Source organism: Canis aureus, chromosome 22 (genome assembly GCF_053574225.1).
Source record: "Canis aureus isolate CA01 chromosome 22, VMU_Caureus_v.1.0, whole genome shotgun sequence".
NCBI lineage: Eukaryota > Metazoa > Chordata > Mammalia > Carnivora > Canidae > Canis > Canis aureus.
Genome location: NC_135632.1, coordinates 1,136,563 through 1,208,651, shown reverse-complemented (window position 1 = coordinate 1,208,651; position 72,089 = coordinate 1,136,563). Strand labels below are relative to the sequence as shown.

Here is a 72,089-nt window from a genome sequence, read left to right as displayed (position 1 = left end):
GTCAGGGCAGCCCGCGGGGGGCGGGGTCAGGGCAGCCCGTGGGGGGGCAGGGTCAGGTCGGGGTCAGGGCAGCCAGCAGGGACGGGCGGGGTCGGGCCGGGGAGTCTGCTAGAGACTCTCTCTCCCGTCCCTCTCCTCACTCTCTCTCTCTCTCTAAAATAAATTTATTTTTTTTTGAGATTTTATTTATTTATTCATGAGAGAGAGGCAGAGACCCAGGCAGAGGGAGGAGCAGGCTCCCTGCAGGGAGCCCGACGTGGGACTGATCCGGGACCCCGGGGTCAGGCCCTGGGCCCAAGGCAGGCGCTCCACCGCTGAGCCCCCCCGGCTGCCCTAAAATTAATGTAAAATCTTTGTAAAGAGTAGACTTGAAAGAAACCTGTGGGAAGGTACTTACTTTAGCAGAGAACCTCCAAGCTGGCGGCACATAAGGCGGACGGCCGTCCCGTGTGGTGGGTGCACACAGCACCCGTCCCCAGTCCCCAGCAGGCCCGCGTGGCCCGGGCCGCCCCCAGCGCCGCCTCTGCAGGGTGGCTGTAGGAGCATCCCCCGACTCTCCCCTCGGTTCCACTCCACGAGAAACCAGCCCCCCTACTGCTCCCAATGGCATCTTAATCAAATGTAAATATGATCCTGTCTTCCCTCTGCTTAAAACCCTAAGTGGGCCCAAAGCTTCCAGGGAAAGTCAAAATTCCTTACACTAACACCAAAGCTGTTTGCAACCCCACCTGCTGTTCATCACTCATCTCCCTGTACTCACCCCTGCATCCCCCGCCCCGGGCGTACCTCCCTGTGGTATGAAGTGTGGAAAGCAGCCCTGTGTTCTTAGGCCTCCGTCCTCCACCCGTACTGCCTTCTGGAAAGAATATTGATTCCTGCGTGTTTTTTTTCCTGCGTGTTTTTGAAACTCATTTCCAAGAAACTGTCTCACACACAACCTGGTTTGCGTCCCTCTCCTTAGCAAGTCCCCACAATACTTCCTGAATGCCTGTTCAGCGCACCAAAGTGTCCCATCAGTGTGACCTATTCTCCTCCTCTTTCATCCAGTTATAAGCTGCTTGAAGGCAGGAATTGTTTCGCTTGACTTGGAAATGTGGCATCTGGCCCAGGCCAGGATCTGGCCTATACTCAATACTTGCGGTTCCCTGGTTTAATCGGTGTTTTACAGAGCGCTAGAAGGAACTTGATGTCCGATTTTAAATATATGATTTGGTGTACATTCGCTACCACTTCCTCAAGATGAGGTCCCATTTTTATCAATCACTCTTCACTGAAAAGGTGGGAAGCATTTATTCCATGTTAAAAGGTGAAAATCTGGTTGTAACACTCACCTGTATCTTACTCTGTGTTGATGCAAATGAACGAAGCCTGGGAAAGCGGGCCCACATTTCCTTGTAAACTTGAAGACCTCTAAAGTGATAGTTTATGTCACGTGAGCTCAGAAAAGGTACTTTTGTGATCTCCTGGGGCTCACAATTAGGAAAAGGGCCAGATCATAAAACATAACACACAACCCTTTGAAACTTTCTGCTTACAGATTAGTCTCCTCGCCTTAGACCCAAGGTTTCTTGCTCCAAGAAAGCCAGATAGAGTAAAGCACTTTGAGCTCTTAGGATGAAAAGGACTTTAGAACTGCAAAGCGCTGTTTGGATTCTCCTGCAGACTTGTTATGCCTCTGCTGCCATATGATTCCACTTTGGACTGGGATCTGTCCCATCGTTTATGGATCCAGCATTGTTCCACTTCTAGCCTCCAGTCCTCTCCAGACTTTGGGGTCTCCCGGGTGGGCCTCTTTCTGAAGTCACCTGATGTGCCGATCCAAGATGGTTCCAGTCTCAGCCTTGACATGCAGCCCTAAATCTTTCAGACATCTGTAAACAGCACTCTGAGCTTTCCACCATCCTTTTATTTTGTCTACAGTAAAGGGTGAGCACAGTGAATGTTGTTGTTGGTGTTTTTGATTTGAAGTCTCTCTATGGTAGCAAGTAGTGTTCATGGTTTTATCCCTTCATGATTCTCCAAAACCTAAGCCATTAAATCTCCTTTGGAAAACAACTGCTCTTAATATCTGCCGGATTTCCTTTAGTGAGAGTTAAGGTCAAAATCTGAATTCTAAAGACAGAAAATCATCAAGTCGGTGCCTTCTCAATGATACGTTGCATTTTTAGTCTCTCTGTTTCATCTGGTTCCATTCATGCGACTTATTCACGTATTCATACACTCAACAAATATCTATTGGGCAACACTATTCAGAAATTATTGTCACGGGTTGCACATACCTAAAGGGGATGACGCCCTCCCTGACCTTATTCAGTGTATGGCTTATAGCAGAAATAGGCAAAAAATTACAACAGAACATCCTGCGTGACCACAGAGGGGGCGCCAGGTACCACGGGAGCAGAAACAGAGGCCTGAACTTTTGGGGAGGCAGTTGTGGGGGGAAGAAAGGAGTCAGTTCAGCACTTCAAGAAAAAGAATGACGCCTGGAGGACCAACAGCTGCTGGGCATGAGAAGGGTAGGAAGAGCGAAACAGAGGAGAGAAAAAAGAGAACATGCACAAAGACTCAACAGTGGGGGGCTCCACGTGGTTCTGCCTTCCTTGAACAGAATGACAGCAATGCTGCTGGGCATGTGATTCTGGGTCTGGTCCAAAAGTGTTTGATAGCCCACGTAAGAAGTTTCCATTCTCTCAGGCGGGAGATAGGAGCCACTGCAGGATTTTGAGCTGGAAAGTGACCCAACGGGAACTCGGTGATAGAAATAGCACTCTGAGGGTGAATGGAGGGCAATTTGGAAGTAGGTGAGATTAAAGACATAAAGTCAAGGGGGTGGTGGTGATAATCTGTGAAAGAGAAGACGAGAGCTGGAACAAAGGCAGCAGCAATGGGAGTGAGAAAGGAGCAAGAAGGGAGAGAGACCTCGCACATAAGGGCAGCATCTTGCAGTGGAGTGAACGTGGGGATTCCAGAGAGGAGCCGTGAGAAGATTGCCAAGTAGAGCCGCCGTATGAGGGTGTTGGTTAGGATCAGGCCTGGCCATCTTTGGGAGAGGAATTTAGGGGGAAGAAGTGAGTCTCAACTCTTCTCTACTTCACGAGAGATAATTGCTTGAAATCTTTCCCAGGTTCACACGTAGACTTAGACTTACCAAAACCCAGCACTTAGACTTACCAAAACCCAGATCAACACATTTACCTATTTATTTATTATTTGTGCCAACAAGTGATACAGGATTTTGTGTGTGTGTGTGTGTGTGTGTGTGTGAATATTTCCGTGCTCTGCAAATCAACTCAGTGGGATTGGAGTTCTTCTACCCCCAGCGCTCTTCTGCTTACAGGATACTGCTAAGAGGTGGGTCCCCGATGAAATGCCTCGGTTGTCTATGGATGGCCATCTTGTCGGGCTTTGAAAAATACACATTATTCTTTGTCCTCATTCATCAGCATGATTTAGCTTCCTTTTACACCAACCCATATAAACAGATCTCAGAAAGTGATAAAGCTCCTCTAAAGTATGCTCTTAAATCCGTGAGATACTTCAGAAAATTTACCTTATTCCAGTGCAACGACTTTCAAATTGTGGTAACACCGTTAGGAAGCGGTTCCTTGCCACTTGCACGCTTGCGTGACCCTCTTCCGTACAAAGAAATCAAAACAATTCGATCCCAGAATATCTGTTTTCTTGATTTCCCTGAAAGGAAGAATTGTCCTTAAAAAGTTTTTTTCCCCTTTTTAGTATAATTTAATGTTTTTTTATTCAGAAATGATGGTAAACCACAGGCACCAGATAAAGCAAGTGGCACCCTAAGTTTAAACCCCTTGAGAGGAGAAACAAGGTACAAATCTTGGGAGTAATGTGCTCATGGACATGTCTAGAATCATGGCAGAGCTATGAGTCAGATTCATAAACCCAAGCTCAAAGCGTTGTACCAATTTAACTAGCACCCACCAAAAATTTTTTTTGATTCCCTAGCACAATGTTGATTGCAAGGGAGATGCATAGATTTAGAAAGAGATGCCTAATTGCAATCCAGATCAGAGATTTTTTTTTTTATTGAAATAGGGCCTAAAAGAACATTTTAAAGCTTGTCTTTGCTTTAAGCCAACTAAAACACATGCTAACTTTAATTTGCATTTTTATACAAATAGTATTGGGTACAGAAACAGCATAATTTTGCATTGGCAAATTTTCTCTGTATTCTTCTTTGATAAATTATTCTCTTGAAGGTATTTTTCAACTCTTACAATTTAAAATTTTTTAGATGAGTAATTCTACCTTCCATACAAAAGACAGGCTTTCCATTTATAAGCCTGTTACCTAGAGGCACAATTAAAATGGAAACATTAAATAGAAATAAAACATAATTCCTCGGCTCTTTTCATCCACCAGCTGGCTCATTTCATAGACTCCCTGTTCGGTGAGTTCCAAATACATTAGTAGTTAGTCCATCACCTATTTGCATATCCTTCAAATTATACAATTTAATTGTCCAAGCTCCAATTCAGGTAATCCTAAATGTTTTCATTTTATAAACAAAGCTTTTCTCATGACAGTAAACTGGGACTTCGGATCAAGTTTCTTAATCAATGTTTTCTCCAATTAGATCTTCCCGTGCCCCAGCCCCTAACAATTCCTTCCTGGTGCCCTCCTGTGCTTTCTCTGGCAGTGAGCCTATCCCCAAAATTCACCAATCACTGGAAATTTCTCTATAGCATCTCAGAAAAGCTTTTGCTTTTGCACTGTTAAGAATAAACTTAAAATTAAAACGTCCCCCTTTTTCCCAGTGTAAACAAAAGTACTACTGCTGGCTTTTATTTACTTTTATTATTAGGCACCTCGAGGTGCCTCTGATGAGGCTGTGCTGCACTGATTTGAATATGTGGTGTTGTGATAGCTGGTTATGATTTTCTGATGTTTTTCTGCAACTCTAACCATATGTAATTTTGAATTAAATGAAAGTTAAGTACTAAAACATTTTGCCCAAAGGGAATTCGGATTCTCAATGTGCTTTTAATAACTGTTTGTGAAACATTTAGGAAAATCTATGGCAACACATTTAGGGAAAAAAATCAAATTACTATTGCCTTAAGATGTTATTCTAGTGTCTAAACTTTATGAAACATCCTGTGTGGCCCAATTGTTGAGCTAATCTAGTCAGTAATACTTTAGAACATACTGTATATATAGGACCAAAATCGAATTTGTATAATATTTTTTAATAATACTTATTTAGAATATTTCTTTAATACTCACTGAAAATATCGTGGATAGTGCAAAAGATGTTTCATCAAATATTTCTGGGATATTGCAAATAGAGTCTAATTAGAAGGCATTAAAAATAATTAGTGGAATCAGATTAAGAACCACGAAACAACCACTACTTTAAAAAAAAAAAAAAAAAGGAGTGTTCGAGGTCTCAAGACTTCTGTCAAATCTAAAATAAAATGTCCTGGTGTCATGGTGTACCCAGGGCCTAAGGTAAAGAAATGAGATCGTCACTGGAAAGTGGGACAACAGGAGAGGGCTTTCTGGAAGGCTAACTCCGCCAGTTGGTTGTGTAGACACTGCTTCTGAAGGTGCAATTTGAAAAATGAACTCCAGTTGAAATGTGACCTGAATTTCCATTTTCTCTCACAGACAGAAATGGCTATATACCTAATTTGGGAAAAATTCAAACCATAACCTTCAATGCACAGCTCAGAATCTGTACTAAATGTGAATACCAGAATCACCTTTCATCCAGAAAGATGGTGTCCTTGAACCTAACCAGGAGATAATGAGCTTTCTTTTTCTCACATTTGTAATCCCTCACCCAAAGCTTCATTAGAATACAACCATCCCATAACACAGTTGTAGCCATTTATTTTGCTATTTCTTTATGCATGTTTTCTATTTCCTTCTGTGGCCATGAAAACAATTACAGAAACTTGTAAATTTTGTAATCCGTATCTATGAAGAAACAAGTGAATTATGATGATCTAAAACAGAGTGGCGGCGGCCAAAGGGCTTTAGTCTGAAAAGATCAGATTTTCTAAGTAACTGATATGTCAGAACCGTCCCCAGTGAGGATATGACCAGAATTTTTATCCATCACTCATTAAATTATGACACCGTGTGACTTTGTAAGCCCTGACTGATACAGCATCCTTATTAAAGGGTTTATTAGCAAATGATTGGAAATACGGGTATTCTGTTTGTACTTTACACACTTCGGTTTTATTTGGGTGTTTTTTAACAACAAGAATATATCAACTCTGTTTGATTGGAATTCCTCTAGCTCTCAGTTACAAGACACTTTCAAGTGTTTGTCATATCCAAGCATTGTTATTTGTTGAATGTGGGTGATGGGTACATGTGGATTCATCATAGTATTTTCTCTGACTCTATGGCTTATAGATTATTTGGCAATATCCATGATAAAAAGGTTTCTTAAACTGTATCATTTTGGTAATTTCAAATATGCAGTTCTAGGGAAATAGGTTTTCTGCGATCTAAGTCTATCATCACAATTCCTTACCTTATTTTGGAAGATGAAACTTGCATGAAATGCTTCCTTTCACATGCTGTATGGAAGGAGGAATCAATAATGCAATAATGACAAAGTCCATATAAAGTTTTGGTTTTGCTTTTTATAACAAACATTGACATTTCATTTGACTTGATGCACAGTCTAAAAAAGTACCCTGAGGCTGACTGATTGCATTGCCACCCTGGGCTTGAAAATCTCTTAAAATGGGCCACTTAGGGTGCAATTGTCCTTTCAGCCTTTACCATAAAATGCCTAATCTCTAGGGATTTTTTTTTAAGCACTTACTCTGTTCAGTAATGATAAGAAAAACCAACACTTCCTCAGTCCCTGGTATCTAAGGGATGTGCCAAGTGCTTCGCAATCATTGCCTCTTCTAACTCTCATGAAACCATGGGTAGGTAGGTTCTCTTGTGTTCGTTTTACAGAGGACAAAACTGAGGTTAAAGGAGGTGAAATGGAAGGTCCCATAGTGAATCAGTGACTGGGTTGGGATTTGCCCTTAGGCCATCTGGCTCTAGAACCCATGCTCTTGGCCCAATCAAAAGAGGAAACACAAGATAAAAACAACCCCAAATTGTGTGCAGTAAAGTAGGACCAGACAAGTTCAAAAAAATCTGATGAAAATAATTAGCAGATGTGGAGTGCTCTAAAAACATGTTATTTTAAAGTACTTCTAGGTAGACCATCCCTTTGGCTCTAGCACAACCACGAGGCAAACATGAGTCCCCCGTGTTACAGGCAGGAAGGGCCCAACTAAGAGCAGACTAACCTATGACTAGTCATCAAAGACAGGGCCAGAATGATCACCCTGCTCATCGGAGTCCAAATCCAGATCTTTCTCTGTTTTTTAAAGATTTCATTCATTTATTCATGAGCGACACAGGGAGAGGCAGAGACACAGGCGGAGGGAGAAGCAGGCTCCATGCAGGGAGCCCGATGCGGGACTCGATCCCAGGACCCCGAGGTCACGACCTGGGCCGAAAGGAGAGGCTCAACCCCTGACCCCCCCAGGAGCCCCCCAGATCCAGATCTAATTCCACACCTGTGAGCTACCTCTAAAGCATGGCTTTCAGGGGATGCCTGTTTATTTCTTAGTCTGATTATTTTGCCTATTTCTTCCCATATCTTCAAAACTTCAAGTACTGAATTTTGAAATATCTATTTTAGGAACAGGAAAGAAGGCCCTTGGCCATCTCGCATTTCCCAAGTCATTTGAGGCTCTGGTTTAAATGATCTGGCGCAGGACTGGGACGAGAGTTAGGGCTTTGAAGCTCAGTAAGCGACCCTAAATGGCATCCAGGGTGGAGAAGCCTGGCTCCCGGTGGATTGCTGACACATAAACTGCCAGGCTAAATCGAGTTAGGCTCAGGCACTACCCGGAGAAACTCCGAGAAACTCGGCTTCACAGTTTCACCCCTCGGGCCAAGGACAAAGCACTCAGGGTAGAAAAACAAAAGAGCAGAACACCAGCAAAAGTAAATCTGCCCTCGCGACTGAAGGCATCACGGACATCTTCCCGCTGGAGGGTCGTGGAGGCGCCGCAGCATTCCTCCATGCTTGGGGGGACCTGCTTACAGGTGCGCCTGTAGCGTCCTCGGATCCACATTATTAAACTAATTCCAAACAGATATGCTTCATGGCCCTAAAAGCTGCTTGTTCTACTCTGCTACATGTGAAACTAGAGCATTTGGAAGGAACACAGGAACATCTATGAAGAGAATAGAATGGGTTGCCAAAGGGAATTAGTCTTTGAATCCACACCAGCATCATTTCTTGACTATTTGTCTGCTAAGAATTGGTCAGCAATGAGATTTGATATAAGTGAATACAGATGGCCCCGACTTACAATGGTTCAACTTATGATTTTTCAATTTTACAAGGGTGTAGAGGCGATACACAGTTAGTAGAAGCTGTTGTTGGACTATTGAATTTTCATCTTTCCGTAGCCAGTGAAATGTGGTGGAACACGTGGCATGATACCCTCCTGCTGCTGGCCAGCGCCCCGCACCCCGAGTCCACCCCATGACCACGGGGGCAAACCACTGATACACTGGCAACCATCCTGTGCCCGTAGACCCACTATTTTTTTTTTCATTTTCAGTACAGTATTCAATACATTAGATCCTCGATGCTATAAAATAGGCTTTGTGTTAGAGGATTTTGTCCAACTGTAGGCTAATGAGTGTTCTGAACATGGTTAAGGTAGACCAGGCCAAGCTAAGCTGTTTGATAGGTGAGCTGTATTAAATGCATTTCGACTTATGATATTTTCCTTTATTTGCAATATTATTGGGATGGAACCACATGGCAAGTCATGAAAGAGAGATCTGTGCAACTGCAGCACTTGCCCAAACAACTGACGGCACAAGTTGGGAAGAAAAGAACGAGAGGGTAGAAGGAAGGAAGTCGGCATTGGACGCGGAGGAAGACTACTTCACACCGACTACGAGGGTCATAATCAAAAAGGTGGACTTGCCAAGCGTGGGTGAGGATGTCGGGAAATTAAAACCCTCATAAACTGCTGGTGGGAACGCAAACTTTAGAAAACAGCTTGGCAGTTTCTAAAAAAGTTAAAAGGCACTTACAGTGTGACCCCACAATTCTTAGGTGTAAACCCAAAAGAAATGAAACGTATCCGCAGAAAGCCTTAGAAGCAAATACTCATAGTAGAACATGAGAGCCAGAAAGTGGAAGTAATTCACATGCCTGGCGTCTGGTAAAGGACAAGCGGAATGTATACTATGGACTAAAGATTTGTATTCCCCTAGATTCCTGTCCTGAACCCTAGTCCCCAGTGTGGTGGTGTTTGGAAGTGGGCGCCTTTGGAAGGTGATTAGGTCATGAGGGTGAGGCCCTCATGAATGGGATTCAGGCCTTCTTTTTTTAATTATTTATTAATTCATGCTAGACACAGAGAGAGAGAGGCAGAGACACAGGCAGAGGGAGAAGCAGGCTCCATGCAGGGAGCCCGACCTGGGACCCACCCTGAGCTGAAGGCAGCTGCTCAACCGCTGAGCCACCCGGGCGTCCCTATTCAGGCCTTTATAGAAAAAGATCCCACAAAACAGGTTTGAAGGGGCACATGCACCCTGATGTGTGTGGAAGCATTATCCACAACAGCCCAAGCATGGAAAGAGGCTAACTGTTCATCGACTGATGGACGCATAAAGAAGGTGCAACACGCACACGCACACACACACGCACATGCACACACACTAAAATATTACTTACTCAGCCATCAAGAATGAAACCTTGCCGTTCGCAATGACGTGGTTAGAAGTAGGGTGTATTATGCTAAGCAAAACACGTTAAAGACCAATACATATGATTTCACTCACGTGAGGACTTTAAGAAACAAAACAGGTGAACAGAGGGGAAGAGGGAAGAAAAAAGAGACCCCACAGAGATCCCTCACCCCTTCTGACATGTTAGGACACACCCCAAAAACCCCAAACTGACAAACAAAAAAACAAACCAGCCATCTAAGAACCAGAAAGCAGGCGCTCAGCAGACACTGGACCCGTGAACACCGTCACCTTGGACTCCCCAGCTCCACAACTCGGAGAAATACATTTCTGTTGTCTGTAACCCAGGCCGTCTGCGGTGTTTCGCTACGGCGGCCCTAACAGACTAAGACAACGTGCCGCATCCATCTAATGGGAAACTACCAAGCGGTGTGAAGGGATGGACGATTGAAACACGGGCCAACAGGAGTCTCAGAAGCGTTATGTCCAGCGGAAGGCTACCTATTGTCCCATTCCCCGGAAGTTTCTAGAAAAGGCAAAACTATAGAGGCAGAAAGCAGATCAGTGATTGCCTAAGGCTGGGAGTTGGAGCAGGAAGCGACCACAGACAAACACCTTTCTGAGGGACAGAAGGGTTTTACACTTGGATCGTGACGGCCGCACAATTACATAAATTACTAAAAACCGTTGAATTCCACATTTACAATAGGTGAGTTATATAGTATATAAATGATACCTCAATAAAGCTATTAAGAGGAATGCATATACGTATCTCTATCAATATCAATATCTATAAGGGTAAGAGGAGGGAAGAATAAGAATCCTGGGTGGGTAGGAACGTTCTCCCTGCATTCTGTGTTTTATTCTTTGTGTTTCTATTTTTTGAGTCAAACTGCACAGCCAAGCGTTTACAGAATTTTAGAAATATTGGGTAAGAACGGCGTCACTGCAAACGTCCTAAGGGTGGAGAAGAACAGGTGAGGCGGAACCTGGCACACACATCGGTGCCCGCTTCTTTGTGTGTCGCGGCTGCCGAGCCCCCGGCTGCCAGGGGAGCGTGCGGGTGGCCCCAGCTCGGCACCAAGGGGGGACACCGACGCCCGGGGTGCGGCAGCTGCAGCACCGGGGGCAGCTCCCGGCTCTTGGCTTGGCCGAGTCCCCTTTCTCGGGACACGAACACCTCCGTCCCGGCTCCGAGAACCACACCGCGTGGAAAGAAAACCTGTCCTGCTCCGCTTCGTGCATACAAGGAGCGCGGTGCCAGCGGAGGGGGTGGGCAGGGGAGCCAGAGCCCGTGGGCCACGCTCCCGCCCGCCCGCAGGGCCCTGGCTTCACGTTGCTTGTGATACACGCGCATTGCTGTTGGAGGTGACGCACAGCAAAGGGCACAGGATGGTTTAGATTCTTCACTCAAGACCTCACATGGTTCTTTCTCCACTTAAAAAAAAAAAATACGAGATTTTGAGCGAGATTGAAGACTATTCGGCAGCTGATGCTGGGGACCAGTCACACTGGAAAATGTGCCAGTTGCCAACAGTGCAACGCTGCGCTCCACGCCTCTGCCCTAAGGACCGCCGCGGAGACATGAATTGGAAATGTAAATCTTGTAAGAGGAGCATAGAGGCGGAAACAGTCACTGCAAAAGCCTCCTCGGGGACAAGCCTCAGAGGCCTTGGAGCGCCGGCCCGGCCCCACGCACACCCGTCCTGCCCTCCGCAGCAATCCCCGCAGCTGAGAAGTGGACCGTCCATCACACGTGTGTCTGCTCCTTCAGTGAGAGCTTGTGATGACTTAGGACAGGGTTTCTGAACCTCAGTACTGACCTTTGGGGTCAGATTTTTTTTTTTTTTAAGATTTCATTTTTAAGTAGTCTCCACACCCAAGGTAGGACTCAAACTCACAACCCCGAGGTCAAGAGTCACGTGCTCGACCGACTGAGCCGACCAGCATCCCCGGGGCCAGATTATTCTTCATCGTGTATAATGTTTGGCAGCACCTCCCCACCCCCGCTCACTACCCAGCAGACGCCAGTAGTCCCTCCCTCTCCCCACACCCCAACTTGTGAATTGTGGCAACTGAAACTGTGCCCACATATTGCCAACTACTCCCTGTTGGAGAAAGTCACCTCCAGCTGCAAAACTATGAAAGACCATCCCCAGTCTGAACCTGCAGACCCCAAAACACTGGAATCATGGCTAAACTGTGGACACAGAGGACCCAGTCGATGCGTTCCAGGCTTTCTCCAGAAAGGTATGAACTCTCCAGCAGCCAAAGTATAAACACCCATGGCAGTGACATAAAAAAGGAAACAAGTGTCACGTTTTAATAATTGACAAATTTTCCAACCTACCCTAAAAATCTGATACCAGGACTGTATTGTTCAGCCTGGCTGAGATTTTTTTTTATTTTTTTAGAGAAATCCAATCACTAAGTACAAATGGGTAAAACAAACTAACTAACTAACTAAAGGGTTTGACAAAAGAAACACGTGAAGCTGAGCAGCCTAAGAAACAAATGCAAGCCTCTCCCTGTCACCGGAGAAAATGCCTTTTGTTTCTCTGGCCCACGCTTAACATACAGACATTTCAGAAAATCTGTCCCCAAATGGCAATTTCTTTCCTTGTGACAAAAGACCCTAAATATTTTTTGTTTGCAAGTAAAAAAAAAAAAAAACTCTCCTAACAAAAACCAGTTGTAGACGTTTTGTAATTCTTTTTAGAAAAAAATAACCGAAGACACATAGTCTAATTCACTGCAGCTGAAATTTCATTTACTAACTAACCACACTAATGAGCTGCTGCCCGGGGACTTCTAATTAGATTCGCTGTATTTCTGTCACTGACATTAATTTCCTTACTTCAACTTCCAGAAAAAGTTTGATGTTTTCCGGATTTTTTTTTTTTAAGCAGGGAAAAAAATGTAAGGATTTCAACAGTTTTTTAGCTAATCCTAAATGTCGCCTAAGTGCCGCAGTTGTGTAGCATCACATATTTCTGACCTGGAAAACCCAAGGTGGACTTCCTGTCATTTCATCAAGACGGTTGGTCAGCTTGTGTCTGAAACTGTTGTTCATTAGACCGTTTGTGCTCTTTCCATGTCCTCTGGGGCTGGGTCAGAAGAGTAAGCCCGCGTAGCCATCGAGCCTTGGTCTCCAAATCAGCGTTGCATTCAAAGGACTTTGAGAAGGTCGGCTTCCAACTGGTTCTCTACTTGCTAATTCCACAACCTAAAACAAAACGTTGTTCTGCTACCATTTTATGATAATTGCATTACCCTGAACTTCCTGCATTAGGCTCAGCATGAAATTGAAAGGCGTGCTTTTCAAATAAATTGTGTGTGCATCTTGTGTTACATCACTGAATAAATACAAACAGCGCGGGCCTCGGCGGGGTTAGAGACACCAGATTTGCAGAGACTCCACGGGGGTGAATGGCCACGGCTGCCCCCCCCCCCCCCCGCGCCACGCCACGGGCCCCCGACCTGGGGGTCACATGGGAGGGCTCAGGACCCGGACGAAGGATGCAGAAGGCCCACCCGCGGGCGGCCGCCTCCACAGCATCTCGTGCCCGGGGGTCCCGTACCCCTGTATCACAGTGCCTGCTAGTCTCCGAATTACAGAGCTCTTTGAGTTAACAAGCTTCTTTAAAATGCAAATGACTCCCGGAGAGGTAATTATACTCCTTAATTAATGAAGGCAGATTGTGCTGCCTTGACCCCTGCCTACGTCAGCGGGGGTGCAGGTGCAGGATCAGCCGGGCAGCCGCAAACAGCAGGCGCCCACTGTGTGCCGGGCCCTGTGCCAAGGCCCCCTGCATGGGGCGCCTCGCCGAGCGCTCTCGGAAGTGCTGGCAAAGAGCTGCAGGGAGGCCTGGTCTGGGCGCGCAAACCAGGGTCCCGGGCAGGCGTGGCGCCGGGGCCTTGTTCCCGCTGCACCTCCTGGGGCGGCAGAACCGGACCGGCACTGAAATCCAGGCGCTGCAACCCAGCATTGCAACCCGGCACTGCAACCCTGTGCTACAACCCTGCACTGTAACCCGGCGCCCCGCGGGCTGGGCCACACTGAGCCACCCAGGGCTCGTGACCCTGCCGAGGTCACCCACAGGCTCCGGGCCTGCAGAGGCCGCCTGGACGCAGAGCCCACTCACAAGCAATATGGACGGAAGCAGAGAGGGCGGGCTGCACCCCCAGAGGTGCCCCGGCGTCCCTGGCAGCACCTGCAGGGTGCTCCACGCGGTGCCCTGGTTCCCAGGCACGGCCCTCCTGGCAAGGGGAGGCCCTTCCTGGGTCTGGCCAGGCACGGAGAGACCACATTCTCTCCGGAAAAGGGTCAAGTTCTAAAAATTGCGGGGGGGACAGGGAGGTGGTGTTGGAGGGAATATTGTCTACTCCCCGGTTTCCAAAGTAAACACCATCAGGTGCACTCCGCAGATTCCCGTTGTTCCCGCGGTTCAGGGCGGACATCGGGGCATCACAGCATGACGGCGCACGATTAAAACCCGGAGCTGTCCTGTGCGGGGACCGTCCAATCTTGCCTGCTGAAGTATTGAGAAGTTCCTTAATACTCATTACACTTGCCGAATAAAAATTAAAACAATGGTCACAAGTTTAAAAAAATAAAGAAGGTTTGAAGCCCAGGAGGAAAACTAAGTCAGCCCTTGCGGGTTTGCTCGTCTGAGTTCTCGGCCAGGCCAGGAGGGATCCCTGCAAGCTCACTCCTCCCCCCGGGGTCCCTATCTCAGGGGCGCAGACCTAACCAGACAGGTTGACTCAGCACAGGCAGGAAATCGCCAAGTCCAGGCTAGAGGAGGAGAAGGTCCCAGACCCAGGCTGTAAACCACCTTCCACTTCCGAGTGGGAAGGGCCATGCACCCGGGGCCCAGTGGGAAGGGCCTTGCACCCAGGGCTCAGTGGGAAGGGCCAGGCCCCAGGGCCCAGTGGGAAGGGCCATGCACCCGGAGCCCAGTGGGAAGGGCCATGCACCCAGGGCCCAGCGGGAAGGGCCTCGCACCAAGGGCTCAATGGGAAGGGCCAGGCCCCAGGGCCCAGTGGGAAGGGCAATGCACCCAGGGCCCAGTGGGAAGGGCCATGCACCCGGGGCCCAGTGGGAAGGGCCAGGCCCCAGGGCCCAGAGGGAAGGGCCAGGCCCCCGGGGCCCAGTGGGAAGGGCCAGGCACCCGGGGCCCAGTGGGAAGGGCCAGGCACCAGGGCCCAGTGGGAAGGGCCATGCACCCAGGGCCCAGAGGGAAGGGCCAGGCACCCGGGGCCCAGTGGGAAGGGCCATGCACCCAGGGCCCAGAGGGAAGGGCCAGGCACCCGGGGCCCAGTGGAAAGGGCCAGGCACCAGGACCCGGTGGGAAGGGCGCCCTGCACCACGGCCATGGGCACCCACCCAGCACCCGCCCACCTGGTGGCCAGTCCCGGGCCCTGGCAGCGGAGGTGGCTCCCTTGTCCCGGGGACCCTGGCCCCAAGCCTGGCGTTCATCCGGGGGCCAGCGGTACAGGAGTGCGTGTTAGGGCAAAGCCCAGGGCTTGGCAGGGGTGGCTGCAGCCCAGCGTCAGCGCTTAAGATAAATAAGAAAAATACGCTCTGCGTCACCACCAAACCAAAGAAAACCAAAGTTTTGGAAACCACCCGATCTTAAGCGAGGTCTGCATAACGAATCCCTTACCTTCCTTCTCTCTGCTGCAGCCCCTGCGCCGTCACCCAGGCTGACCCGCCGCAGGGCCTCCCCCGCCTGGGCCCCAGGGCACCGAGCTCCAGGCTGCCCGGCGCCTCCCGGCCCCCCTCGCCCTCCGCCCTTCGGACCCAGGGCAGCCAGCGGGGCCTCGGCCGGAGCAGAGGTGCGAGGAGGCGGAGCAGTGCTCCCTCTGTCCCTCCCGGCCGCGGGCCAGGAGCCGGTTCCTTGTGGCCACAGTCCCTGGGAAGCAATCCTGCACCCAGCACCCAGCACCCAGCACCCAGCACCCAGCACTGTGGCTCCTGGGACCGGTGACAGCTCCCTCCTCTCGTTCCTTCTGCCTAAGGCAACGCCCAGGCTCCCCGGCCTCAGCCCTGGGTACTCCGCCTTGTATCAGGATTCCCTAGTCTCTCCGCACTGCGGTGAGCAGAGGCCCCGGAGGGCCCATCTGTTTCCTGCTGACCTCCTGAGTGACGCAGCCACACCGTGGGGTTAGAAGCACGACGCGTCCTGCCAGATATCTACTAGCTTTATTATTATTGTATTTTAATAACGAAGCTTCTTTCAATGCACCAGTTAGCGTCATGCTGCCAATTTCAAAAGTCGTATCACTCTGTGAAGCCCGCGTGCGTGAGTCCTCTAAAACACCCCGCGTGTAAGTGCTCAATAAGTGGCAGCATTGTGATTGGTGCATTGATGTTTATTACTAGAATGAAAGGCAATGGGCATAATTCAGAGGAAGGCAGATTTTGAATTAATGATGAGCTTTTTAATAATTACAGGCCCAACAATGAAGTGGCCAGCCTTTTACACAGAATTTGTGAAGTACTTTCATGTCTGTGGTCTCATATCATTGTCACAACAACCCTGTGAGGCAGGTGCACTATTAGCCTCTTGCTCAGATGTGCAAACTAAGACTTGGACGACAGCTTCCCCAACAGCAGAGCTGGCGCGTGTGGGACCCACATGGATACAAGGCCCGGGGGCCAGGTTCTGCCCACAGCACCCACCCCGAAGTCACAAGGGGTGGCTGATGAAGCAGTGTGGGGAAAGAACCAGGCCGTCCGGTCCACGATGCTTGGATGGCAGCCCTCCCCCCCCACCCCGTGCCCGCTGCTCTAAGGTGCCCGCCTGAGTCACAGTTGGATGCGTTCTGGTTGGCCATATTGTAAAATCTCGCTCTGCAAGAAAAGGGAAACTAAAATGGAAATAGGTTAATGCTTTAATAGATTATCAAGTGTGTGATGACTCAGGCTAGGAGGGGGGAAGGCACTGAAGGGGAAGTATGTCATAGAGTCCTGATGAAATATATACATCTTAAATATTTGACCACTGCTGAGAGCCACCCGGGAGAGGATGAGTAATCCATGGCAAACAACCCAGCAGACTGCAGAGTGGGGGAGTATATAAAACAGCAATAAGTCATGGCCTTTTTTCATCTTAAATCTTTCTAAACAACAGTGGACAAGGGCTTCATGGGTAATGATGCAAAATTGATTGAGTGGGTTGTCCTTCAAGTTAGCTGATCCCCTGTATCTGCATTTCCAATTGTCATCGAGGGTCTCAGAAATTGTGGTGCGTATCATGAAATTTATGTTTGACAAATAATTTTCAAGAAGGGCAAGAGCCTTGGTAAACACCAAGTATTGGGGGGGGGGGGGACTTGGTGCTCAGCCTATCATTTGATTTTGTTAATGTAAATAATATATTAACAAGTGAACAACTTGGATTCAATCCAAACCACTCTACTGTAAGTGCTTTGCTAAAACTTACCAGTGGTATTTACTTCTATAAATAACAGGCATAATTGGAATAGTTTTCTAGATACATCAGTTTATATCTCATGACAAATATCCTTTTAAAGATCTTTATCACTGCTAGCATTTTAGAGGAACCTTTGAATTAGAGGGTTGGGGTGTGGTGTCTGACCACCCCTGGTGTGGGACAGAAGAGGGAGGTGAGGGTACTGACCTGAGCGAGGTCTTGAAGGCTGTGCAGAACTGAGGTGGGAAGAGTGAAGATGGAGAAGGTCTTGCAGGCTCCATGTGGGGAAATGCTGGTGATGGAGTCTGAAGCAGTCTGGATTCTAGACCCTCGTCCACTTGCACTGTCATCCAACCATCCCAGCATGAGAAGGCTGGATGGAGACCTAAATGGCGGCAAGGTGGGTAATATAAAAAGCACAGTGTCCAGAGTAAGACACAACTGGCTTCAATTTCTGACACCTCCGCCCGGCAGTTACATGGCCTTGAGCAAGGTTCCTAACAGTTGTGGGTCTGTTTCCTCATCACCAAGGTGGCAGTAATATCTTCATCATGAAGCCCTCGAGGACTAAGTGGGGGAATAGATATGATAAGCCCAGATAATGCTGGGCCAAAAATATGTCCTCAGTATATCGTGGGGCATACTTATTATTATTTTCTACATGTCTCTAGAGCAATGAATAAAAAAAACGCAGGGTTCTTGGGAGATGTATCTCTCACACGCATTGCCCACGGGATGTCTACTACGACGTTGAGCTATATGTTAAGTTAAAGGCATGTGGTCTATTAAAGTCAGGCACCCCTGGATTGAAATCGTAGCTCGATACTTTCTATGTGTGCCCTTGGGAAAGTCAGATGACCTCTCCCTATTTGTTTCCTCTTCTGTAAAATGGAAATACTAAGTCCACTGAAGGACCAGGGTAATATTTGGGGAGAACATATAGAAAGTGAGTGGCATATACTAGATGCTTAATAATAAGTAACAGCTGTTGCTATTGTTCTTCTCTCTGCAGAGCTTCTGGTCCATTAGTCATTCTGTTCTGCGCATCTCAAGTCTAAAATACTCCTTGGGTCATTTTCTCAGCACTAAAGGAAACTCTCCCAAGAAATACAATGCCCCTTTCCATCCGCCGGGAATAAATACTAATATTCACACAGCGTTTTTACCTTCACAAAACATACCCAGATACGTTATTAGGCTTAATCCTTGCAACAACCTCACGAGGCAGAAGTAGCCCCACTCCATGGATGTGGATGTCCATTTGGAGCAAGACTGACTGGATTGCCCGTTGTCACTCAGCCAGGAAGGGGAAGGAAGCTGGCACTCAAACTAGGTCTTTCAGCAAAGTTCGCACCCCTCCAGCTCTCCCAGGCGTCTCTCCTTTGTAACTCACTGTCTCCACCAATCAGAGGAAAATGTTCTTTGGCACGTGAGTGATCATGAAAGACGACTTCACCACAGGAAGAAGAAAAGGCTATAGTTTCTCACAGTATAAGCCAATTAATCAATGAGAACTCGAGCTTTCCATCACAGTTTGTATATCAAGTAAGAACGCTCCATCAGACATGAGTTCCTCAAAATGCAGACTTCCGTGGGCTCGTTAGCATCTACTCTTACGTGACCCATCTTGCTGACAGTGTTGGTTACGTTTGTGAGCATCTATCGGCAAAGGTACGTGCCGCTGTCATTTCAACTGGAAACTCTTCGAAGGCAAAGACCATTTCCGTTTGAGGTTCCACATCCATATAATGCTCCATGGGGCCCAAAACTACAGCAATTCAGAAGAAACTTGCATTTTGTCACTCACCAAATTTGGGGGTGATCTGCACTTAGAACATAACAACAACAATAATCATACCGAGAGTACATTGAGGACATACTTTGCGCCCAGCACAGTACTAGGCTCTTCACACCCATTCCCTCATTTCATCCTTTAGAGCCTCATAAAACAGATACTATTATTTCCACTTTGCTGTATGAGGAAACAGACCTAGAGAGGTTAAGGAACTTTCTCAAGAGCATTTAACTCCTAGGCAGAGGTGCCAAGATTTGAAGCCAGATGTTTCTTGCTCTGAATGCTGTGCTTTTTCTGCTACCTTACTTACACCGCCTCCCGTGGAGCCCATACCCAGCCTTTCGTTTGGGTGGATGCTTCTAAGTTAGAGGTTAACCAAGACGCCCAGCAGCCTCTTCCAGAATCCATACTGCGCCAGCCTCCAGCACCAGCATTTCTCCTCCCGCAATCATCAGCATTCCTCTTCTGGAAGGTCTTCTCTCTCTCCGTTCTACCTACCCAAATCCTGTAGCTCAGATCTCACTGCTCTGGGAGCCTGCTTACCCACCATCAGCCAAACCAATGTCTTATCCTTCACCTATGAAGTCATTCTTAGCTGGACCTACATACATTATCACTTAGTCACATACCGTCACATCGTCTTTTTCACCTGTTACATGAGGAAGTTGAATAACATGGTGGAGTTCTAGCCCAATCGACCATAGACCGGCGCTGTGACCTTCAGCAGTCACTTAACGTCTCTGAGCCTCAGTTTTCTCATCTTTAAGTAAGTATTCTCCAAAGTTCTCTCTAGTTTTAAAAATACTATTTCCATGGCCATAAGTCTTGACTCCTTAAGAAAAATGCAAGTTTCTCAAAGGCTTACATTTTTGGTTTTCCCTATAATATCAGATAGAGGGGAGGCATTGAATAAACACTTGTCAGTTGTTTGGCTGATGGATTAACATATAGATTTCAAATGATAAACAAATAATATAAATAATAATATCTAATAGCATGAAGAAAGGGATTGTGAGACATCTAATAATAACATTATAGCTCTAGGTGGGCCATCAGCAAAATAGGATAAAATTATTTTATTTGCAATAAAAAATAAACCGACGATGACTCACTCATTATAAAGTCACCCTAATCAACGATTTTCGATAAATAAGACAAAAATGAACCACTGGCATAGACTTTATAACAAAAGCATAAACATATATTGGGCTCATACAGATGAGAACCAATCTTTGTTATTTGTAGAGGAAGAAACCAAATTGTTCAAAACATACCAGAGATTTACCACTTTTTAACGTTCAGCCAAAACTGAAGCAATACATTAACACAGAATTCCCTTCTGCGCTGGCATCTGTGTCCATGTCCTCACAGTAAAAAGTGGTTGAAATTGTGTGAGAAAAAAAAAAAAAAAAAAGAATGAATGTTGTCACCTTAAACTTACACGATGTTATATGTCACATATCTCAATTTTTAAAGTTGGGTGGGGGGCACCTGGGTGGCTCAGTCAGTTAAGCATCTTATTCTTGCTTTTGGCTCAGGCTCAGGTCATGGTCTTGGGGTCATGAGGTCGAGCCCCGTGTCAGGCGCCATGCTTAGCACGGAGTCTGCTTGTCCCTCTCCCTCCTTCACTTGCATGCTCTCTCTCTCCCAAGTGAATAAATGAAATCTTTAAAACAAAAATTTTTAAGTGAAAAGAATGTACAGGTGATGAGTGTCCAAGTCTTGTTTTGTACTCTGTACTCCCCCATTTCTGCAGCTGGTTCTCAAAAAGAAGCTAAAACTTGATTCACCTACTCTAAGCTACTTCTCAAACTATCCATGGGTACTGACCTCCCGTTTTGTTCTTTCAGGTCAGGGATTACTTTCATCTTAAATCTCATATGAGAAGTACCATCAAATAGTAAGGGATGATGGATATACCTCTATTAATAAGGAAGTTTCTGAGTGTTTAGGTGAATACTGGTACATCTGAAAAGTATCTTTTGTTTGTATCCGTTATATAGCATGTGTGCCCCCAAAAAAGAAAAATGAAAGATAATTAAAGCAGTAAAACTTAGAGATCGTCTACCTTTGTTTATAGTCATCAAAAAATGTTTTCAAACTAAATGTTGTAAAATATGGTATTGAAAAGAAGAAAATATTTTCTAAAGTATTTTTTTGCAGAGATTACCATCTTAATTTATAACATTAGTAGATTAGATTTAAGATTAATTTCAATAATACTTGGTTTTTTAAAAGTCTCTAAAGAACTTATACAACTCAACACCAAAAAGAAAATCTCAGTAAAAATTGGGCAGAGGACCTAAATAGACATTTTTCAAAGAAGACATGCAGATGGCCCACAGACACATGAAAAGATGCTCAAATCACTCCTCATCGGGGGCATGCAAATCCAAACCACACTGAGATACCACCTGACACCTGCCAGAGTGGCTGAAAGCAAGAAGACAAGAAACAGTGTCGGTGAGGATGTGGAGGAAAGGGCATCCTCGTGTACTGCTGGTGGGAAAGCAAACTGGTGTGGCCTCTGTGGAGAACAGTGTGGAGGGTCCTCAAAAAATTACAAACAGGGACTCTTGGGTGGCTCAGTGGTTGAGCATCTGCCTTTGGCTCGGGTCGTGATCCCGGAATCCCCAGGTCGAGTCCTGCATCGGGCTCCCTGCATGGGGCCTGCTTCTCCCTCTGCCTGTGTCTCTGCCTCTCTCTCTCTCTCTGTCTCTCTCTCTGTCTCTCATGAATAAATAAATAAAATCTTTTTAAATTTTTTTTTAGAATTACAAACAGAATTACCATATAATCCAATAATTCCACCATTGGGTATCTACCCAGGGAAAATAAAAACACTACCTTAAAAAAAATATGTGCCCTTATGCATATGGCAGCAGTATTCACAACAGCCAAGACATGGAAGCAACCTAGGCGTCCACTGACAGATGAAAGGATAAAGAAAATGTCACACATGCACACGCACATGCACTGGATTATGACACAGCAATAAAAATAGGTGAGATGGTACCATTGGAGACAACATGGAGGGACCTAGAAGATACTGTGCTCAGTTAGACTGGCAAGAAGAAATGCCACATGACTCTAACCCTAAGTGGAATCCTAAGCAATGAATAAAACAAGCAGAATCAGAACTATAAACACAAAGAACAAACTGACGGTGGCCGGAGGGACGGGGTGGATGGTGGGCATATGGGTGAGGGGGAGAGGGAGATGCAGGCCTCCAGGTAGGGCATGAGGGACCCAGGAGGAGGGGCGAGGAGAGGAATACGGTGGGTCCCGGGCCCCAGCCACGCAACCCAGCGGCCGGGCTCACAGGCCCCGCGCTGTACCCCCGAAACTCCTGGAACGTTGGCGGCCTCTGTACTCAACAAAAAACCTATAAAAAAAAGAAAGATTATTTAAATCTATCTAAGTATATACTTAATCACTGCCCTTTATAAGGAATATCTTTGTAAAGATACTAGGAAGCATTTCACACGTCTTCTCCCTTTTATTGAAAGATGACTCGCGTGCCATAACCCGCGTTGCCGGCGGTGACACAGGCCGGTGGTGGGAGTGCGGCCCGAGGGGGGCGGCAGCAGGCTCGACAGGCTCAACGGCGACCCCTGCCCAGGCCGGGCCCCTGACCCTGTGACCCAGGTCTCAGCGCTGGAGCGCAGGAGTCAGGGGAGCCCACTGTAGCCCGGGCAGGCACCCCCGTGCACCTGCATGGCAGGTGTCCTGCAGGGAGCGCGGGAGGAGCAGCGCTGGGAGGGTGCTGTGCGGATGCAAGCAGGACAAGCACCCCCAGCAGGGAGGTCAAGGCCCTCCTCGGAGCCCCCCCAGAGCGAGCCCTGCAGCTGGCGCTTCGGGGATAGTGGGCTCCTGGGGTGGCCAGACGCCCAGCTTGTGCCCACTTGCTCCTGGCCCTGGACCGAGGCATGAAGCTCCCTCCACCTCGCTCCAGGGTGTCCCCCCACCCCCAGCACTAAGCTCCCGCCACCTCGCTCTCCCCCCTCCCAACACCCATAACAGCCCCACCATCTCCTCCCTCTGAGGATCAGCCTGTGGCAGGTCTTCAGCATAAATGGGACCGAACGACACACAGTCTCTGGGTCGGGCTTCTTTCACTTCAGGTCACATTCTCAAGGTTCGCCCGGCGGGGGCCTGTACTGTGACTTTATCCTTTTTTGACCAAACGACCAGCCAGGTAGATGCTAGATGCCCGTACTCTGCTTACCTGGTTGCCAACTGATGAGCGCTCCTGTCGCTCCCCCCTGCGGCCACCCGAGCCGTGCTGCCCCTGGCTCTCCCTCCAGCCCCTCCACACGGGTCCCCGGGTCCCTGCAGTGCGCTCGGTGCCCAGGCCCCTGCCACCTGCCCCCACTTCATCCTGCTTGTGGCAGCGCTGCCGTGTAATTACTCCCACTATTCACACGACTGTCTCACAGCCCTCTCGTTCTCGTAAGGTTGGTGATGACGTCCTCTCATTCTTCACTTTAGTCATTTCAATCTCTTCTCTTTTTTTCTGTATCAGTCTAGCCTAATATTTGTCAGTTTTGTTGATCTTTTCAAAGAACCAACTTCAGGTTTTGTTGGTTTTCTCTATTTCCTATTTTTTATCTCATTATTTCCACTCTAGCCTATATGATTTCCTTTCCTATGCTATGCTTCTTCAGGGTTTAGCTTGCTCTTGCTTATTTATTTTCTTTTTTTTAATATATATTTATTTATTTATGATAGACCTAGAGAGAGAGAGAGAGAGAGAGAGGCAGAGACACAGGAGGAGGGAGAAGCAGGCTCCATGCCAGGAGCCCGATGTGGGAATCGATCCCAGGACTCCAGGATCGCGCCCCGGGCCCAAGGCAGACGCTAAACCGCTGAGCCACCCAGGGATCCCCAGCTTATCTAGTTTCTTAAGGTAAAAAATTGGGTTACTGATTTGAGATCATTCTTCTTTGTTAATATAGGTATTTACAGCTGCGAATTTCTTTCTAAGCACTGCTTTAGCTACACTCATACATTTTGTTTTCTTGTATTTTGGTTTTTTCCATTACAAAATATTTTCTAGTTTTCCTTACAATTTCTTCTTTTTGCCCATTAATTATTTAGGAGTGTGTTGTGGGACTTCCATGTGTTTGTGAATTTCCCAAAGTTCCTTCTGTTAATTCTTCCTAATTTCATTCCATTATAATCGGAGAAGATACCTTATATAATTTCAGTCCTTTTAAATTTGTTGATGTGTGTTTTATGGGCTGACATATGGTGCATCCTAAAGAATATTCCGTAAGCACTTGAGAAGAATGTGCACTCGAGTGTTGCCCCAGAGTGTTCTTTGGTGTGAGCTCTACATGACTTATATTGATGTTCAAGTCTTATATTTCCTTGTTGATCTGCTTTCTAGTTTACTTCCCACGAGTATTGCTGAATTGTCCATTTCTTCCTTGAGTTCTATCACATTTTCTTTACTTCAGGGCTCTGTTGGTAAGTGTATATATGTCTATAATGGTCATTTGTTTCCTTAATGGATTGACTGTTTCATCATTATTAAGTGTTTTACTTTGTATCTATAACAATTTTTGTCTTAAAGTCTATTTTGTCTGCTTTTAGGGTAACCACTCCAGCTCTCTTTGGGCTACCGTGGCACACATATTTTTTTCTATCTTTTTACCTTCAATTTATTTGTGTCCTTGAATCTGAAGCGTGTCTCTTGCAGACAACATGTAGTTGGATCATGTCTTTTATCCATTTTGCCGACCTCTGCCTTTTAATCCTTTCCATTTGATGTAATTACCAGTAAAGTAGGGTTTGTGTCTGCCATTTTACTATTTGTCACCTGTATGTTTTGCGTCTTGTTTGCTCCTCTCTCCATCCACTTCTGCCTTTTTTTGTGTTAAATATTTTGTTTGGTTTTCAAGGCTACTGCAGAGCTAGTGAGAGAGAAATGAAAATAGGGCAAGTTAAAACACCAAAAGCTCAATGTTCTTATCAAGATTCAACTGTTTTTCTTGAATATTCTTTCAATGGTTGCAAGCCTTTGGTTAATTCCAAGAATTTTGAAAAAATTGATTTTGACAGTTTTTCTCAGTCTCCTCACTGCTTTTTTTTTTTTATTTTTTTTTTTTTTTTGGAGGAGTAGATTTCAGATGCCTTTATCTGCCATTTTTGCTGATGTCACCTGTATCTTTTATAATCAACCTCATCTAGAGACTAATAGGCTGTAATTACTACTATTACAAGTCTTATTCATTTATAGATGAAGAAAGTGGATGCACAGGTCTTCCATTCCTGCCATCACGAATTACCAGAAGTTTGGCAGGTTAAAGCAACACCAGTCTATTACCTATCAGTTCTGGAGGTCGGAAGTCTGACACGGATCTCACCAGGCTAATACCAAGGTGATGGCAGGACGGCACTTCTTTCCGGAGCCTCTAAGAAAGAATTCAATTCCCTGCTCATGCAGGTTGTTAGCAGAATTCGGGTCTTACAGTCCTAGGACTGAGCTCCCCCTTTCCTGGCTGGCTGTCCGCTGAGGCCCATTCCCAGCTTCTAGAGGCCGCCCGCCGTCTGTAGTTTGTGGCTAGCTTCTTCCACCTTTAAAGCCAGCGATGGTGGCTCAAGTCCCCCTCCTACATCAAATCTCTTCTGCTTTCCCCTTCCATCGTCAAATGTTGCTACCCTACCATCTGCCTTCCTCCTCCACCTTTAAAAACCCTATAATCCAGGACAATCTCCCTGTTTAAGGTTTGTAGACTTAATTCCAACTGCAAATTTCCTTTTCTATGTGATTTAACATATCGCCTGTTCCAGGGGTTAGAACCTGGATATCTGAGTGGGAACAAGGGGAGGGACATTGCCCTGCCTACCATTAGAGCTCATGGAAACTTCTGGCACAAAGCTAGCAAGTGGCAGAACTGGAACTAAAATAGTCCTTCCGACTCCTTGTTCAGTGCTCTTTTTAACCACATCTCCAATGTACAGCGATAAGAGTGTAACCAGACAAGCTGCCTGTATGATTCCTGAGGGGCTCATACTGGGTCTGGAATCATAGAATGTTATAGCTTGAGGGCACCTCTGAGACCAGCCCCATCATTTTACAGCTGAGGAAAGGAAGACCTGGGGAAATTAAGCTACTATCCTCGATTTTGAGACAACCTAAAATCACAATTCAGCTACTTGGAACTTCCAGCTCATTCGATTTTGTCATTATAAAATTCTTTCAGTTAAAAAACAAAAAACAAAAAAACAACAACAACAACAAATCTTTCAGTTAGAGGCATGAGGGTGCCTCAGTCAATTAAGTGTCCAACTCTTGATTTCAGCTCAGGCCATGATGCAAGGTCATGAGATCAAGCCCCGCACTGGACTCTGCACTCTGTAGGGAGCCTGCTTGAGATTCTCTCTCTCCTTCCCCCTCTGCCCCTCCCCACTCACATACTCTTCTCTCTCTCTCTGAAAAATAAAAATAACAAAATTCTTTCAGTTAAACATATATCCTCACAAGATACCTCGTCTACTCAAATTAACCTTATAATCCTCAACTATTAACAGCCATGCAACACTTGATCCATAAAACTTCTATTATCCCTGTCCTGTCAACTACTTCCAGCCATCCATGCCTTTGTAACTTCTTCCCATTTAAATTTTATGACTCAAACTTTCTTACAACAGTTCTAAGCCTCCATATAAACACAGATTTTTATATAGATTCTTCTCCACAGAAGGATTAAAGAGGAAAGACGGTATATATTTCATTTCTTTTCTGTGTGCTGATTGATTTCTGTTAAATCCCACTCAGAGCAGGTTTCCCCTTTATGGTTTCTCTCAGTGACATCTCAGGTTACGTAAAGCGAGCCCGGGAGATGCGGCCCACACCCCTGCTTGGCGCTCTGCCCTGGGTGAGTCCCACAGACCCTGTAGGCTCCGACATGGAGAGTGTGGGACTGGCCACCTGACTGAGGCTACTGCGCTTAGGCCTGTCCTAACTAGATCCCGTCAGACCTACGGTGCAGCCCATCCCCAGGCACCTGCACTCGTGGAACAGAGGCTCATGGACTCGAAATACCATTGCATGATTTTTCAGCCCATATTAACCGAACGCAGTCTTCCCTAGGCTACTAACACCATCAGTACGTGCAAAGCAGACAGCATGGTGGCAGCTGAGGGTCCCCCACCCCCGGCCCCCGCAACCTGCATGGCCCCACCCCACCCATAACCCCACACTATGTCCCTCTGACATCAGCTAGGACTCCTTTATGACTAGTCATCCTCCTCATCACCTGTGGATCCCTGGCCTCTACCCCACAAAAACAGGTCAGGCCTTTTCCATCATCCCCAGCTCCCCTCAGATTTCCACAAAATCAGGATCAACAGATTTGAGACCCAATGCCTTTCCCGCAGGCCACTTCACAATGTCTCTTATCTTTGCTTGGTCTTGGTTTTTTTCTCTTCTCTCTCAAAAGAACAGATATCTGTCTTCCTGTTCAAAGCTAATCCTTCCACTTGTAAAGTCTCTTTCCTTTCTTCCATTTCCTCCTTCCATGAATTATACTTGTTCTGCTCCTCTCTACTTGCCTCTGCCCCTCCTCCTCTGCCTTCTAGCATGCTCAGTTCTCAGTTGACCAGTCGGCCATTCCCTCTGCTTTCTCCTTCCTAGTGCTTGCTAACAAATTTCTTGAGAAATAGAGTGAATTCCCTTCTGTGTCCTCGCTCTCACCTCCAATTTCCTATAATGTGGTTTCTATCTTCAGCTGCTTTATTGACACAGCACATTTAGACATCAAAAATGACTTCCTGGGCAGCCTGGGGAGCTCAGCAGTTTAGCACCTGCCTTCTGCCCAGGGCGTGATCCTGGAGACCCAGGATCGAGTCCGGCGTCGGGCTCCCTGCATGGAGCCTGTGTCTCCCTCTGCCTGTGTCTCTGCCTCTCTTTCTGTATGACTCTCATGAATAAATAAATAAAATCTTTTTAAAAAAATGACTTCCTAATCACCAAATCCAATGTGCTTTATCCATTCTTTCTCCTTCTTCTTCTCCCCACCTCCATGTCTAATCAGTTGCCAACTTACACATTCTGTCTCCTGCAAGTCTCTAGTGGTTGGTTCCTCCTTCTTGCTCCTACCACATCTCTCCTGCAACCAGTCCGATATACACCATCCTTTCTGACCTGGAGTTTGCTTTCCTATTTCTAACTATTGAAATGCTATCCATGATTTAAAACCTGTCAAGAATGCCCATGGACTGAAGGTCAGGGCTGCCTTCCTCATCTGTGAATTCGGGGTATACACCTATTACTACTACCATCTCAAGGTCAGTAGACTGACGCCTAGTGTGTTAACCAGTATAAGGGGAGGCCCCCTCAGAAATACCACTTTAGCAAGCAAAAGCATCGTCTTAGGAAGAGAAATCTGCTGTGGGACATCCACACACTGAGATAACTCACTGTGGATTAAGAATCATGTGGATTGTGGATTCCCACGTCTGCGTAGTTTATTACCCTCATGCCCAAAACATTCTTTCATCCCAACATGTAGCTGAGTTTGAAGAATATCTCAGAGTTTCAAACACTCCAAAAGATTTCCAAATAATGAAAGTTTTTTGCTAACATTACTGCTTAAAAATTGAAGACAGGGGCACCTGGCTGGCTCAGTATAGAGCACACAACTCTTGATCTCAGGGTCATGAGTTCAAGCTATGTTGGCCATGGAAACTACTTTAAAGAAATTACTTAGAAGTTGAAGACAAAGTCTAACTGGCTTAGCATGGCACCATAGACAGCTGGAATGAATATAATTAAGCATTGATTACCACATGGAAAAAGACTCCTTAAGAGTCAGATTGTTTCTGTATACTATTTCTGTTTTGGCCACTGATTTGCCTCATGACTATTCTGTAAAGTAAGTGGAACCAAAGTGGCAAAAGCATTGGAATTGGCACTATGGCAATTCTTCAGTATAAACAAGTTTATACAATCTAGCTTTGCAAGCCTGAGGATAGTCTGATAAAAAAAAAAAAATGAGGTGGTCCTTAACTAAAACCATGTTTTTATTATTGAGGAATTTTTATGCTTTGGCAATGAATTATTCAATGCCCAAAATAGCATAATGAAGAAAAGGTGAACATTTTTTAAAGATACCTACATTCGGCATATCCTATAACGGTGACCCTTTAGCTATCAAGTAACTCTGTAAAGCACAAAGTTATTAGAGGATATCATTATGATATTCACCTTGTAATCATTATTTCTATCCTGAAAATGATTTAAAATTCTTAGTAATAATCTGTAGACATTTAAACAGATAAAAATTACCCCCCAAAGCCACAATTAGAATTACTCATTTTGTAACATTAAAACTCTTAAGCATAAGAAAAAAAATCAGAGGATACTTGGAAAAACTTAAATTAGCTGATCAAACTAAAGGGAGGCAAACCGGAAGAGACTCTTAAATATAGAGAACAAATAAAAGGTTGCTGGGAAGTGGGGGAGATGGGGTAACTGGATGAGGGGCATTAAGGAGGGCACTTGATGGAATGAGTCCTGGGTATTACACGCAACCAATGAATCACTAATTCTACCCCTGAAACTAACACTACTCTATATGTGAACTAACCTGAATTTAAATAAAACCTTGAAAGAAAAATAAAGAATGAGATATGCTGCTCCTCTCCATCTTCCTTTTATTAGATCATACTTGGCAATCAGCCTACAAAATTAATCGTATCTAAGTTTCTGCAGAACAAAAAAAAATAGAAAGGAAAGCTTTTTATGGAAAGGGGAAGAAGAATTTAAAATGGCATGAGCTTTGACAAATTCTGAAAATGGAGTCTATACAGAGAAATGTGAGTATTTCGAGACGGCAAAAATGTGTGTGTCAAGGCCGTGTCAGATCCCAAGTCATAAATGTCACCCACCGGGAAGAGCACTCATGAGCCACAATACCCCGGCACCCCCCCAACCCCACACACAGCGTTGGAGAGCCACTGGGATGTGAGAGGAACATAGGCTTTAGGGTCAGCCGGTCCGGGTTAAACCTCGGCTCTGTAACTGACTGGCTGCGTGGCCTCGCGTGGGAGCTCAGGCTTCTCACTCGCAAGGAGGAGTTAATATCAACCTCAGAAGTTGGGTGCTAGAATTAAATGAGATAATGTATGAGGCACCCGACAAAATATCCTTTCCTTCTTGGAAAAGTGATGGAGCTGCAGCCTGACCGATGACAGGTCCAGCATTAGAGGGTTAATAAGGAGCAGTTATTCTAAGCTGCTGGTTCAGGGATAGGCATCCTGTCCCAGACAGCCCATCAGCCCCACTAATGGGATTTAAAACAGTTGCTGCCTCCTCCTCAGTCCTGTAATGATTTCTGGACAGCCAGAGAGGCCCATTATCTGCAGTCCCCACTTCTACTCTGTCTGGCGATAATGACTCCCTAGCACAGTGGCAGGGCCGCGGTCTTCCACTTCCTGCTGCACCACCGTGCAAAGGACCCTTGCTGAAGTCGAAGACAAACTGTCATCCCACCACGGAAGCTGGTAGTCTGAAATGCTGCCCACCAAATGCCACAAGAGCTCCTGGAGAGGTGTCCTCTAAGGGAAGGGTACCCTCTCCGGGGTTTCCTGGGACAATGTGAATATGATAGATGATAGCATTCCCGTTAGAAAGTGAGACCCCAGCATCCCCAGAGGACTCTGAGGTTGATGCCGAAGTACCACAACCTCCCCAGCCAGTGTCTGACTTGCTCTCTCATCCCGCTCAGTTCTTACAAGATGCCTGCAGAGCCCAAGGCCAAAAATAAATAAATAAATAAATAAATATAAATTTTAAAAAATTAAAAAACTAATGTGCAAAAATGCCACAAAACTCTGATTTAAAAATCAATATCCAGATACAATAATTAACTTAGGTTCCCATTAACATTTTTTCTCTATTCTTTGTATCCCTTATCTTACTGTTTTTATCTTGTTATGTAAAAGTCACCTCAAATCTGGCTTAGTAGTAGGCAAGATAGAAATCCTGAATAAATAAAACAAATAGCATAATAAATCAAAGGCTTCTACCAGGCTTAAGCAGATCCCCCAAATACTCTTGACATTAATCATGAAAGAAAACTCTCACCCAAATTAAGGAAGATATAACATGCTCATTCTATGATTTGATTTGTCAAATTCATGCAAATGTAGGATTCCAAATGAAAACAAAAGGTTGTACTTGGTTTTGGTTATAAAATGGATGCAAGTGAATTTTTAAAAACTGATCTGAAAGCAGAAGAAAAATTCTCCCCTATTTTTTTTTTAGCTACCTAAAATAAATTCCTCAACTGACAGTTTAATTCAGGTAGATATCAAGTTTATTAAATATTATCGTTCACTTTAATGAAGAAACCTGTGAAGTTTAAAAACATTCATCAGATAAAACTGAAAACTCCATCAAATGCTGATTGAGTTTAAGTGTACATTGTTATAACCATTTTGGAAAGTAATCTGGCATTACATTTTAAGTGCCTGAAAAGGTTCATTCCTATTATTACATTTCTGGGAATCTATCCTAAAGAAATAATCCCAAATTCAGGAGGAAATTCTGCAGAAAGATATAATAGGGGAAAAAATGGAAGCGAACTATAAAAATGTCCTATTGTAGAGAAATAGTTACATAAATTATGGCATGCCTCCATGATGAAAGAGCATTAATCATTAAAATATTTTTAGTGACACAAGAAATGATAACTGAAAATAAGCAGAATTTAAAGTGTACATACAGTGTAAGATCAACCATGTAAAATGGAGAGAAGTATTAAAAAATGCTACTAATTTTTTGAGAGCTATATTTTTTATTTTAATTTTGAGAGCTATATTTTTTCAAAATTTTCAAGTTGCCCATATTAGTATGTCTTATATTTATAATCTGGAAAAATAATATATCTTATCTGTGAAAAATAAATAAATGGGGTTAATTTGCAAAAGAAAGAAAAATACTTTTCACTGAGTGACATAACCTATGCAACCTTGGTTACCAGGATCCAGAAGAGGAGTGGCGGAGCAGAGAAGAGGGAAGTAAGCCAGGAGCATAAAGGGACTGGTTGGAAAGACCACCCAGCTGGAGGGCTGGCCTCAAAGTGGATTGTCAGTTCCAAATCACTGGGTCCCACAGGGCAGGGTGAACTGAAGTGCAAGCCAGAGGGTCTGATTTGGTTAGTAGAGCTGCAGCATTGCTCAGAACCAAGCCATGACCAGAAAATAAATCAAACAATTAAAACTGACTAGAAATGACACAAATTATAGAATTAGTAGACAAAAACATTAAAAGTTATTGTAAGTATGTTCTTCTGTGTGTTCCAGAACCTAAAAGAAAGATTAAACATGTTAAATAGACATGTGGAAAATATAAAAAGGCTCAAGTCAAACTAGAGATCAAAACTATAATGTCTAAAAAGAATAATAGTGGGATGGGGTTAAGAGTACATTAGACATTTGGGGGGAGGGGGAAAGATTGGTGAACTTGAAGACATAGCAATAGAAACTGTCCAACATGAAACTCAGAGAGAAAATTTAAAAAAAAAAAAAGTGAACACACCCTTAGTAGGCTGTGGAACAATGTTAAGTGGCCTAATACACATGTAATTGACATCCCCCAAAACAAGGAAAGAGAATAGAAGACAGAAAAAAAAATTACCTGAATAAATCTAAATAAATAATGACCAAATTCTTTCAAATTTGATAAAAAATATAAACATTCATATCCAAGTAGTTTAAAAGCAGTTCAGCAAACCCTAGCACTAGAAAATTGAAGAAAACTATACCAAGACATATCATATTTAAATTGTTTAAAACCACTAATAAAGAGGAAAAAATTTTAAGAATCCAGCAGAAAAAAAGATATGTTACATACATGGGAACAAAGATAAGGGAGATAGCAGATTTCTTGTTGGAAGTAAACCAAAAGACAATGGAGCAATATCTTCTTTATATTTTTAAGTCAACCTAGAATCCTATACATGGCAAACATATCTTTAAAAATAGAGAACAAATAAAGACTTTTTCAGACACGTAAAAGCTGAAAGCATTTATCACCAGCAGTCCTTCAGGCAGAAGGATAATGATACCACATGGATCTACACAAAGGAAAGAGGAGCACCAGTTTCATAAGGGTTAGCATAAAAGATCTTTTTTTCTTATTTCTAAATCTATTTATAAGATAATTGGCTATTTAAAGCAAAAATGGTAGCAATGTATTGTTAGGTTATTACATATGTAAAAATAAAATGTATGATATAAACAGCACAAAGTCCAGGATGGGAGAAATGTAAGTACATTGTTGAGAAGTTTTTATACACTAAATAAAGTCCAGCATCCAATATGGGCAGTGTGACACCTCTAGCTTATCACTATAAACCCTAAGGCAACTAAAATAATTCAAAGTTATTAAGTTAATGAGCCCACGAGAAAGTTAAAATGGATTCATTAAAAATATTCAACCCAAATGGAGGCAAATAAAGACAATAGAGGAGAATGAAGAACAGATGAGAAAATAGAAACCAAAAACAAGATGGTAAATTTAAACCCAACTGTAGCAATAATCATATTAAACATAAATGGTCTAAATAACCCAATTAAAAAATAGCTATTGTTAGACTGGATTAAAAAAACACAACTGTCAAATATAAAGACACAACTAGGTTAAAAGTTAAAGGATCGGTGAAAATATACTACCCTAGCATGGATTTTAAAAAGTTAGAGTGGCTGCATTAATAACAGACATAGTAAATATTCTTTCTTTTTTGAGCAGAGAGGATCACCAGTTGCAAAGAGAGTCATTTCACCACATTTGTCTCAGATGGCTCCAGCAACCCCCTCGTGGTCTGGTTTGAACACCCTGTGCAGGTAGAGCAGGACACCTTCTACACAGCCAGGGCCGTTCTGGATGGCAGTGAGCTCAGCTACATTGGGCAGGAAGACATGACAGTGCAGCATGGGACGGCGACCTTCCAGTTCAGTGCTTCTCAGTCGGCACCAATGGGACTAGGGTCCAGGTTAGGCAGATTCCCTGAGCTCATCTTCTACCCCTGAGGTGCCATGGAGTAGCATGGACGAGGCACCAGGACGAAGCCTTTCTCTGCAGCCAGTCACCTGGAAGGGAAGTGTAAGAGACAGCTACCTTTTATCCCCTTTCTGGCATCTTTAAAGGCTTCACTTACTTGGGGGCAAAAAAAAAAAAAGGATCATTTCATACTGATAAAAGGGTCATGTCATCAACAGGATATAACAAGCCTAACTGCTTATATACCTAATGACAAGCTTCAAAATGTATGAAGCAAAAACTGATCAAATTGCAAGAACTAAACAAATCAACAATTGTAGACAAAGATCTCAACATTCTCTGTCAATACTTGATAGAATAAGTAGGAAATCAGTAAGGATACAGAAGACTCAAAACAGGATATCAACCAACTTGACATAACTGAAAATTGTAGACTGTACCCAACACCAACAGGATTATTTTCAAGTGCACATGGAACATTTACCAAGAGAGACCATAATCTGAGCCATAAATCAAGTCTCGATTAATTTAAAAAGATCCAAATCATACGAAGTATGTCCCCTGAACAAAATAGAATTAGAAATAGAATTAAATTAAAATTAAGACAGAAAATCCCAAATATTTTGGAAACTAAATAGCACACTTTCAATAAACAATGGATCAAAGAAGAAATAAAAGAAGTTAGAAAGTATTTTGAAGTAAGTGAAAATGAAATCACAACATATCAAAATCTGTGAAATACAAGCTAACACGATAACTGGAGGGAAGTTTCAAGCACTAAATACTTGTATTAGAAGAAAATAAAGCCTCTAATTAATGATCTTATCTTCTACCATAAGAAACTAGAAAGAGAACAGCAAATTAAACCCGAAGTGATCAGAAGAAAGCAAATCAAGATCAGAACACAAATCAATGAAATAGAATAGAGAAAAATTAACAAAATGAAAACCAGTTCTTTCAGGAAATTAATAAAATCAATAAACCTCTATCTATACTGATTGGGGTGGGGGAGGAAGACCTAAACAAACTACCAATATCAGAAATGAGTGAGATGATATCATTACAGATTTCGCAGATATTAAAAAGATAGTTTAAAAACGTTATAAATGGCTTTATATTAATACATTTGACAACTTAGATGAAATAATCAAATTCCTTGAAAGATACAAACTACCAGAGCTCACTCAAGAAGAAAGAATCTATTTTTTTAATAGATAGTCCTATATCTAGAAATTGAATTTGCAGTGAAAAATCTTCCCACAGAAAAACTTCAGGCTTAAATAGCTTTACTGATGAATTTTACCAAACATTTATGAAAGAAATAATACCAATTTTATATAAGCTTGTCAAGAAATTTAGAAATCAGGAGAAAGTTCCCAACTCAATTTATCAGGCCAGAATTACTATGATACAAAAACCATACAAACACAATTCAAAGAAAGCAAAGTACAAACTCATATCACTCATAAACATAAAATTCATGACAAGATTTTACTAAATTCTTGATAAAATTTAACAAATCAAACCCAACAACATATAAAAATATAATACACCATAACTGAGTTTTATCCTAAGATTGTTTGATTTCATATTCAAACAATCAATTAATATAATTGGCCATATTAACAGACTAAAAAACTAAAACCCACATGATCTCAAAAGATGCAGAAAAAATATTTAACCAAATCTAGCATCCACTCATTATAAAATCTCTCAGAAAACTTGGGTTAGAAAGGAACAATCTAATGAAGAGCATTTATAGTGAACATCTAGTTAATGATGAATATCTGAATGTTTTCCCTCTAAAATCAGAACATGGCAAGGAAGAAGTAAAACTATTTTTATTAGCAGATTACATAATAATTCATGTAGAAAATCCTGCAGAACCTATGAACAAGGTCAATATAAGAAAAACAGGTATAGGGGCACCTCGGTGGCTCAGCGGTTGAGCATCTGCCTTTGGCTCAGGCCGTGACCCCGGGGTCCCGGGATCTAGTCCCACGTCCGGCTCCCCACAGGGAGCCTGCTTCTCCCTCTGCCTCTGTCTCTCTCATGAATAAATAAATAAAATCTTTTAAAAATTTGTATTTCTATCACAACAAACAAATGGAAATTAACATTTTTTAAAACAGTATCGTTTACAATAATACAGAAAATATGAAATACTTGAAGAAAAGAGATATATGAGATTTATACACTGAAAATCACAAGACATGGCTTAGAGAAATTAAAGAAGTCTTAAGTCTATGGACAGATACCACATGTTTATGTATGAGCAAGGCTCAATATCCTCAAGCTGTCATTTTTTTCCCAAACCGATCTACAGATTCAATGTAATTCCACTCAAAATCCCAGTAGGCTTTTGTGTAGAAATTGCCAAGCTTATTCTAAAATTTATATAGAAGTGGAAAGAGCCTAAAATAGGCAAAAACAAAAACAAAAACAAAAATAAACAAAAAACAAACTTTGAAAAGGAGGCACGAAGGTGAAGAACTTATGCAACCTGACTTCCAGAGTCCAGAATTAGACCTACATATATACCCAATTCGTTTTTAAAATATTTTTATTTGAATACAGTATAACACTGTACATTGAGTGTTACAAATAACACTCAATGTTACATTAGCTTCCGGTGATTGAGCATCTCTCTACACTGCACTTTATGCCCATAACAAGTGTAGCTCCCATCGGTCACCTCACAATGCTATTACAACCCGTCTTTTTTTTTCTTTTTTTTGGTTTGTTTAGTTTCACATATCTTTATTTCCTACAAAACAAAACAAAACTTAGACCCATCTCATAGAATACACTTATTCAAGGTTTTGACAGCGTACAAAATTAAAATCTGGGCGTTTAATCCAACATTTCACATAAGTGTTATCTTGTCAGGCAATTTCTTTCCTTTAGTAAGTAAAATTTTAAAGTGTATATTATTCTGGAAGCAAATCATCTCCTAATTCTTCATCAGCAAGATCATCCTCGTCGATTGTCGATTCTTTTTTTGGCTGCAGTTTTTGGTCTTTCTATTTGAGGGCCAAGTGGATCCACATAGGAGGAGGCGTCTATTTCTTTGTTACTGCTACTTTCATAAGGTTCGTTTGTTCCAGGTAAAGCTCGGAGTTTGGCACTTAGCCGTTCACCTTACTACTGGCACCACAGCTCTGGCCACGATCACTGGCGGCGCTGCCCTCTCCTCTGCTGCGGGGCCCTCACTGCCATCTCTGCCAGACATTCCCTATGCTGTGCCTTTATTCCCATGACTTCATTCCATAACTGAAGGCCTGTATCCCCTACTCCTCTTCATGTATTCTCTCCATTCCCTTACTTCTTGCAACCATCAGTTTGTTATCTGTATTTATAGGTCTGATTCTATTTTTTTATAATTAATTAATTTTTTGACAGAGATATAAAAGCAATTCAGCCAGCGGAGGATAGGGCAATAAACAATTGGATACTTATATGCAAAAAAAGATACTTAGATTCATACCTCATACAAGTACAAAAACCAACGCAGAGTGGATTGTAAACGTAAATGTAAAATCTAAAACTATAAAAATTCTAGAACAATCTATAGGGGAGAACTTTTGTGACCTTGGTTTAGGCAAAGATTTCTTAGCTACGATAGCAGATACGTGATTCACAAAAGAACAAATTAATAAGCTAAATTTTATTAAAATTAAGAACTTTCGCCCTAAGAAAGACACTGTTAAAGAATGAAAAGACAAGCCATGAGCTAGAAGAAAGCATTTGCAAATCACAGATCTGCTAAAGAACTGACACCAAGAGAATATAAAGAATTCTCAAAGTTCAATACTAAGAAAACAACTATTTAATAGGCAAATGATTTAAACAGACGCTTCAACAAAAAGATGCATAAATGGCACATGAAAAGATAGTTAACATTGTTAGTCATTAGAGAAATAAGCATTAAAACCACAAAAAAGATGACACTATATATCTATTAGAATATATAAAATTAAAACTGTCAGAATGCCTAATGTTAACAACCCAAGAAACAACAGGTGTTGGTGAGGAGGCGGAGAAAGGGGAGCCCTCTTGCACTGTTGGTGGGGATGCCAACTGGTGCAGCCACTCTGGAAAATAGTATAGACGTTCTTCGAAAAGTTGAAAATAGAGCTACCCTACCAGCTAGCAATTGCACTACTAGGTATTTATCCAAAGGATACAAAAATACAGATTAAAGGGACACATGCCCCCCCGTGTTGATAGTAGAATTACCAACAACAGCCAAACTATGGAAAGAACGCAAATGTCCACTGACAGATGAGTGGATAAAGAAGATGTGGTGTGTCTATACAACGGACTATTACTCAGCCATCAAAAGGAATGAAATCTTGCCATTTGTAATGACATGGATGGAGCTAGAGTGTATCACGTTAGGTGAAATAAGTCAATTATGATTTCACTCACATGTGGAATTTAAGAAACAAAGCAGACGAATATAAGAGGGGAGGAGGGAGAGCGAAATAAACCATAAGGGATTTTTTATGAGAACCAACTGAAGGAAGGGCAGCCTGGGAGGCTCAGTGGTTGAGCATCTGCCCGGCGTGACCCCGGGGTCATGGGATCGAGTCCCACGTCGGGCTCCCTGCATGGAGCCTGCTTCTCCCTCTGCCTCTGTCTCTGCCTCTCTCTGTGTCTCTCATGAATGAATAAATAACATCTTTAAAAAAAAAAGAAAGAGAGAGAAGAAACCGAGGGTTAACTGAGGGAGGCAGGTGAGGAACAGGCTTGAATGGGTGATGGGTATTACGGAGGGCACCTGTGTTGAACACTGGGTGTCACATGTAAGTGATGAATCACTAAAGTCTACTCCTGGAAACAATATTACATTATATGTTAATAACTCACTAGAATTTAAATGAAAATTTGAAAAGAAAAAAAGTGGGAAAAAATGGACAATATCAAGAGTTGGGAAAGGTTTGGAGCAACTGGAATTCTCATACATTGATGGTGGGAATGTAACATGGTACAATAATTTTGGAAAGGGGTTTGCCAGTTTCTTAAAAAGCTAAAGGTGAATCTGGCATGTGACCCAGCCATTTGAATATTGTAGGCAAATGCTCAAGAAATATGAAAACATGTCCAGAGACTCGCATGTGACGTTCATAGCAAACTTTATTTGTATTAACCAATAATTGGGAACAAACCGGATCCCCATTATCAGGCGACTAGATAAACAAATTGTGGTTATGTCTGTACAGTGGAATAGTAGTAGCAATAAACAGAATGAACTGCTACTATGCAAAGCAGCGTGGATGAATCTCAAATGAATGGAAAAAGCCAAAAAATAAATACATACTACCTGATTCAATTCATTCAAGATATTAGAAAATAAAAAATAAATCTATGGTTACAGGAAACAGAGGCGGTCTTGGGATGGAGCGGGGCGCAGGGAGAGGTGGGAAGGAAAATCACAAAGAAGCAGAAGGAAGGCTTGGTTGGTGGTAGATGCGTGCATTGTCCCGGTCGTAGTGCCACCGGGGGACACGTATGTCAAAGATCATCGAATTATACTGTCACCGAGGGCAGCTTGTTGTACAGCAATTACGCTTCGGCGAAGGTTCTTATTTAAAGTCAAAACTTGGAATATACCCAAAAAAGACAAATCAGGCGAGGTGCTTGCTATAGGCGTGGGAGGAGAGAGTTTTGAGGAAACCCAAAAATGTCATAAAGGGAATGAGGACGTCAGAGGACACGCCCCAGAAGCCGGGCCCCCACCAGCCGGCTTTACCTACTGAGCGCCTGGCCTGAGAGCCGCGTGTGCCGTCGATGGATGAATCCAAACAATCAAGTTCAATTAAACATCGTACTTAGCAACAGTGATATTTTTTTAGGCCCAGTTGAATTCCTTCAGCATTGAAAGCCACGGGGATTTGCACGACTGTTAAATCCCATAGAAAACCTAGAATGATGACACTAACCAAAGGGAAGGATTTGCGACCACACCCGGATGAAAAAGTGATTACACGCCGGCCTGCTCAGCTCCAAAAAGGCAAGGGGTGGCTTGGCTGGCTTTTCCACCAGCTTTTCAAAAGCACAGAATTGTTGACACTCGTGTAAATACGGAAGAAAGAAAGGACGAGGCGAGAGCGCACAATGAAAACGATTGGGAGGTCGACTTTATTTCACAGCAGGAGGACTGGAAATCACAGGCCGTCTGAAAGGTAACCGCAAGAGCGTAACGTAAAATTTAAACTTTCAGCTACGTCTGAAACCCATGAAGCTGCAATCAGATCTACTATTGGCAAGCCACAAGTACTTTGTGTGACACGGGGACAGAGGCAAAACAATCCTTCAAAATTGGAATACGAGGCCTGGCTGCTGATGTAATGGTGAACAATGATTACACTATCAATCAAACAGATTTTTTAAATATGTTGCGTGTCATAGCTAGAGATCTCAAATCCAGGACAAAATCTGGTGTGAGTTACAACAGAGATGAATTGGGTGGTCTTCTAGTACACAGAGGATCACAAAATCAGCATAATGTGGAAATCAGTTCAAGGACTCTCTTCTTCATCTCAGTTCGTGAAGATTCCAAATTAATAAAAGCAATGTTACAGATTTATGAGCCATGGCCCTGCAAAGTGTTTTATGCTCTTTTCCAAGTTATTTACCATGTTTCAAAGCAAAATCATTTAATATGAACTCCATCCTCTAACTGTACCTAAATATCTTTACTTCTTAAACAATTGAATTTGTGGTTATTTTTTCCAGATGCACAGCACTTCCAAAAAAAAAAAAAAAAAAAAACACCGAAATTACAAAACAAAAAACCCTGGGTAAATTTCATCCCTGAACCATCTGGAAAGCTGGAAGAAACGGGGTTGGTCTCAGTGCCAGCTCTCTCCGGAGCCTATTTTATGCTCCCCCGTATCCAGTTGAATATCCCTCCCTATACGGGAACATTTAATTGAAATATTACGAGCTCCCATGTGATCACTGCCTCCTCAAGTTTGTTTCTGGGGAAAAAACTCTTTCTCTGCACTTGAAGGTTGTGGGCAGCTTATCAGAAAATGAAAGCACAGTGTGATCCTCTCTCCGTGACCACCGCCGGAAACCAAATCTGAATTTCTTGCCCGAACATCAGATCCGCCTGGCCTCAGTGCCTGCGAGGAAGGGGGCTTTCTCCTTCTGAAATCTGACCCCCGTTTCTTACCAGGCGCCCTGTTTCAGCGCGCAGGACACCGAAAGGCCTTTTACAAGCAGACAAGATGTGTAGCAGGAATCAACGTAGTGGAGAGCAAGTATTAATACCACTGTGTGGTTAGAACCTCCAGAAACTTCCATCCGCCTCCCGAGCATTTTGCACTCAGTGTCAGGTGTCGGCATTCAGTGCTCACAGAGGGAAAGGAACAAAACTTGGTCCTCACCTCAAGGGACTTGGAGCCTAGTGGGTGAAACAGGAAAAGCGAAGTTTCTGTGGATGGTTGCGGAGTTCCACGAGAAGGAAAGAGGTTTAGGGGTTCGCGTACCCCATCTCCTCTGAAGCCTCTGTAATCCTCGGGGAGGATTCTGTCCTGGCCTCCAGTTGTGTCTCCAACTTTAATCCCCGCTTTTCCGGGCGCCTGGTGGGCTCAGTGGTGGAGCACCCGCCTCCAGCCCAGGCCATGACCCCAGGGTCCCAGGATCGAGTCTCGCATCAGGTCCTCGCAGGGACCCTGCTTCTCCCTCTGCCTGTGACTCGGCCTCTCTCTATGTGTCTCATGGATAAATAAATAAAATATTTTTTAGAAACTACTCCCTTTTAGTCGACATCTACTCACCTCTCCTCACCTGAAGACAATGATTACAGCTTCGAATGTTCCAGTGTGGTTCTCAGACCCACAGCAGAGCGCGCGCCCTGCTCCGGGTGCGGGAGGCCGCCTGGGCGCCCCGGCGCAGCTGGGTCCCAGCCCCAAAGCACTGCGGCCTCCCCCGGCCTCCGCTCCTCGCAGGGCCCAAGGGACCTCCCAGGCCGCAGCACCCAGCCCCCCCCTCCACCAGGCTCCAGAGGCCGGTACTCTCCGGGCTCCCGGCTCCTGCTGCGCCTGCAGGGGTGCAGCCCTGCGCTCTCCTCTCCCAGTTCCTTGTACATCAGTCCTAACCCTTCTTTCAGAAACCAGGTGCTCTAATAAGACTCAGAGCACAGTAAATGCTGAAAAAATATAGGTTAATCCTATTTTATGTGGAAATTGAGGTCAAGTGAAGACTATAATTTTTCCAAGGTCACAGGGCTTAACAATCAATGCACATTCATAACGACCATTTATCAAGTACCAGTACGCCGAGTCCTATGTTACTCAACATTAAGGTAAAAATAGATTCTGGGTTCGCTAGCTTTCGAGCAAGCATCTACGTCGTATGCTGTACTCAAATCTACCATATTATTAAGAGAATACATTTTTTTTGTTGAGTATATATTTTGTGCCAAGAGTTGTATATCAGCCATTTCACTTAATCTCCATAAAACCATCTGTAGTAAATATTATTACCATTCCTCGAAAAGGTCAAAGAATTTGTTCATATGCTCATTGCATGAAATTGAGGCAAGATTCTTTTTTTTTTTTGTAAGATTTTATTTATTTATTCATGAGAGATGCAGGGAGAGGCAGAGACACGGGCAGAGGGAGAGGCAGGCTTCCTGCGGGGAGCCCCATGTGGCACTCGATCCGGGACCCCGGGGTCATGCCCTGAGCGAAAGGCAGATGCTCCACCGCTGAGCCACCAGGCGCCCCTGAGCCGAGATTCTAACCTAGATCTGTCTGGCTTCAAATCTTTCGCTCTTCACTACTCTGCACCATCTCTGAATTACAAAAACAACAACAAAAAAAAACAAGTCCAATCTTACATGGATTCATTCATTAAGAAGACGCGTGGGAGATTAGGTCAGGCAATCCGCATTGCCCTGAGCTCGTTCCCAGGTCCCCGTCATGTAGCACAAACCCCAGAGTGGAGTTTTCCATGACATTTAACTCTGGGGATGTGGAACCTACAGTCATCTAGGGTAAGCGTGTGAAAATCCTGTAGTCAGCCCCTGAGCGGTCCAGGCTGGGCGGGTGATGCGCACCTGGGGACTGTACCTTGTTGAGAGAGAGAGAGAGAGAGAGAGCGCGGGTGCACGGGGGGGTGACAGCGGGAGGGAGAGAGCAGGTCTCAGCAGCCCCACACCGAGTGAGCAGCGCGCGGGGCCTGCATCCCAGGACCCTGAGATCCCGACCTCGGCCTAAACCAGGCGTCAGCCACCACCACCACCCCGCCCCCCGGCGCCCCAGAAGTGCACTTGCTGCAGCTCCAGGCCCACACCCGGCGGTGCAGGCTTTCCGTGGTTCTACTGGAGTGTGCACCTGTGTGCACGTGTGTGCGCGCGCGTGGTGGTGGGTTTGTTTTGTTCATGAACTGGTGTCGCATCCTCTAGATTCAGCCTGAGGAGCTCGTTCCTGTCCTGGTCCTGGGGGGAGATCCGTGCCCCCCGCCCCCGCGGCCTGTACCCGCGCGGGACGGTCTGCAGGAGGACCACGTCGTCCACGCGCGCATCTTACTAATGCGACCGGCAGCTCTTTCCTCCTGCGCTGTCGACCGTGCCCGGGGTGGGACCCGCGCGCCTCCCGACGCCCCGCACCTGCCGCACCTGCCGCACCTGCCGCACCTGCCGGCGGACCCGCTCAGCACCCCCGCCCGGCTCGGCTCCGGCCTCCTCCCGCACCGGCGCTCCTGCGTCCTCGCGGCTGGGGGGAGCTCGGCCGCTCCTCCGGGCCCCCCGCCCCCCGGACCCCCTCGGGCACCCCCGCGCCCCCCGCCCGCGGCCCCGCAGCTGCCCCCGTCGCCCTCCGCGCCCCACGCGCCGGCGCTCGCGACCTGCCCCGTTGTCCCTCTTGTCCTTTATGGACCTGAAGGTCGCAGAGGCCCTGTCGCTTACGTATCTCGGGGCGGGGCGGGGACCAGACCCCGCAGCCAAGAGCTTCGTGCCCCGCCGCTTCCGCTGCCCCGCGGAGGGTGCCCCCGGGGGACCCCACTGGGTGACCTGTGTGTGACCTGCCAGGAGACCCGCCGTGTCACCCGTGTGTGACCTGCTGTGTGACCCGCCGTGTGACCCGCCGTGTGACCAGACGTGCGACCCGCCGTGCGACCCACCGTGTGACCCGTGTGACAGCCGTGCGACCCATGTGTGACCCGTTTGTAACCCGTTTGTGACCCGTGTGTGACCCGTGTGCGACCCACCGTGTGACCCGTGTGTGACCCACCGTGCGACCATGTGTGACCCGTGTGTGACCCGTGTGTGACCCACCGTGCGACCCACCGTGCGACCCGCCAGGCGACCCACCGTGCGACCCACCGTGTGACCCGTGTGTGACCCACCGTGCGACCATGTGTGACCCGTGTGTGACCCGTGTGTGACCCACCGTGCGACCGTGTGTGACCCGTTTGTGACCCGTGTGTGACCCGTGTGTGACCCACCGTGCGACCCGCCATGCGACCCGCCGTGTGACCCGTGTGTGACCTGGGAGCGACCCACCTTGTGACCCGTGTGTGATCCGTGTGTAACCCACCGTGCAACCTGCTGTGCGACCCATGTGTGACCCGTGTGTGACCCGTGTGTGACCCGCCGTGTGACCTGTGTGTGATCCGTGTGTGACCCACAGTGCGACCCGCCGTGCGACCCATGTGTGACCCATTTGTGACCCGTGCAACCCGCCGTGCGACCCACCGTGCGACCCGCCGTGTTACCCGTGTGTGACCGCCGTGCGACCCATGTGTGACCCGTTTGTGACCCATTTGTGACCCATGTGTGACCCGTGTGCGACCCACCGTGTGACTCGTGTGTGACCCGCCGTGCGACCCGTGTGTGACCCGTTTGTGACCCGTGTGTGACCCACCGTGCGACCCACCGTGCGACCCACCAGGCGACCCGCCGTGCGACCCGCCGTGTGACCCGTGTGTGACCCACCGTGCGACTGTGTGTGACCCGTGTGTGACCCACCGTGTGACCTGGGTGCGACCCACCATGTGACCCGTGTGTGATCCGTGTGTGACCCACTGTGCAACCCGCCGTGTGACCCGTGTGTGACCCGTGCGCGACCCGCCGTGTGACCTGTGCGTGACCCGCCTCCAGGGCCCGCGTGCACCTCCGGGGCGCGGGGCACACGCCTCTCCCAATGCTCGGCCAGGACCCGCTTTCTTCTCCGGAAGATCCTGCGGCCGAGACGGAGGGGGGGGCCCCGAGAGCGGGGCAGGCCCCCCGGGGGCAGCACCCCCGCAGAGGCGGGGCAGGGCCTCCACCTGCAGGGCAGCGGCCTGGTCCCCTCCGACCCCGCCCGGCCCCGACTTTACCCATAAGAACCCCGGGGCCGTCGGGGAACCAGCACCACGGCCTCACCGCACACCCGCGGCCTGGGCCCCTCGCCCCACCCAGGCCACTCGCGGTGGGGAGCACAGGCCGGCCCGCGGCGGGGTGGGCCGTCGTCCCCATCACAGCACTCATACACCGGAGCATGCTTTAACGGAAACCACGTTGCATTTTCAAAAACCTGTTACCCCCTCTCGGAAGACCCTTGGGGAGACCTCGCACCTACTGTGCCCGAGCTCCCCATGGCAGAGGACCTGGGAGGGGGCCGGCCTCAAGCTCAATAGAACATTCCTACAGTAGGCACAAGTTTTGCAGACTTGTATGCATTTATGAATTTGTGAAAACAGCAAATAGTCATTTAAAAACTAACCCACTCGTTCTTTTTTTAAAGATTTTATTTATCCATGAGAGACACAGAGGCAGAGGGAGAAGCAGGCTCCCTATGGGGAGCCTGACGCGGGACTCGATCCCGGGACCCTGGGGTCATGCCCTGAGCCGAGGGCAGGCGCTCAGCCGCAGAGCCCCGGGAGGGGGGGGGGTCCCCTAACGCACTGGTTCTGATGCACAACCAAGAAAGTAACACTTTGAGTCAAAAACAGAGGAAAGCCATGAAATGAGGAGATTGATTTTTCTAGTAGACTCATTTTTCTTATAAATAATAAAACAGTGTTGTTAATAATATTAAAAACTACTAACTGAGCATTCATCAGATGCCCAATAATGTTCTGGGAACCTCACGTGAGTTATGGAAGCAGCCCTGTGAGGTAGGTACTGTTGTTAACCCCATTTTCCGGGTCGGCTTAGCATCTTTGAGGTTACTGGGCTTGGAGGCAGAAAAGCTAGGATTCAAACTCGATAAATTTGCCCTTAACCTGTCACCAGCCACGTACCCACATAATTCTATTTTCTTTACAATTAATTCCCCACCCACATCCCCCATTTATTTCAGGAGCAGAACAGCCTGTTAAAAGGCAGGAAAATCATTCAAATACGACACTAAAAATAATTAAAAGCTAAAAAGTCAGATGACATATTTATTTGGTTTGTGCTTTGTGACATTTATTTTCAAATAGCATCATAACCACAAAATTAGACAGAAATGAGAGACAAAGACCCAGAGATGACTCCAAACAGATTCCTAAAAGCATTCATCTAAAAAAAAAAAAAAAAAAAAAAAAATCTAGTGCCTCAGATTTCCTTCCCAGCATTTCTGGGAGTATACATTAAGTACTTAAAAATTTAAAATGTTACTCTGCCTTAGAGAGATCATCTCTAGCTGTCATCTTTATTGACAAGTCGGGGGAGGGGGACTCCCAGTCCTGGAGGTAAGTCGGGAAGACAGAGGCTCCCACACCGGCCCATCTCCGCGTCTGCGAGGAGGCCGGAGACGCCACGTCAGCCGGGCGGCAGCTCAGCTCCCCGGAGGCCCGGGGCGGCAGGGCAGGGCGAGGCCGGCAGGGCAGGGCAGGGGGAGGCCGGCAGGGCAGGGCGAGGCCGGCAGGGCAGGGCAGGGGGAGGCCGGCAGGGCAGGGCGAGGCCGGCAGGGCAGGGGGAGGCCGGCAGGGCAGGGCAGGGGGAGGCCGGCAGGGCAGGGGGAGGCCGGCAGGGCAGGGCAGGGGGAGGCCGGCAGGGCAGGGGGAGGCCGTCAGGGCAGGGCGAGGCCGGCAGGGCAGGGGGTTGCCGGCAGGGCAGGGGGAGGCCGGCAGGGCAGGGGGAGGCCGGCAGGGCAGCTGGGACCCAGCGGGGCGGGCCTGGGGCACCGAATGCTAACGGAAACACACAGCCGCCGCCTGCCCTCCTAAGCCGAGCACGCAGAGTCCACTTTGTCCCCGCAAGGGTCCAGCCAGTCACCCTCTCCGGTCGGGTCCCATGCCCCGCGACGGTGGGAAGCCCACGCCTTCCCTGGGGATCTGGGGATCGGCCCGTGCCCAGACTCCTAGTGCCATAAACCCGCCTGGCACTCAGCCCCCTCCGCCCAGCCGCGTCAGCGTGAGGGTCATTTTGCCTTCCCTGGCCAGGTCCTCGTCGCACTACATCAACCTAGGCCTAGATCTCCATCCCCTTCCATCATTGCACACATGCACACACGCACGCGCTCGCACGCACGCAGGAAAACACTCCTGGCAAATGTGGCACCTGTGCCTGGAAGTCCGAGAACACTGAAAACAGAATACGTCATACAAAAACTCACATTTTGTATCGGAAATCTCCATTCATAACAGTTCCTGGCCATTCTCTATGTCTCCTCCACCCTTCTCACGTCCTCGCTCCCTCACCAGCCAGTCAGGAGCAGACACACGTGTGCACTCTGTGGACGCACACGCACCCACACACAGTCCTCTCGCCTGGTGCAGAATGACTGCCCTCCCTGCACTTGCTCAACAGCGATTCCCTTGGAGTGACCAAGGCCAGGATTAGCACCATTGCGGAAGCCTTAAGTTCTTAGACGAAGACCACCCGGTCCTCTATTTCCAATACGGATGCTATGCGGTAGGATGGAAAGTTCTATTTACCTCATAGGTAAGCAGATACAATAATAAGCAAAGGGGTTCTCAGCTTTGCTGTTTTAATTCCCGCGTCGGGCGTGTTACCGAGCTGCGCCATATCCAAACTGCCTCTTGGAATTGCTCTCCTGCTTTCTAATTCCGTAGTACTTTCCAGAAACCACTGTGCAGGCCCTGGACTACCAACACTCTGCACGGACCCTCCTGTCTCCCCATCCAGCCCGGATGCTGCTGCCGGAATCACCTTCACAAATACCTGTTTCATAATCTCATTGTTTGGTTTAAGAACATGAAAGTTCCCTATTTCCAAATAATTGTTTCTAATTAAGCCAACCTTCCTCTGACCATGTATCTAACCAGCCCCGTTCCTTTTCACTTTTCTCTACAAACCCGCATGCGGCCAAGCAAACCTATGTTCGGACCCCGGTCAGGAGGATTTACTTAGACTCGAAAGCCTGTTACTCGCATGTCGATTGCAGGTCTACACCATTGCGTCCCCTTCCCCATCCACACGCGGCGGCTGGCACTTCAGAATGAGTCCATTTCCTGTCCTGTAAGCATGTCCCTGTTTGATGCCCCCCAACTGGGACCACTGCCCATCCCTCGGTCCCTTTATTAGTGAAGGACTCGGTCATCCCTGAGTATTGATCTAAACAAAATAGCTCTTGAGTTGAGCGTGTGCTGTGCCCTACGCACTTGGCATTGGACACCAAATTAATTGGTTCATTCAATTCACCAAAAAATGTTAAATATGTGTATTATTATCCCAGTTAACACATCAGAAAACCGATGCATCGATAGAACATGGCACAATAAGGTGTTGAACCCAGACAGAGTCCGTCACCTGTGCCTTAAGCACAATACTACAAAATTCTGAGCCAATTATGTAATCAACATCACAGAGTCATTGATGTCTGTAAAATCTGCTGATTCATCCGTACCATGAGCTACCCAAGGTAACCGGATGATTCCTTCTACCCTATTTGTTTTTATTCCTTGTCTTGTCTCTGTCGCTCTCTCTTGTGGATATTGGACTTAGAAGTAGGGCCATAGAAGGCAATCAAAGTGCAATGATGTAATATTTATTATTTTCATAGATAAAACTTGGTTACTGCTGTAGCCAATCTATCAGTACCAACTGTTCTCTAGTTCAACTGATTTTAAGAAGGACCAGTGAAAAGTAATAGTTTTATACCTAAAATTGCTTCAAGTCGTCCTCCAGAAGCCCTTTCCGGGCAGAATTGTTAGAAATTCTGCAAAATCAAATTCTTTCCAGACACCATAAGAATATCCTCTGCTCTTTTTCCTTATTTTCAATGAATAAAAAATAAGAAATGTAGCACTTCTATAGAATCAAATTTCTTTAGGAAAAAAAAAAACTGGAGAAAAATACTTCTAAAATATGTAAAAGTCAGTATTTGTTTCCAAAAATCCTAGGAGGAAGTAATCTGTCTTTCCTCCCCAGGCAAAAATGAGAGTCCATAACAACATTTAGATGATATACTTAAGTAAATATTGCCAGAATTTATTCTATAAAGAGTCAAATACCCCATTTCTGGAAGCCATTAGTGTTAGTGAGCCTTTACAGGTTGGCTTAGCCAACATATTGAATAGCCTTAAGGAACAGAATTAATCAAAGAAAGCAAAATCATATTTCTTCCTCAAAAATGTAATAGGAGAAAATTTGTAAAAGGGATAGAATAATCAAGGATTTATTTTATAATCGCCCCTTAAAAAGCCCACTCCCACTAACGCAAATTGTAAAACCCTCTGTAAAAAATGGGTATTTCATAGATGTGGGCTTTTAGTCTACCCATTCTTATTGGCTGCATAACGATACTTACACTCAATCTCCTGCTACCAACTAGAGAGGTAGGTTCAGGGATTTACTCTGGTGAATTTGTAATCCCTGCCTTGCAACTAGTCTACTCAGAAAAACACAAAGTAATTTTTATATTGCTCTTTGTTAAAGGGTATAAAGAAGTCCACTGGCAGGAAAAACAGTTATGCAATACATTCTAGGGCATCCTTCAAAATGCATGCTGCTTTCACTTACCTATTTTTCAGCTCTTCTCCATAAGCAGAAAACTGGCAACAGTATTCGGAGATGCACTTATTTTTTTCAAAAACTGGATATAAAAAAAATGAACTAAAATGCCTTCATAGAAATTGTGTTTATTTTAGATTAATTTGTGGAATCTGGCTTATTCACTTAATTTTTCTTTAAGATTTATTTACTCATGAGAGACCCAGGGAGAGAGGCAGAGACCCAGGCAGAGGGAGCAGCAGGCTCCCTGCAGGGTGCCCGATGCAGGACTTGATCCCGGGACCCCAGGGTCACACCTTGAGCCCAAGGCCGACGCCCCACCGCGGAGCCTCCCAGGCGCCCCTGGCTTACTCACTTAAAACTGTAGCCTCAGACTCTCTTGACTCACTTAAGGACTAACGTTAAAGACGTCCCGACAGCTTCGTGGGCCGAGAGGACTTTGCATCCTCCACCGTGAAAACAGAGTTTAAATATAAACACCAACCTTTGATAATGCTGATAAAAACCGCTTTTGTGGATAGAATAATCAGTGGAACTTTGTGATTGCATTAAACTCGTATCAGAAAAGGGGATACTATTAATTCTCAAAATACTCGAACTTAAAAGATACGTAATACTACGTACAGGTAATGGGGGGGGGAGGGAGCAGACAAAAGGGAACGAAAGTGTGCATCCATCCGAATAGGTGTTGGTCACTTAGGGGAGGAGGAGGAGGAAGAGGGGGAGGAGGAAGGCGGCTCTGCGCCCTGAGCGGCCCAAGCTGGCAGCCTCCATCCCGAGTGTCCTGCTGTGGACGCCTGGGCCGCGGCCTTACCCTCACCCCGCTACGCAGAGGGCGGACGACAGCAGCCAGCTCAGGCTTGCATCTTCTACTTTTTTCGGATTCTTTGGAGCAAACAGTTTGAGAGGAAGGAAGAGGAACAGCCAAGGGGATAAAGTGGCAAATACTTCCTTCCCAGGAGAAAGATAAAATGTGTTCACTGTCCGTGTTACCGGCTTGGGTTTGGTATTTGCTTTCCTGCCAAAGACTCAAACTGAGATCAGTGGGAGAAGCTCCTCTTCCTAGAGAACAGGAATTTCTAAACAATACCAGGCAGGGCAGAAATCGGCCAACCTGAGACTCTGCACAAGGTAGGAAAAAGTGTCCCCTCCTGAGGAATAAATCACAAAAAGAGAACTTTTCTTAAAAGACAAATTAGAAAAATCCCCCAGTCCAGGTAGATTAGATAGATGGTCCTCGATTCCTCTGGACTGAAGTCACCCAGGGCTTGGACCCTCAGCCCGGACAGCACAAGTTTAGCCTCCACCGGCCAGGCGCTCCTGTGGGATGCACGGTCTACACAGCCACCCGCCAGGCGCTCCTGTGCGGTGCACGGTCTACACAGCCACCCGCCGGGCGCTCCTGTGCGGTGCACAGTCTACACAACCACATGCCGAGTCCTGGGACACAGCGGGCAAGTCAGTTTTGTTGAAAGGCTTCATGTCTGACCACCCCGGGAAACTCATTTACTCTCCTCTGGTTACAACCTTGACCCCAAGATCCAGCAGCACCTTTCAGGCCTTGGCACATCCTGTTCCTTTTCCCAGAGCACCTTCTACGCCCTTCCTGGTCTACCTGGTGGCCACTACCCACCCTAGTTTAAATGTCACTTCTTCTCGAAGCTTTCTCCGAAGGGAAAGTTAAGAAAGAGGACAGGATGAGGCAGGAGACCGATGCTGCCTGAGGGAAACAGTCAGGAGCCAAGAGGAGCCAAATCTCAGTCTGAGAGTCAGACCGAACAAAAGAAATGTCTTGGGTTTAATCCGCTCTTTCCTCAACGTTGCTCTGCACTGTATACGGTGCGTCACACAGGGCTCGGGGCTTCCCGTATTTACTCATTCTGTGTATGTTTCTGGAATTCCTGCTTCCAAACGGGAAGGTTGCCTTTTGGAGTCACACAGACCTAAGGGTTGGCCCTTGATGAATTTCTTGAAGCCTCCGTTTCCCCAGATACCAAATGGGCATGATAGTCCCTACCCTACAGAGTGTCCCACTAGACACTTTCTAAATGTAGGTCCCTCCCATTCCCTTAGACGGCATGAGAGGTACGCTTACTTTCCCCCAAGTCTGCTAATTTGTAAACTGGGGCCAAAGCCATGTCTTGTTTAGATGGATGCTCCTTGTGTAGACTCACCGCCCCCCACCACAACACTTACACACAGTCTTTGTTCCATGAATACTTGACAGTGCATACAAGCCTGAGCACGGCCCCCCCCCGAGACCCTTAACAATTTTCAGGAGAAACACCGAAACTCTCCGTGATCACTGCAGTCCGCGACGAAGCCAACGCCAGGATATTGAGCACGACAGAAGCTGCTCTTTTCCTCGATGCTCATTCATTCATCCCAAGTACTTAAAGAGCCAAAGGCTCTAAGAAGAGAGAGTGGGGTGGGCAAGAGGCACCGTAGGCGGCGGGAGCTCGGGGGGAGGAGGGCAAAACCAAGGGGCCTGGGCCTCGGAGCCTGACCGAGGGCAGGAGACGCAGGCCAAGCCGTCAGGAGGCCGCAGGGGTGAGCACGCCCCGGGGGAATTCCGTGGGGAGCACAGCCGGGCAAGGCTGCGGGCCTGGGACTTGCTTTGCCCACAGGACGCCGGGCTGGGCGGGAGGAGAGGGCCGCGCGGGCCTGGAGCGACGGAGGGAAGGGCCGCGGGCAGGGCCTTGCCGGCCACGCTCCGGGCATGTTGGGCCGCGGAACAAGAGGCCTGAAGGCCGACTACCGACACGCTAACAGGGCGTGAATTCGTCGTGATCACGTGTTCTCCAGGCACGCGTATCTCTTCTCTTCTTTTCTACACCTACTTATTGACCATAAACTAGTCGTTGGGTCCATCCCTTAGAAGACAAGACCATTCGCCCTTCTCATGTCCTTTCTGATGACATGCGACCAGATAATCATATAAATGAATAAGGCACCTTTCCTGTGCTCACCCTGTGCTTTTAAAAGTAAGAATTTTGGTGGATTCATTGTTATCCATTTCCCTGTTTCTCTTGGAGTCATTTAAAATAGCATATTTTTCAGGTTAGGTTGATATGTTCAGTATATGGTATTTACACAAAAAAAAAAAAAACAAAAAAAAAGAAACAAAACCGTGACATCCGTTGTCTTTCTGAGCTAGCTGATTAAATTATCCAGCCAAAAAAATTAAAACGAAGACCATCGTCTCCATTGCTCTTAAGTGTGACAATATATGTCACCTAAGGGCGTGAAGGGATTGGAATTCCCATACCAGCATGAAATGGATTATAAAATCCAAAGTTGGGGTGCCCGGGTGGCTCAGTCGGTTAAGCGTCTGCCTTCAGCTCAGGTCGTGACCCCAGGGTCCTGGGATCGATTTCCACATGGGGCTCCCTGCTCAGTGGGGAGCCTGCTTCTCCTTCTGCCTCTCCCTACTGCTCCCCTGCTTGTGCTCTCGCTCTCAAATAAATAAACCAATTCTTTAAAAAAATTAGTATGGTTTATAGTATGGTTTATGGCCCAGGAATTCTATGTATTACAACCAAAGAGGTGCAGACTAGAAATTTACTGCAGCATCATTTATAATAGCAAGAACTATAAATCATCGAAATATCCATAAAATGGGATTGCTTAAATAAAAAAATATTTGGTGATTGTATAGTACAGTAAGCTGTGGTATTTGAGTCCATCTCTGATGGAATACTACACAACTGTTCAGAAGAGTACACGGGGTCCACATGGCACCTACGTGAACATATCCCAAAACATAACGTTAAATGCAAAAAGCAAATTGCAAAAAGGTAAATAGAGTGTTCAGTTTATGTAAATTCAGAAGATATACAAGCAACACCTATGGAGTCGTGCTGCCCAGTAAGGGCAAGTGGCTACTAAGCGTTTGAAATGCAGCCAGTGTGACGAAGAAACTGAATTGTCTCATTTTATTTATTTTAATGAATTTAAATTTTAATAACCAAAATGATGTGAAATGCTATTTCCATTAAACACAACCTTGATGTTTGACGGTATTACATTTCAGTCTGTCATCACGGAACATGCTCTACTGTGGTGCATGTGTACGTTTTGCTTTGTAAACGTGACTGCTGGAAAATGTTAAATTATACATGTGAAGTGCATTATATTTCTGGTAGACAGTATTGCAGTAGATTCCTCTTAAAGAAGTGTAAGCGTATTAAAAGCTTTTTTTCAGACTATTTTGAAATAGACTGAAAGGATCCACACTAAACAGGGAAGGAGGAAGGCGACAGATGTAGGAATTGGGATGAAAGGAAATTCTACTTTCTGGGGCGCCCGGGGGGCTCAGTAGTTGAGGGTCTGCCTCCGGCTCAGGGTGTGATCCTGGGGTCCCGGGATCGAGTCCCGCGTCGGGCTCCCTGCATGGAGCCTGCTTCTCCCTCCGCCTGTGTCTCTGCCTCTCTCTCTCTCTCTCTCTCTGTCTCTTATGAATAAATAACATCTTTAAAATAAAATAAAATAAATACTTTTAATGATGAAGCAAATATGCTACAATTGTCCATTTTAGGTCATGCGTATAAGCATATTTATCATATTACTCTTGGTACTTTCTGAGAGTTTTGCTGGTTTGTTGTCTTTTTTAGTTCTTAGGGTTTTTCTTTTCGTTAAGATTTTTCAAAAATAAAAAGGGGGCGAATAATAATTCTTTCTCAAGACACCCTTCCCTTTGGTCTTAGCCGGACTACCTCCCACTTGTCCCTCCAGATTCTGTTCAGGAGAAGGAGCGCTGTCGGGATAGAGAGCATCCCTCGCTGGGGCTCTCGTGATATCCAGGGGACTTGCATCTTATAGTGAGTGTATCTGTTTATTTCCCCCAATGGCTGATAATGTCCGAGTCACCTTTGTGCCCACAGAGCCGTCCTCACCCTCAGGTACGTAGGAGGCTTGTCCGGTTGGCTGAGTGAACCCAAGACTTTGGCTGGGTGCGCCCCATATCTGTGTGCATGGCGTTCCCAGCTTGTTTAGCTTTTCCCTTTAAGCCCCATATCCCAGCCCCAAACCCCCTCATGAGCAACCATCTTAACGCATCCAGAGTGCATCTCCTTCGTGGCACGTTCTTGTCGAATATATTCCTGTCCTGGGTGCAGAATGCGAAATGCGGTGCCTCACCTGGTTACCTGTGCTGCTTTCTTTCATTCCAAACTCTTCTCACGAAGCCGCACCTCTTGAAGCGGCATCCGCTCTGCTACGTGCACATTTAAAAGTGGTTTTAAGTGATGTACAGGGGATCCCTGGTGGCTCAGTGGTTTGGCATCTGCCTTCGGCCCAGGGCGTGATCCTGGAGACCCGGGATCGAGTCCCACGTCGGGCTCCCTGCACGGAGCCTGCTGCTCCCTCTGCCTGCGTCTCTGCCTCTCTCTCTCTGTCTCTGCGTCTCTCACGAATAAATAAATAAAATCTTTTTTAAAACTGATGTATAATACTTCAGGGTGTGCGCTCACTACACTTCGCTTCTCCACTTTGCAGCACACGGGGCTACTTCCCGGCCCCCCACGAGGGACTAACACGCTGCTCCCCGCTGTTCTGGGGGAAGCGCTCTGCACCGGGTGTGCAGGACCCCACGGCCGGCCCGCGGAGTGCACGTGCCTGACGGGGACCTTGAGCATCACTTGTATGTAATCCTTGTAAGCCTTTTGGGGTTTCCTCTTCTATAAAATGTTTGCTCATATCTTTTGCCCCTTTTCCTATTGCACTTGGTCTTTGTGCTGCCTCTTCCGTTCCAGTAGTTGATCTGTCTACTCTTAGATCGATACCATACCTTATTTATTATTACGGCTTTGTAGTATGCTTTAACATCTGGCTGGGAAAAAGTCTCCTCCGTACTTCATTTTTAAGGTTAACTTCTATAGTCCTAGACATTTATGCTTCCATATGTTTCTCTCCTTTGTTTAAAAAAATATATTATCGTGAATAGGGGTTAGACTTTATCAAAACACTTTTCTACTTAAAGAAAATTGTGAGGGGCACCTGGTTGGCTCAGTCAGAGGAGTATTGGACTCTTGATCTCAGGGTTGTGAGTTCAAGCCCCACATGGGTGTAGAGATTACTAAAAAAAAAATTTAATTTAAAAAATACTAAAGAAAAAGAAAGAAAATGGTGAGATGTCAATTCTCCCTAACTTGTCATAGAATGTAATGCAATCTCAATCAAAATGCCAGGAAGGCATTTTTTGTTGTTGTTGTTTTGTTTGTTTGGTTGGTTTTTTTTTAGAAATTGAGAAGCTGGGATCCCTGGGTGGCGCAGCGGTTTGGCGCCTGCCTTTGGCCCAGGGCGCGATCCTGGAGACCCGGGATCGAATCCCACGTCAGGCTCCCGGTGCATGGAGCCTGCTTCTCCCTCTGCCTGTGTCTCTGCCTCTCTCTCTCTCTCTCTGTGTGACTATCATAAATAAAAAAAAAAATTAAAAAAAAAAAAAAAGAAATTGAGAAGCTGATTCTAAACTTTATGTGAAAATACAAAGGACCTAAAATAACCAAGCAATCTTGAAGAAACTGGAGGGCTTGTACTATCATGTATCGTGAGATTTTGTAAAGCTAAAACAATGAAAAAAGTAAAAGACGGTGCAAAGATAAATGTCTTGGCCAAAACAGAACAGGGTCCAGAAACAAACCCACACATATACAGTTACCTGACTTACAAACAGAGGCACCGTTGAATTTCAGCAGGAAAAGAATAGTCTTTTCAGTAGACGGTGAGGAGTCAGTTAAATATCCACTTGGAAAAGGTAAACCTTAACCTCTACCTCACACACGCAAAAAAATTAAGATGGATCATAGAACCTAAATGTGAGAGATAAAACAATAAAACTTTTAAAAGATAATATAAAAGAATATCTTCATTACTCTGGAGTAGGAAAAGATCTCCCCAACAATACCCACAAGCACTAATCATAAAAGAAAAGATTGATAAATTGGACTTCATTATAATTAAGAACTTCTGTTCATCAAAAGACACCATTAAGAGAGTAAAAGGGCAAATCGTAGACTGGGAAAATATATTCCCAATCCATATATCCAATAAAGGATAGGTATCCCCCCAACAAAAATACTCCTACAAATCAATGCGAAAAAGACAACTCAATTTCTTAAATGTGCAAAGATTTGAACAAGCACTTCATAAAAGAGAATATCCAAACAGCTAATGAGCATATAAAAGAAGTTCAACTATATTAACCATCATTAATCATTGGGGAAAAGCAGAATAAAGTCAAAATGAGACACTATTACTCCACCATAATTACTAAAACTAAAAGGACTGACAATTCCAAGATATTGTGAGAGGAGGATGTGGGGCAACTGTATACACTCTCATACAATAGTGGGGAGTGTAAATTGGTTGAACTACTTTAGGAAATTGTCTGCGCAATGACTCAGCAGCTCCATTTATGGGTTCACACCCCCAAATAAATGAATACTTATAAAACATATTTAGAAGAATATTCATAGATGCTTTGTCCATAAGAGCCCAAAACTTAAAATAACCCAAATACACACTGAAGTAGAATGAATAAATGGTGGTACCACCATACAATGGAAAAATACAGAGCGATGAGAAAAACGACTGCATAGACAACAACATGCATGAATCTCATAGACCTAATGTGGAGCAGAAGAGGCTAGAAACAAAAAAATATATATACTATGGTTCCATTTGTATTAACTAAGATTGTACGAGGTAACTGATGGGTTCTAGAACTGTTTCATATCCTGATCTGGGGCTACACTGGTGTCCACGGATATAAAAATTCATCGAGCTGTGCACTTAAGATTATATACGTCTCTATAAGTTGTGCTTCAGTGAGAAAGTAAAAAATAATTTAAAATCATTATTTAGGATCTCTACATCTATATTCATAGATGGAAGGGGTTACAATTTTCTTTTCTTGCATTATCTTGCCTGGTTTGGGAATCAGAATTATACAAGCTTGGTGGCTTTCACCCTTTACTTTTTTTTTTTTTTTTTACTGTGGAAGAACCTCTCGGAGTCATTGTAAGGAGCAATTAAATAATATATGAGTACATCTTGAGTAACACGAAGTTCTGAAACATATAAGGAATCCTTCTCTTATCATTACCATTGCATTTCAGTTCTTCTCTTACGTATGTCAATAAGCCATCTGAACCGTTCACTCCACGTTGGAAATCGTTGCTCTGCAGTTTCAACAAGGACACCCCTTAAGATTCTGAATTAGTTTCACTTGGAAAAAGAGCAAGAGAAGGGTTTGTGGATGTGAATATCAAGTACAGATAATAGAAGTTAGCAGGAAGATACGAGTCGAGTTCTGAATGTGGTTTGGATAAAAATACACGAGAACTCACTTGTACTTGACTCTTAGCCTAAAAAGGAATATTAAATAAGTTATGATCCACTTCAATTTTCTCTAATTGTGGCCTATTTGCTGCCCTCCAAATTGCCTTTAATGTGAAACATGAAATCATTTCAAAACACTGAAAAGATGATATAGATGCCTTGCTTTAATAATTCCTGTGTCGTTTTCTAAGTCCTAAAAAAAATAAAATGCGATGCTTAAATATAATTATAAGAAGTGAACAAATCACCACATTTTTATACATTTTAGCTACTCTCAGGCTTGAGACTTGAGTGAGAAAACTTCCAGGGAAAGTATTAGAAGAACTGGCAAGGAGGGGTGGGGTCGTGTCAGGGGCTTTCACATTACATTTAACCCACAAGAAAACTCCGGGGAGAAAAATGTTATCCCCACTAAGCTTATAAAGAAACTGAGATCAGAGAGGTTAAGTGACGCGTGGACGATCGTATGTCCAGGAGACTCTCGTGCCGGGACCCGAACCAAGGTCTCTGCTTCCCCGAGGCCTACCGTCCTTCCACTCACACCAACAGGATGGGCAGAGCTTCCCACCCCATATTCGAAAATGAATTGGTGAAAACTGAAAAGTGGCTCAGAGCGATCACAGACACGCATTAGCTGTAACGGGCACATTTGAATGACATCTGAACATCTTGTGGTTTTGAAAAATCATCCCTTTTCCCAGCACGAGCAAAGCCCAAGCCCATTACATGTGGTTCATCTTCCAGAAGACGTCAACGTCTTCCCGTGTCTTTATGTCTCTGGCTCGTCAGACGTGCTGAAGACCCGAGCGCCTGCCAGTAAGCCCCGGGCTCGCTCTCTTCCGTAGGCTCTCTTAAAGCGTAATTAAGCGACGATCACAGGACTATTAAAAATTAAAGAATTATAAAAGTTAAATGTTTTCAACACATTCAGAGAACCCACAGGTAAATGAGAGTCGGAGGGACGGGCGGGGAACCAGACACCTGCAGCGGAGCCTCCGTCCCGGTGAATCACCCAGTGCAGCCCGTTTGCCGGTGGCGGAGCCCATCGGGGCACCTGGGGCCACAGGGCGGCCCCAGCCCACGCTCGGGCCCGGCAGGTCACCGAGGGCCACTGCGAGGGCGACAGGCACTCAGCCCTGGGACTCCTGCCGAGCCGCACGCGGTCCAGGGATCAGCGTCACAGCCACCCCTGAACCACCGCGGCTGGGGCCGGGAGAAGGCCTGATTCCCACTCTGACTCTGACGCTTCGGAGGGGACTAGTTACATTTCCAGGAGCAAGTTCCTTTCCCACGATGGCCTCGGAGAAGCCAAGCCTTCCCTTGTGACTTTCGATCCCAGTTTCCCTAATCTTAATTTTTCCGTGGCCCTGGGCCAGGTATTGGGGTGTTGGATGCCTTAGCTCCCCGAGTCACCGGATGGCGTGGTGACACCTGCTGTCCTGGGCCAGGAGACCGGGTCTGCTCAGACTGCTAAGCACTTTGAAAAAGAAATAGCAAAAAAAGAAAAAAGGAAAAAAAAAAAGAAATAGCTGTGGGGGAAAAATGACCATCTTTAGGGGAAAGTGCAATGTAAACAGCGTCTTCAAGTCTTTTAACTGCCTCTTTCAATTTATTCTGAACTTCTCTCGGCTCTTCAAAGTTACTCGACTCCTGCCCACTCAGGTCCTTATGTGTGAAAAGTGATTCCCTCATCTCGTCCCTGATCTGTGACCCCTGATTGACTCCTACCCACCCCAAAACCTCAGCGTAAGTGACCTTTCATCAAAAACCCTCTGTAAAGGCGGGACAGTGTCTGTCTTGGTCACCACTGTCCGACCAGCGCCTAGCACCGCCCCTGACACACGGAAGAGGCTCAATCAGTATTTCTTTTCTTTACTTAATTTAATGAATGAGTGTGGGATCTTGGGCAAAATCCGTCTAATCACCCTGGGCCTTTGTTTTCTCATCTGCAAATAAACAGCTAAAATAAATCATCTCCAGTGTCCCTTCAGCGCCAACATTCTGGGATTATGATTTGGGGATCAGCATCTCCTCATTGATTTTAAACCCTTTTTTCATTTTATCCTGCCTGATGGAATGAATCCACTTTACCAAGATCACTGCGATGCTTGGTTTTATATGTCAACTTGGCTAGACCACGAGATGCCCGGATATTGGGTCAAACGTTATTCTGGGTGTTTCTGTTGAGCATGTTTTAGATGAAATTAATGTTTAAATGGGTGGACTTGGGGATCCCTGGGTGGCTCAGCGGTTTGGTGCCTGCCTTCGACTCAGGACGCGATCCTGGAGTCCCGGGAACGAGTTCTGCGTCGGGCTCCTGGTGTGGAGCCTGCTTCTCCCTCCTCCTGTGTCTCTGCCTCTTTCTCTCTCTACATCTATCATAAATAAATAAATAAATAAATAAATAAATAAATCTTTTTATCGAATTGTTAAATAAATAAATAAATGGCTGGACTTTGAGGACGGCAAGTTGCGCCCATCGTGTAGGTGGGCCTCATGCAGCTCGAGGCCTGAATTGAAGAAAAAGCCCAAGCAGCCCCAAGCAAGAGAGAATTCTCCAGGAGACCAGCTTTGGACCTGGTCTGCCCATCAGCTCCTCCTGGCTCTCCGGGAGCAGACTCACACGGGAACATCGGCTCTCCCGGGTCTCCAGGCCGCCAGCACGCCCTGCAGATTCTGGATTGACAGCCTCCATCATTGTGTGAGCCAAATCCTTTTAATAAATATCTGTCTGTCTGTCTGTCTGTCTGGCCACATATTCCATTGGCTCTGATTCTCTGAAGAACCCTAATATAATCACAGTAGCCCTTCCTGTATCCCTGGAGAGCTAGCCAGTGTCTACTCTAAACCCGGGGCACTAGATTCGGACTCCAGGTTTGAAGAGCCGGAGAACACTGGTGCCGGGTACCTGTCAGAGTCAGCAGGATCCTTACTGGGTGCCAGGGCCCAGCCTGTCCATCTCTCCTCTATCCACCGGCCCCTCAGGCTGCCACTGACCCCGCGTGGAAGTGACGTGAGCGGCTCCAGTCCAGGCCAAGGGGGAGGACTCAGCTTTCCGCCGTCGTGGCTCACTGCACTCTGAGATGACCTTGGCTCTAACAAATAGGCTGAGCTGCCGTCTGGGCCCGTTGTCCCCGCCAGTCTCCTTCCCAGCACCAAAACAGCACCCGGGTCTAAGCCCAGGACAGTAGTCCTTGCTACCTGTCAACAGACTTCTCTGACGACAAACCCTCCAAGACCTGGAGGCAGCCTCCTAGTGCCGTGACCTAGGTGCTGCATTCCCTCGGCGCGCAGGTTTCTACCGACGCCAACGGAGTCTCCGGGCTGCGGCCTGCTCCCATTACCCTCTAAACCAAGATTTGCCTGGCTCCAGCTGCGGAGAGCGACGGCTATACGTTATCGAGTTAATTCAGACCCCAAGTTCAAGTCCCTACTCCATTTTCTTATTAAGGGAACTTTGACAAGTTTTCCAATCTCTCCAAGCTATTTCTTCATCTATGAAATAGGAGTAATATTACATCAAAGAGCTTTTCATAAAGATTACATAAAATAAACACATGAATATTCACAGAACAACAGCTAATAACTAGCACTCAATACATAGTTTCCTTTCCTTTCCCCCGTTTTCTGTCTCCATACAAGGGTACTATGAAACAATTAAAAAAGACTAATTAAGATCTATATAAATTTCCATGGATATGATCTTAAAGGCCTATTTTTGTGCTCTGATTTCACTGAAGCTTCTTTTTTCTTTTAAAATACCTCTTTTTAAAAAAAAAAAAGCTTTCATTTATTTATTCATGAGAAACACACAGAGAGAGAGAGAGAGAGAGAGAGGCAGAGACACAAGCAGAGGGAGAAGCAGGCTCCATGCAGGGAGCCCGATGCGGGACTCGATCCCAGGACTCCAGGACCACGCCCTGAGCCCAAGGCAGGTGCTAACCACTGAGCCACCCAGGGTTCTCCTCACTGAAGCTTCTAAGATGAGTATTTAAATTTCCAGAAGAAATAAGTCCTTTCCCACGATTGTCTCAGAGAAGCCAAGCCTTCCCTTGTGACTTGTAATTCTAGTTTCTCTAATCTTAGTTTTTCAGTGGCCTTGTGTGAAAAACACAAAGTCCAGAGCAGTGTTTGCAGAGTATTGCCATTTTTACACTAAAAAAAGTCACAAATATCTATACAGGTAGCTATTTCCATATATTTTCAAAAAGAAACAATAGTAGAACAAACCAAAAACAATGAATTATAATATAATGCTTATTTCTATGGCAATCAAAGGAACAGGGTGGAGACTGGCGTGAGAGCAAGAGGTATGTCTTGGTTATTATGAAAGAAACTTGCTTGATAACTTTCACTTTGGAATATGCAATTGTTTTATAATGAAAAAAATCAAAAAGGGGGGGAAAAATCTCTAAAAGTGGAAACTGAAAAATGATTGAAGCTAACTTTTTACTGTGATAATATAGACATAAACAGAGCCATTTTTTACCATTTTTAAGTACACAGTTCAGTGGCATTAATACATCCATATTGTGTTGCAACTATCACCATTGTCCATCTGTAGGACTTTTTCATCATCCAAACTGAAACCCTGTACTCCTTAAACAATACCTCCCCGTTCCACCTCCCCCAGCCCCCTGGTAACCATTATTCTGCTTTCTGACTCTGTGAATTTGGCAATGCTAGGGACCTCTGGAACCGGAGTCATATAGTATTTGTCCTTTTGTAGCTGACTTATACCACCTAGCATAATGTCCTCAAAGCTCATCCATGCTGGAGCCTATGTCAGAATCTCCTCCCTTTTTTTTTTAAAGATCTTATTTGTTTATTCATGAGACACAGAGAGAGGCAGAGACACAGGCAGAGGGAGAAGCAGGCTCCCTGTGGGGACTCGACATGGGACTCGAACCCAGGATCTCGGGATCACGATCTGAGCCGGAGGCAGAGGCTCTCAACCACTGAGCCACCCAGGTGCCCCTGCTCCCTTTTTAAGATTAAATAACATTCCGTTGTATGTGCATGCCACATTTTGTTTTCTCTCCTCATCTGTCTATGGAATCTTGGGTTGTTTCTACCTTTTGGAATCGGGAATAGTACTCTATGGACATGAGTATACAAATATCTATTTAAGTCTCTGTTTTTAGGGGCACCTATGAGCCTTTTTTTTTTTGTCTTGATTCAAACAAAGCAACAACAGCAGGAACTTTTTGGGACAAATGGTAAAACTTAAGTGTGAAATTGGTAGTAGATGATGGCTATTCTGTTAGATGTAGCAATGGTGCTAAGTGTGAGGAGGAATCCTCGCTATTAGTGACACTGAAGTGTTTACACATTAAATGATATAATGTCTGGGATTTGTTTTAAAATATCAGAATCAAACAGAAAGTTGTGGGGCCTGGTTATGGGGAAACAGGTGAAAAAAGACTGGCCAAATATTGGATAATTATTGAAACGGAGTTAATGAGCCTTTCAGATTCATTCCATCATACGATTCTCTCTACTTTTATATGTGGTTGGAAATTTTTACCATAGAAGTTAAAAATAAATTAAAAAAATTAAATGGAAAGCGCCTTGTTTGGAGACACCAAAACACTGAGGTTTAAAGAAAATAAGTTGATGAATTTAATCTCATTGGGGGCTTCACATTCTAACTTCAATGTATTATGTATTGGTAACAAAAGTATGCAAACTAACTTGGCTTTTGTGGGGGGAGGAGGTGGTTGTGTCATCAGGAACTGGCCCTCAGTTTCCAATTTCCAGAACCCTGCTTCATCAGCGCACAAGAAAATGACAATTTTATACCTTCGCAGGGAGCAGATACTCAAAAACACAACCAAGGACCCCCTTTTGACTGCATGCCAGGCTCCATGGAGGCTAACTGGTAAAATCAGAATGCATATTGCAGCAAAACCTTTCATAGTAAGTCACAAACACCGTAATCCTCATGAATTGTTTCTGTCTCTGCAGAAAACAGACCTTCCCCACAGCCCGCATGTAGGCAGCCCTCTGGCTCAGACCGAAGACCCCGCATTTTCTGTGCTTCAGGAGGATCTTCCTCACCACCTGCATTCATCCTGACAGCACCCTTCTTGTTGGACATACTTCCTGGTGCATCACAATCTTCAAATTTACAGTTTCTTTTTCATTGCTTACATTGTGTATTGGTTTCCCTCTCTGTGGCATGACTTTTTTTTTTAAAGATTTATTGATTTATTTTAAAGAGGGAGAGAGAACAAGCAGGGGGAGGGGCAGAGGGATGGAGAGAGGGAGAATCCTCAAGCGACTCCCCACTGAGCAGAGGGCCCAGCGAGGAGCTCCATCCCAGGCCCCTGAGATCACGACCTGATCCGAAATCAAGAGTCGGCTGCTCAGCCACCTGCGCCACCCCGGTGCCCCTGTGGCGTGACTTAGTTATATTCAAATAGCAACGCATATTTTTTCTTTAAATATTTAGATATTTAAATATCTAAATACTTTAGATATCTTCACACAAATATTAATTAATATTTAGTCTGAAGACCCAATACGAACCTGAGAAGGGCCATCTCCGTCTTTGCCTACCCGGTAGCTTTACAGTTGGGAGATGCGCGTAGCGACAGCCCTGCTGCTAAGTTAACTATTTCATAAGGTGAATTGTACGTGGAATTTCTACTCCGTTCTGCTCATCCCTAAAGGTTCTGAAATAACAGGCTGGCAACTGTCCCCATAAACAAGCCTAACATTTTTTCAGACCAAAGGAAAGCTGCATTTTCCATATGTGAAAAATACCTGAAATGAAAACAGTCAACTCGAACTCCAGGCAGCCAGCTGGGCGTTGGTTTACAAACACAATATCACATAAATTTAGTCTGTGTGGATTCTCACAACGATCACCAAGACCTCCTCCCCCTCCTCCCTCCTCCTCCTCCCCCTCCTCCTCCTCCAGTCTGCAGGTTCCAGCACACTAACAGCCAGATATCCCCACAGGAGTCACAACAGCTCCTAAAAAGCAAGAGAAACGTAACAATAGCTCTATGATGGAATCTTCAGCAAAGTAAGACGAGGACAAAAGTGAAATCGCTCATGACATGTGTTGCGTCACCAGGTTTGAAGGACAGGATCTATTTTTACGTTCTGCTCAAATCCACTGCCAAATTCAAAATCCAAAGGAGAAACTAAATAAAAAACTAAATAACTTTCACTCAAAAGCAACCTAACGGTGCACACGTGGGAGAAAGACAGAGTCAACCCGCCTAGGTCCGTCCACACGTGGGAGCACTAAAAAGAATGAGGAAAAGCTCTATAACCTGAGGTGGTGGATTCTTCTAGGATATATTGTGAGAGTCCCTACGATATGACACCTTTTATAAAAATCAAGGGGAAATAAGAAAATTAACATGTGTCCCCTCCTTTGTTTAAAAAGAAACACGGGGAGGATGAGCCAGAGACTGTCGCAGTTGGTCAAGCCCCGGGGGGAGAGAATAGGGGAAACAAATGGAGAGGAGGCATGGGGGCAAGTGTTAGTACCTCGAGGATGCCTTTTTGGAGAGATCTGTATTTAGAACCAGATCAGTGTTTCATATGCTCAAAAAAAAGAGGAAGAGGAAACTTATAAATGTTTATTCATTGTTTTCTTTCTTTCTTTCTTTCCTTTTCTTTTTTTTTTTTTTTTCTTGCCAAGAACAATATTCAGTGCATGTAATCAGGGTGCAGCTTGCTTGGTGGTTCTAGAAATGTTTTCTTTAGGCTTTGTAATCTACTTTTTTTATCTCGCACCACCATGATAACATAGACTAGCAATAGTTTGGCTTCCAAAATCTTATTAGAATAAAAGCCTTGAAAAAGCTCTCCTTTTGTTACAGTCAGTGAAGTAACACGTCTATAAAACCCAGAATCTAATTTTTAAAATATGCACATAATTGTGTACGTCCTTAAGTGACATTTGAAATCAGACTTGGGTGGGCCTAAGTTTGCAGATTCAAAGCAAATACCATGTTTTTGCCCTTTTATGCAGACATTGCCCTCCTTTACTTCTGCTTTGTTCGCTGTGGGGTCCTCCTGACAGCCTCCTTGTGGCCCCTCGGCCCACCCAAAAGAAGTGACAAGCTGTCAGAAGGTACCTCTGACGACACAGCTAACACCCAGGAGAAACTCTTTAAATAAGGTGGCATTAGCCTCGCTCCTACTAGAACACTCTTCTTTCTTTCCCTTGTCATTCTCCTTCTGGTCCATAAAATAATCCTCTTTCTCTCAATTTCACATTTTACAAGAGGCTTCATTTAGCTTAAATTTGAAAGACTAAACCTTTCGTTCCAGGATTTATATGATAAATTACATTCTCTCCATAAAGAGATAAATGAATAGGCCTGGAATACAAAGTTGTACGCGGCACACGCTAGACTTGACCCCTAAGATGAAGGATCACCTTGAGACCGTCTGAGATTTATTTTATTAATTAATCAATGTATCTATTTACTTGAGAGAGTGCGGAGGGGTGGGGGGGGAGAGGAAGAGCGAGAACCTGAAGCAGAGCCTGTGCTCAGCATCGAGCCCGACTGACACAACTTGATCCCTAGTAGGTGACGGCCTTTTTCTAGACAAGTTTATTGCTGGAACAGCTACAGCAAAACACAGAACCACGTCATCCATAAATTCAACTTTCTGCGGTAAAATCAGGTGATAAGCATCTTTTATGGTATTAACAGTGGGATCCTACATTTGAGACAGGGTTTAGACAAAATAATCCCCTAAAGCCCCTCTCACCTCGGAATGCACAGCCTATGAACTGTGTCATAATCAGGAACAAAAACAGCTTATCGATCCCTCTTTAGCATCGGGAACTAAGGCAAGAATTTGCACGAACCTGCAAGCCTTCGGGGGCACGCGAGCGCTCTGCACGGCCACAGGTGTGCGGGCTGGAGGGAGAGGGTGGCCCCGGCGGGGGTGGCACAGCCAGGCAGGCAGGGGGCGCGGGCACCCCCGAGGGAAGCGCCCCGAGGCCGGAGCAGGCCTGCATCCTGTCGCTGCGCTTGGCTCGCAGGGCACACACCTCTCCCGCATCCTCCCCCAGCGCAGCGCAGGCACCTTCAGGGCTGGCCCGCGGCCTTCTCTTCCTCCTTTAATGATCCTCAAGTTCAGTTTGCTCAGGTGGAGGAGACTTTCCTGAGCCCGAGTGTTGGTTCGAAATTTCAACCGGGAAACAAAAGCTACTAGCTTGAAAACGAAGTACTTCTACCCAAAACATAGCAACCTCCTCAACAAAGCGACAGTCACCGTCTAAGGAGACACAAACCCGCTCACAGCTGCGGGTATCACCCGGCATGCAGCTTAGCGTTTGCAAATTTACTACAAAACTCATGTCATTAAACGATTCGTGTTTCCCTGTTGATTTACTAGGCGGTTAAAAGTAGCCAGTGACTGTCATGAGGTCATAACTCGAGAATTAGTAAATCTTTTGTATCATGCTTATTAATGGAATATAATGCTTTTGGAAAATGTCAACAATAAAACATTCTAAGCATATAAATATAAGTAATGTGCTATGTTCAAATGATTCCCTTAACAACCTCTGAATGTCAAATAATTGTATCACAGGCCTAAACAGCATGACTGTCTTTCTCATCCATTTGCTTTTATTATATTGTAGGAATTTCTAGATTTTTTAGTACTTCGGGGAAAACTTCCATTAATTAATTCTAACTTTATATTCCATCAAAAAAAAAAAAAGGTCTCACCATTTTTAAACTTAGTATCTGTGCCAGTCAATGGATTTCCAAATTGTAATAACGTGGTTTTGTCACTGAGCGTAGGGTCATCACTGGCAGGGGCTGTTAACCTTCCACAGGGTGGGGGTTTATGCCTCACAAAGGGACAGTCGTTGGACCTGAGACAAGCAGGAAGTCCAGCAACAACAGACAACACACGACGTGGGATGTAGAACGTGTGCCAGGAAACCATCGTTTCACAGAAACTCCGTTAACAGAATTCCAGAATTTAGGAAACCGGGCTTTTTCATGGCTTTACTACCAGAAATAGAAGCCCAGGTTTAGACACTCGTAGGTGAGAGTTATTGGAGCCTCACTAAGCCAGGAATGGGTTAGAGCCCTCTCTCACTGGGCATTAACTTCTCTTTTTGTGCACCTACTAGTGAGATGCTCTTACTGCTTCACAAAGCTTTCTCCATATTAAAGGGAAAAAAGGAAAGAAATGCCTATGGGCGACTAGGAAAATAAAAGTGAGAAGACAAAATGAGGGGAAACAAAGAACTGGAAGCACATCGACTCACCAAAAGTCAAATTCACTTCTTCATTCATTCATTCGACAAATATTCCCCGGCCACCAGGATGTACTGGGCACTTCCTCATTTGACTTAGTCATGATGAGGCGCGACCTCTAAATACTCATTTTCTGAGGTATTCCCCGGGTCACAGCTCCAAGTTAGCAAATAAGAAAATGGGTGGATTTCCCGCGGGCCCACGAGCGCAGGAACCCCGGGTGTGCTGCCCGAGGCCTGCGGGCCTGCGGGGCTCTGCAGCCGGTCTCGGCTGGGCGCCCAGGCCAACTCCCACTCCGCGGGAGGACATCCGTGTATTTCTCTGTGGTTCAACCTCAAACGTCTCAAGGAAACATTTCAACGTCCAGATATTTCAGAAGAGCTGCTTCTGCTGTACTTACGGTCCGCGGTGGCAACCCTGATCCAGCGGAGGGGAGGGTCAGGTGGGGCCTTCCTGGGAGGGCAGGACGTGTGCAGCTGCCCCCTCGGTGAGTAGGCTGGGTCCCCGCGGGTGGCTGCCACCTAGATCTGTCCCCAGAGGCCGGCTAAGCGAAGGCCCAAGAACCTCACTTTGGGTGGTTGTAGGCTAAGCATTGCATTCTTGCTCCCTGGCCCCAAAATACGCATATTGGAGTCAAATACTGAACCACGGGGACAGCAGCTAAGGGTGCTGCTTGTAGCAGTAAAACCATGAGACGGAAAAAGAGCAGCCACGTTTCCCCTTGTGTTGGGCCGGGCAGGCCGGGCAGGAGCAGGGTGGGCACAGGGTGGGCGCAGGGTGGGTGCAGAGGGGGTGCAGGCTGGACAGGCCGGGCAGGCGCAGGGTGGGCGCAGGATGGGCGCAGGGTGGGCGCAGGGTGGGCGCAGGCTGGGCAGGCCGGGCAGGCGCAGGGTGGGCACAGGGTGGGCGCAGGGTGGGTGCAGAGGGGGTGCAGGCTGGACAGGCCGGGCAGGCGCAGGGTGGGCGCAGGATGGGCGCAGGGTGGGCGCAGAGGGGCGCAGGCTGGGCAGGCCGGGCAGGCGCAGGGTGGGTGCAGGGTGGGTGCAGAGTGGGCGCAGGCTGGGCAGGCGCAGGGTGGGTGCAGGGTGGGTGCAGAGTGGGCGCAGGCTGGGCAGGCCGGGCAGGCACAGGGTGGGTGCAGGGTTGGTGCAGAGTGGGCACAGGCTGGGCAGGCCGGGGAAGTGCAGGGTGGGCGCAGGCCGGGCAGGCGCAGGGTGGGTGCAGGGTGGGTGCAGAGTGGGCGCAGGCTGGGCAGGCCGGGCAGGCACAGGGTGGGTGCAGGGTGGGTGCAGAGTGGGCGCAGGCTGGGCAGGCCGGGCAGGCGCAGGGTGGGTGCAGGGTGGGTGCAGAGTGGGCGCAGGCTGGGCAGGCCGGGCAGGCGCAGGGTGGGTGCAGGGTGGGTGCAGAGTGGGTGCAGGCTGGGCAGGCACAGGGTGGGTGCAGGGTGGGTGCACAGTGGGCGCAGGCTGGGCAGGCCGGGGAAGTGCAGGGTGGGCGCAGGCCGAGCAGGCGCAGGGTGGGTGCAGGGCGCGTGCAGGTTGTTGCAGGGTGGCCACAGGGTGGGTGCAGGGTGGGCGCAGGGCGGTGCAGGCCGGGGCGGGCAGTGCGCAGGTGGAGCCCGTGTCCCAGGCCGCCGCAAGCTCAACACGAGGGGACTGTGCCGCGCACCAAGGCGGCCCCCGGGCGCGGTGGTGGCCCTCACGTCCCTCGCGTCGCACCCCGAGGCTCCCACAACGCACAGTCAGTCGCACATCAATAAAGCAATGGACGGAAAGACCAGCAGGCAGGGACCCCGCCCCGGGGTCAGCGCGCCTCCGCCCAGGCCGTGACCCGGTCCCGGGATCGAGTCCCGCGTCCGTCCCGCACGGAGCCTGCTTCTCCCTCCGCCTGCGTCTCTGCCTCTCTCTGGGTCTCTCTCTCATGAATAAATAAATAAATCTTAAACAAATGAAAAAAGGCAAGGTGAGCCACGCCCGCCCTGCGCCCTGCACCGACCCTGCGCCGACCCGGGGGTGGGAGGCCGCGGCTCCATCCGGGTGGACCGAACCTTAACGAGGACGCGAGCCCCGCGCAGCTTGGGCTCAGCTAGAGGATGCACAGCGGGGGGGGGGGGGGGGGGGGGGGAATGATAAAAATAAAAAAAATAAAAAATAAAAAAATAAAGATAAATAATAAATAAAGGCTGCAACTGCCCGCGTGCAGAGCCCGCCCCCCCCCCAGGCCGGGCGGGGGGATGGGGGAAAGTAGGGGGAGGGAGGAACTGGGGAGCAGGGGGGGAGCAAGTGGGAGCAGGGGTGAGGGAGAGAGGGGGAGGCGGAGGAGTAGGGAGCGCAGGGGGGGCACGGGGAGGACGGAGAGCGGGGAAGATGGGGAGAGCTGGGGGCAGGGGGAGGGGGGGTGGCAGGAGGGGAGCAGGGAGGAGGGAGAGCGGGGAAGCTGGGAGGGAGGGGGCAGGGGAGCTGGGGGAAGCAGCGGGAAGCTAGGGGAGCAGGGGGGAGGGAGAGCGGGGGAAGCTGAGGGGGGAGGGGGGCAGGGAGGGAGTGAGAGCAGGGGAGCACGGGGGGAGCAGGGGGAGGGAGAGCAGGGGAGCAGGAGGGGAGCAGGGGGAGGGAGAGCGGGAAGCTGGGAGGGAGGGGGCGGGGGAGCTGGGGAAAGCAGCGGGGAGCTAGGGGAGCAGGGGGTTGGGAGAGCAGGGAAGCAGGAAGGGAGCAGGGGGGAGGGAGAGCAGGGAAGCAGGAAGGGAGCAGGGGGGAGGGAGAGCAGGGAAGCTGAGGGGGTTGCTGGGGGGCAGGGGTGAGTGGGGGGGCAGCAGGAGGAGAGCAGGGGGAGGGAGACCAGGGGAGCAGGAGGGGAGCAGGGAGGAGAGGGAGCAGGGGAGCTCGGGGGGCGGGGAGAAGGAGAGCAGGGGAGCAGGAGGGGAGCAGGGGGAGGGAGAGTGGGGAAGCAGGAGGGGAGCAGGGGGAGGGGGAGCAGGGGAGCTGGGGGGGCGGGGAGAAGGAGAGCAGGGGAGCAGGAGGGGAGCAGAGGTAGGAAGAGCGGGGGAGCAGGAGGGGAGCAGGGGTGCAGGGGGGAAGCGGGGCGGGGGGTGGCAAGTCGGAAAGCAGCAAATGCACTTGGCGCCCGCCGGGCCTGGGCCTGCAAACCGAGAAGCCACACGCAGGTCCCACGCGCGTCCGCGGGCCTCCCGCTCGCTCGCCGGGGCTGCGGGCAGGGCACGGGGAGGCTGCGGGACCTTCTTCTCCGACGTGTAATGCTTCGGCGTCTGGAGATGTCGCGCGGGGCCTGAGGTTCATTCCCCAGGATGCTTCGTTAGCGGGGGGCAGGCAGCCGGCCGAGGTTTGACACACAATAAAACCCACGTCAAGAATATTAAAGATAGCGCAGAAGATAACCAGGAATTTACATTCAAACAGGCTTTTGACAAAGCCCTCGCAACAGGCTCCTAATCAGGTCTTGAGACCCAGCCTGCCCTCTCTTTAAACCCGTGATCTTGAAAAGGAGCTTTAAATTGGAAATTATTACACATTAAAACCTCAACATGGGCCAGATCGAAGTGGATCGATATCTT

At 46.5% G+C, this 72,089-nt stretch overlaps 1 long non-coding RNA gene across 1 annotated transcript; it reads right to left on the bottom strand.

Annotated features, from left to right (window-relative positions):
• Positions 1 to 31,317: 31,317 nt before the first annotated feature.
• Positions 31,318 to 68,924, bottom strand: LOC144293633 (uncharacterized). Its single transcript, XR_013360817.1, has 2 exons — positions 68,533 to 68,924; positions 31,318 to 34,116 (listed from the first exon to the last, which is right to left on the bottom strand). It is a non-coding gene; the product is annotated as an uncharacterized LOC144293633 (long non-coding RNA).
• Between the last annotated feature and the right edge of the window lie 3,165 nt (positions 68,925 to 72,089).